The sequence below is a fragment of the Triticum urartu genome, chromosome 4A (assembly GCF_056163025.1).
Source record: "Triticum urartu cultivar PI428250 chromosome 4A, HENAU_Tu73, whole genome shotgun sequence".
Classification (NCBI taxonomy): Eukaryota; Viridiplantae; Streptophyta; class Magnoliopsida; order Poales; family Poaceae; genus Triticum; species Triticum urartu.
Window position 1 is genome coordinate 597,287,720 of NC_141876.1, and position 71,577 is coordinate 597,359,296.

General features: G+C 46.2%; 3 protein-coding genes and 1 non-coding gene across 8 annotated transcripts; 2 read left to right on the forward strand and 2 right to left on the reverse strand.

Annotated features, from left to right (window-relative positions):
* The first annotated feature begins 10,194 nt into the window (after window positions 1–10,194).
* On the forward strand, window positions 10,195–12,175 carry LOC125539268 (patatin-like protein 2). 2 transcript variants are annotated; one of them, XM_048702696.2, is made up of 6 exons: window positions 10,195–10,404; window positions 10,501–10,679; window positions 10,783–10,978; window positions 11,067–11,228; window positions 11,317–11,604; window positions 11,757–12,175. In XM_048702696.2, the coding sequence occupies exons 1-6, from the start codon at window positions 10,276–10,278 to the stop codon at window positions 11,979–11,981; spliced, it is 1,179 nt and encodes a 392-aa protein (XP_048558653.1). In that variant the 5' UTR covers window positions 10,195–10,275; the 3' UTR covers window positions 11,982–12,175. The 2 variants fall into 2 exon arrangements, with proteins under 2 accessions (XP_048558653.1, XP_048558656.1); XM_048702699.2 differs by having other exon boundaries at window positions 10,196–10,404; window positions 10,789–10,978.
* A 6,706-nt stretch (window positions 12,176–18,881) lies between these two features.
* On the reverse strand, window positions 18,882–23,523 carry LOC125529584 (shaggy-related protein kinase delta). Of its 3 annotated transcripts, XM_048694042.2 has the most exons (13): window positions 23,211–23,523; window positions 22,586–22,881; window positions 22,197–22,289; window positions 22,056–22,110; window positions 21,692–21,969; window positions 20,839–20,913; window positions 20,602–20,658; window positions 20,284–20,424; window positions 20,165–20,215; window positions 19,984–20,079; window positions 19,671–19,754; window positions 19,472–19,574; window positions 18,882–19,229 (listed from the first exon to the last, which is right to left on the reverse strand). In XM_048694042.2, exons 2-13 carry the CDS (start codon window positions 22,742–22,744, stop codon window positions 19,141–19,143), a joined length of 1,281 nt encoding a protein of 426 aa, XP_048549999.2. In that variant the 5' UTR covers window positions 22,745–22,881; window positions 23,211–23,523; the 3' UTR covers window positions 18,882–19,140. The 3 variants fall into 3 exon arrangements, with proteins under 3 accessions (XP_048549999.2, XP_048549951.2, XP_048549959.2); XM_048693994.2 differs by lacking the exon at window positions 23,211–23,523 and having other exon boundaries at window positions 21,692–21,964; window positions 22,052–22,110; window positions 22,586–22,712; XM_048694002.2 differs by lacking the exons at window positions 22,586–22,881; window positions 23,211–23,523 and having other exon boundaries at window positions 21,692–21,964; window positions 22,052–22,110; window positions 22,191–22,271.
* Window positions 23,524–23,935: 412 nt separating this feature from the next.
* On the reverse strand, window positions 23,936–34,319 carry LOC125529576 (prolycopene isomerase, chloroplastic-like). Of its 2 annotated transcripts, none has more exons than XM_087519153.1 (10): window positions 33,998–34,319; window positions 33,657–33,888; window positions 33,347–33,457; window positions 33,041–33,094; window positions 32,500–32,787; window positions 30,479–30,670; window positions 26,068–26,226; window positions 25,697–25,933; window positions 25,027–25,382; window positions 23,936–24,656 (listed from the first exon to the last, which is right to left on the reverse strand). In XM_087519153.1, exons 1-9 carry the CDS (start codon window positions 34,165–34,167, stop codon window positions 25,068–25,070), a joined length of 1,758 nt encoding a protein of 585 aa, XP_087375279.1. In that variant the 5' UTR covers window positions 34,168–34,319; the 3' UTR covers window positions 23,936–24,656; window positions 25,027–25,067. The 2 variants fall into 2 exon arrangements, with proteins under 2 accessions (XP_087375279.1, XP_087375278.1); XM_087519152.1 differs by having other exon boundaries at window positions 23,936–24,660.
* TRNAH-GUG (transfer RNA histidin (anticodon GUG)) lies at window positions 30,964–31,035 on the forward strand. The gene has a single exon. It is a non-coding gene; the product is annotated as a tRNA-His (tRNA).
* Window positions 34,320–71,577: the final 37,258 nt, after the last annotated feature.

The window sequence follows — 71,577 nt, forward strand, 5'->3', positions numbered from 1 at the left end:
CACATGTATTATGTTTCCGGTTAATACAATTCTAGCATGAATAATAAACATTTATCATGATACATGTGTGAATACATAGACAAACAGAGTGTCACTAGTATGCCTCTACTTGACTAATTTATCATGATATATGGAAATAAATAATAACTTTATTATTGCCTTTAGGGCATATTTCCTTCAGTCTCCCACTTGCACTAGAGTCAATAATCTAGTTCACATCGCCATGTGATTTAACAGCAATAGTTCAGATCACCATGTGATTAACACCCATAGTTCACATCGTCATGTGACCAACACTCAAAGGGTTTACTAGAGTCCGTAATCTAGTTCACATATCTATGTGATTAACACCCAAAGAGTACTAAGGTGTGATTATGTTTTGCTTGTGAGATAATTTTAGTCAACGGGTCTGTCACATTCAGATCCGTAAGTATTTTGCAAGTTCTATGTCTACAATGCTCTACACGGAGCTACTCTAGCTAATTGCTCCCACTTTCAATATGTATCCAGATTGAGACTTAGAATCATCTGGATCAGTGTCATCGACGTAACCCTTTACGACGAACCTTTTGTCACGTCCATAATCGAGAAACATATCCTTATTTCACTAAGGATAATTCTGACCGCTGTCCAGTGATCTACTCCTAGATCACTATTGTACTCCCTTGCCAAATCAGTGCAGGGAATACAATAGATCTGGTATACAGCATGACATACTTTATAGAACCTATGGCCAAGGCATAGGGAATGACTTTCATTCTCTTTCTATCTTCTGCCGTGGTCAGGCTTTGAGTCTTACTCAACTTCACGCCTTGTAATACAGGCAAGAACTCTTTCTTTGACTGCTCCATTTTGAACTACTTTAAAATCTTGTCAAGGTATGTACTCATTGAAAAAACACTTATCAAGCGTCTTGATCTATCTCTATAGATCTTGGAGCTCAATATGTAAGCAGCTTCACCGAAGTCTTTCTTTGAAAAACTCCTTTTAAACACTCCTTTATGCTTTACAGAATAATTCTACATTATTTCTGATCAACAATATGTCATTCACATATACTTATCAGAAATGTTGTAGTGCTCCCACTCACTTTCTTGTAAATACAGACTTCACCGCAAGTCTGTATAAAACTATATGCTTTGACCAACTCATCAAAGCGTATATTCCAACTCCGAGATGCTTGCACCAGTCCACAGATGGATCGCTGGAGCTTGCACATTTTGTTAGCACCTTTCGGATTGACAAAACCTTCTGGTTGCATCATATACAACTCTTCTTTAATAACTCCATTAAGGAATGCAGTTTTGTTTATTCATTTGCCAGATTTCATAAATTGCGGCAATTACTAACATGATTCGGACAGACTCTAGCATAGATACGAGTGAGAAACTCTCATCGTAGTCAACACCTTGAACTTGTCGAAAACCTTTTGCGACAATTCTAGCTTTGTAGATAGTAACACTACTATCAGCGTCCGCCTTCCTCTTGAAGATCCATTTATTCTCAACTGCTTGCTGATCATCGGGCAAGTCAACCAAAGTCCAAACTTTGTTCTCATACATGGATCATATCTCAGATTTCATGGCCTCAAACCATTTCACGGAATCTGGGCTCATCATCGCTTCCTCATAGTTCGCAAGTTCGTCATGGTCTAGTAACATGACTTCCAGAACAGGATTACCGTACCACTCTGGTGCGGATCTCACTCAGGTTTACCTACGAGATTCGGTAGTAACTTGATCTGAAGTTACATGATCATCATCATTAGCTTCCTCACTAATTGGTGTAGTAGTCACAAGAACAGGTTTTTGTGATGAACTACTTTCCAATAAGGGAGAAGGTACAATTACCTTATCAAGTTTTCTACTTTCCTCCCACTCACTTCTTTCGAGAGAAACTTCTTCTCTAGAAAGGACCCATTCTTAGCAACAAATATCTTGCCTTCGGATATGTGATAGAAGGTGTACCCAACAGTCTTCTTTGGGTATCCTATGAAGACACATTTCTCCGATTTGGGTTCGAGCTTATCAGGTTGAAACTTTTTCACATAAGCATCGCAGCCCCAGACTTTAAGAAACGACAACTTTGGTTTCTTGCCAAACCACAGTTCATAAGGCGTCGTCTCAACGGATTTTGATGGTGCCCTATTTAACGTGAATGCAGCTGTCTCTAATGCATAACCCCAAAACGATAGTGGTAGATCGGTAAGATACATCATAAATCGCACTATATCTAATAAAGTACGGTTATGACGTTCGGACACACCATTACACTATGGTGTTCCAGGTGGCGTGAGTAGTGAAACTATTTCACATTGTTTTAATTGAAGGCCAAACTCGTAACTCAAATATTTTACCTCTGCGATCATATCGTAGAAACTTTTATTTTCTTGTCACGATGATTTTCCACTTCACTCTGAAATTCTTTGAACTGTTCAAATGTTTCAGACTTATGTTTCATCAAGTAGATATCCCCATATCTGCTCAAATCATCTGTGAAGGTCAGAAAATAATGATACCTGCTGCAAGCCTTAATATTCATCGGACCACATACATCAGTATGTATGATTTCCAACAAATCTGTTGCTTGCTTCATTGTTCCGGAGAACGGCGTTTTAGTCATCTTGCCCATAAGGCATGGTTCGCAAGCATCAAGTGATTCCAAAAGCCCATCAGCATGGAGTTTCTTCATGCGCTTTACACCAATATGACTTAAACGGCAGTGCCACAAATAAGTTGCACTATCATTATTAACTTTGCATCTTTTGGTTTCAATATTATGAATATGTGTATCACTACGATCGAGATCCAATGAACTTGTTTCATTGGGTGTATGACCATCGAAGGTTTTATTCATGTAAACAGAACAACTATTATTCTCTGACTTTAATGAATAACCATATTGCAATAAACATGATCAAATCATATTCATGCTCAACGCAAACACCAAATAACACTTATTTAGGTTCAACACTAATCCCGAAATTATAGGGAGTGTGCGATGATGATCATATCAATCTTGGAACCACTTCCAACACACATCGTCACTTCACCCTTAACTAGTCTCTGTTTATTCTGCAACTCCCGTTTTGAGTTACTAATCTTAGCAACTGAACTAGTATCAAATACTGAGGGGTTTCTATAAACACTAGTAAAGTACACATCAATAACATGTATATCAAATATACTTATGTTCACTTTGCCATCCTTCTTATCTGCCAATCACTTGGGGTAGTTCCGCTTCCAGTGACCAGTTCCTTTGCAGTAGAAGCACTTAGTCTCAGGCTTAGGATCAGACTTGGGCTTCTTCACTTGAGCAGCAACTTGCTTGCTGTTCTTTTTGAAGTTCCCCTTCTTCCCTCTGCCCTTTTCTTGAAACTAGTGGTCTTGTCTACCATCAACACTTGATGTTTTTATTGATTTCTACCTTCATCGATTTCATCATCATGAAAAGCTCGGGAGTCGTTTTCGTCATCCCTTGCATACTATAGTTCATCACAAAGTTCTACTAACTTGGTCATGATGACTAGAGAATTATGTCAATCACTATCTTATCTGGAAGATAAACTCCCACTTGATTCAAGCGATTGTAGTACCCAGACAATCTGAGCACAAGCTCACTAGTTGAGAGATTCTCCTCCATCTTTTAGCTATAGAACTTGTTGGAGACTTCATATCTCTCAACTCGGGTATTTGCTTGAAATATTAACTTCAACTCCTGGATCATCTCATATGGTCCATGACGTTCAAAACGTCTTTGAAGTCCCGATTCTAAGCCATTAAGCATGGTGCACTAAACTATCAAGTAGTCATCATATTGAGCTATCCAAACGTTCATAACGTCTGCATCTGCTCCTGCAATAGGTCCGTCACCTAGCGGTGCATCAAGGACATAATTCTTCTATGCAGCAATGAGGATAAACCTCAGATCACGGATCCAATCCGCATCATTGCTACTAACATCTTTCAACACAATTTTCTCTAGGAACATATCAAAATAAACACAGGGAAGCAACAATGCGAGCTATTGATCTACAACATAATTTGCAAAATACTACCAGGACTAAGTTCATGATAAATTTAAGTTCAATTAATCATATTACTTAAGAACTCCCACTTAGATAGACATCCCTCTAATCCTCTAAGTGATCACGTGATCCAAATCAACTAAACCATAACCGATCATCACGTGAGATAGAGTAGTTTTCAATGGTGAACATCGTTATGTTGATCATATCTACTATATGATTCACGCTCGACCTTTCGGTCTCCGTGTTCCGAGGCCATATCTGCATATGCTAGGCTTGTCAAGTTTAACCTGAGTATTCTGCGTGTGCAAAACTGGCTTGCACCCGTTGTAGATGGACGTAGAGCTTATCACACCCGATCATCACGTGGTGTCTGGGCACGACGAACTTTGGCAACAGTGCATACTCAGGGAGAACACTTCTTGATAATTTAGTGAGAGATCATCTTATAATGCTACCGTCAATCAAAGCAAGATAAGATGCATAAAAAGATAAACATCACGTGCAATCAATATAAGTGATATGATATGGCCATCATCATCTTGTGCTTGTGATCTCCATCTCCGAAGCACCGTCATGATCACCATCGTCACCGGCGCGACACCTTGATCTCCATCTTAGCATTGTTGTCGTCTCGCCAATCTTATGCTTCAACGACTATCGCTACCGCTTAGTGATAAAGTAAAGCATTACATCGCGATTGCATTGCATACAATAAAGCAACAACCATATGGCTCCTGCCAGTTGCCGATAACTCGGTTACAAAACATGATCATCTCATACAATAAAGTTCTGCATCATGCCTTGACCATATCACATCACAACATGCCCTGCAAAAACAAGTTAGACGTCCTCTACTTTGTTGTTGCATGTTTTACGTGACTGCTACGGGCTTAAGCAAGAACCAATCTCACCTACGCATCAAAACCACAACGATAGTTTGTCAAATAGACTCCGTTTTAACTTTCACAAGGACCGGGAGTAGCCACCCTCGGTTCAACTAAAATTGGAGAGACAGTCGCCCGCAAGCCACCTATGTGCAAAGCACGTCGGGGGAACCGGTCTCACGTAAGCGTACGCGTAATGTTGGTCCGGATCATCTCGTCCAACAATACCGCCGAACCAAAGTATGACATGCTGGTAGGCAGTATGACTTATATCGCCCACAACTCACTTGTGTTCTATTCGTGCATATAACATCAAACCATAAAACCTAGGCTCTGATACCACTGTTGGGAAACGTAGTAATTTCAAAAAAATTCCTACGTACACGCAAGATCATGGTGATGCACAGCAACGAGAGGGGAGAGTGTTGTCTACGTACCAACGCAGACCGACTGCGGAAGCGATCACACAACGTAGAGGAAGTAGTCGTACGTTTTCCCGATCCGACCGATCCAAGCACCGTTACTCCGACACCTCCGAGTTCTTAGCACACGTACAACTCGATGACGCTCCCCGGGCTCCGATCCAGCAAAGCTTCGGGGATGAGTTTCGTTAGCACAATGGCGTGGTGATGATGATGATGTTCTACCGACGCAGGGCTTCGCCTAAGCACTACAACGATATGATCGAGGTGGAATATGGTGGCAGGGGGCACCGCACACGGCTAAGGAACGATCTCAAGGATCAACTTGTGTGTCTAGAGGTGCCCCCTGCCTCCGTATATAAAGGAGCCAAGGGGGAGGGGGCCGCCGGCCAGGAGGAGGGCGCAGGAGGAGTCCTACTCCTACCGGGAGTAGGACTCCCCCCCCCCAATCCTAGTTGGACTAGGATTCCCCAAGGGGGAAAGAGGGAGAGGGGGGCCGGCCACCTCCCCTAGTCCTAATAGGACTAGGGGAGGGGGGAGGCGCGCGGCCACGTTGGGCTGCCCCTTTCTCCTTTCCACTAAAGCCCATTAAGGCACATATGGCTCCCGGGGGGTTCCGGTAACCTCCCGGTACTCCGGTAAAATCCCGATTTCACCCGGAACACTTCCGATATCCAAATATAGGCTTCCAATATATCAATCTTTATGTCTCGACCATTTCGAGACTCCTCGTCATGTCTGTGATCACATCCGGGACTCCGAGCTAACTTCGGTACATCAAAATGCATAAACTCATAATAATTGTCATCGTAACGTTAAGCGTGCGGACCCTACGGTTCGAGAACAATGTAGACATGACTGAGACACATCTCCGGTCAATAACCAATAGCGGGACCTGGATGCCCATATTGGCTCCTACATATTCTACGAAGATCTTTATCGGTCAGACCGCATAACAACATACGTTGTTCCCTTTGTCATCGGTATGTTACTTGCCCGAGATTCGATCGTCGGTATCCAATACCTAGTTCAATCTCGTTACCGGCAAGTCTCTTTACTCGTTCCGTAATACATCATTCCACAACTAACTCATTAGTTGCAATGCTTGCAAGGCTTATGTGATGTGCATTACCGAGAGGGCCCAGAGATACCTCTCCGACAATCGGAGTGACAAATCCCAATCTCGAAATACGCCAACCCAACATCTACCTTTGGAGACACCTGTAGAGCTCCTTTATAATCACCCAGTTACGTTGTGACGTTTGGTAGCACACAAAGTGTTCCTTCGGTAAATGGGAGTTGCATAATCTCATAGTCATAGGAACATGTATAAGTCATGAAGAAAGCAATAGCAACATACTAAACGATCGGGTGCTAAGCTAATGGAATGGGTCATGTCAATCAGATCATTCAACTAATGATGTGACCTCGTTAATCAAATAACAACTCTTTGTTCATGGTCAGGAAACATAACCATCTTTGATTAACGAGCTAGTCAAGTAGAGGCATACTAGTGACACTCTGTTTGTCTATGTATTCACACATGTATTATGTTTCCGGTTAATACAATTCTAGCATGAATAATAAACATTTATCATGATATAAGGAAATAAATAATAACTTTATTATTGCCTCTAGGGCATATTTCCTTCATCAAGAAGGGAACAGCGCCGTGAGCGCCGTCGCCGCCCAACAAAGTTAGGGCTTTCGCTCGGGAGACCTAGGGGAAGTGGAAGTGAGGGGACCAGTCCATACCGACGCCTCCAAGGAGGGGAAGGGCGCCCTCAAGCGTCGCCGTCGACGCGGCCGGCCATGGCCGACCAGAGATTTTGCCCGAACTAGATCCCCGCCACCACCAGTGCCTCCTATACAGAACCGGCGACCCAAGTAAGCATGGCCCGATGAGGCTGGCCGGCAAGCCGAATAGGGGAGGAGGGGAGGCGCGAGATCGTGTGCACCGGCCACCGCAGAAACCGCCGCCAACCGCCAACGACCACCAGATCCCGCCACCCGCGCGGTCGGGACGTCAGATCCACCGCCCGCACGGCTGCTACCTGGCCGTGCCTTGCCAATGGAGTCATCGCTCCAGATCCGGGGTTCCTCACGCAGAGGCAGGGCTACCGAGCCCCCGCCGCCACCATCCTTGGCGCCCCGGGCTTGCCCGGCGGTTGCCTCAGGCGGCGGCGAGGAAGGAAGAGGAGGAGGGGTGGCTAGGAAGGAGGAGGGGGGCGGCTAGGGTTGGAAGGGAGGAGGAGGAGTGGCGGCTAGCATTTGGGCAGGCAAAAAAAAGAGTCACATAGTAATTATTTTCTTTGTATGTACTTGTGCGCGCACGAGCCTCGTTTAGAACAGGAGGAGATTATGTTGATGGTTGCTCAATGGATTTTGTCAAACTATTTACTTTCTGTGAGAAAGATTTTTTTTCTAACTATTAATACTGGTACATGCACAAGTATTTCAATTTGTTGTATGAAAAATGCTAAAATATATAATTTGATTGCATTTGCATGCCATTTTGAGAAACATGGGCGCTTCACAGTTCGTAGTCCAAGGCTCCATGCAACTGCAAGCACCCCTTTCAAATTCATGGCACGAGGCCATAATTGGCTGGATAAGATGCCTCAACAAATGAAGGTGTTTTTTCGGAAGTTGGCAGGTGGTTCCTTTCAACTGCTGGTAGCTTGATAATAAATCAACAATTTGTCTAATTCATATCTAGATGTTTTTAAAAAATGTCATATCTAAGCTCCAATATATATATATATATATATATATATATATATATATATATATATATATATATAATGCAACAACGAAAAACAAAAAAATAAAACAAAGAAAATAGACCACAAACAGAATGGACATCAGTTTAGATATGACATAACTATGTCATATCTAGATGTGTTTTAGAAAGACCCATAAACCAACGCCGAGTCAAGCCCCGAATACATGTGTATGTATCTTAGTATCAGAGGGATGTGCAGACGACGTTAAGAATAGAATACGAGCCTTCCGCTATTAAGAGTTTTCAACCTGATTAGTACTCAGGCTCGTGTGTGCATGTTGCATGATAGAAATTCTGAATGTTTAAAAAAGGCGTAGCAATGTTTAATCTCACCTTGTTGAGCCAAGGAGGTGGCTAGCAACTTAACAACAACTCTAGCAGAGTGGCTATATCTTTTTTTTAGGGAAACAACAGTACTCTGCTGCGTATTTTTATTCATTTTCAAATAAATAGCACAGCAAAATGTTCATAAAAGAGCAAAAGGAAACTATACAGAAGAAAAGAAAACTAGCAAAGCTAGCACTAGCAGAAGAATTGAAAAACAACAAAAACAAGTGGACATTTCATACATGGTAGGAGCAACAGCTGTTGGGTTCAAATAAAAGCTTTCACCCAGTCTTCTAGTCCATGGTATATTTTCCTCCTTGCTCTGAAAGTGAGCCACTTGATTTCTTCCTTGAATCTCTTTCTGCATGCAAATTCTTTACCCATATGACATTTTTACTAGAACATTCAGTCTAGCAAATTCGTTACCCGACACCCCATCGCTCTAATATTTTAAGCACGCTGCGAAAACTTCCTTGTAGCCTCCATATAGTGCTCCCTTCATCCACCATTTTTTTACGGCACAGACCTTTCAGGATGCCCACACCCTTCCGCCGCCACCCAAATCACCTCATAGCTATGGTTTGTTGTAATCTCTAGTCCCTGAACTGCCGCCATTTTGCACCACTCGCCGCCACTGACCCATTCAAGGCCCTATCACACCTTGTCACAGCCACGTGCCTGCTTCCCGTCGTTCGGCTGACCATTGCCATGGCTGCACCATGAGAGTTTGGATGCGGGCAAGTCTATGCCGATGTTCCTCCCTTCCCTGGCTTGCTGAGAAAGTCGGCGTCATGAGCTGACCGTTCACAACTCCATCTTCCACATCGGCTGTGCCACATTTCGCCTGCCAGATCTCAACGTGTTCGATGACTTGCCCCAATGTATGGTTGCCCCTAATCTGTCCATGTTTACCCGGCAAAACATGAAAAACCACCGGGCCATGCATGCATACCAGTTACTCGATGCACCGGTGGATACACTTCAAATCCAGAAATCACGCATGTTGGTTACTAGCCAATCTGACGATCGGCTTGTTATCTGATCGGATGGCCATGGACTGGTCTGATAGGAGGCGATGCATCAGTAGTCTGATGCTTAGTGTTTTCCTTTTTTTTAATTCTTGGTATTGTACCTATCCAGTTGATACAAACACAAAGGAGTACTATTATAAAAAAAATCTGTCAAGGACGTAGATTTCTCATAAAATTAGAAAATCATCTACATTGGTGATCACAACTACTACCTCTATCTAGATTTATTAGTAGTCTTCATCATAGTTTAGGTCAAAGTTTGACCGTATATTTGACTAGCAAAGTGTTAATGCACGTCGCTGAACATTATATTGTTGAGTTCGTATTTAATTTTAAGTTTAAATGATATTATTTTTGCTACATCTAATTATATTTTATTAGTTAAAATCATGATTAAAATATGACACAAAATACGAGGGAACTAGCAAATCATGAGGAAGTAAATATAAGATAAGAATGCCGACACATCTTCAATTACATTATATTAAAAATGATAGGAGAGAGAGAAAGGATCTGAATTTGTAATATTCTTTCGTGCACAAGGAACTAGTGGGGTCATACTATACTATTAGGAATTTGGGATTAGCTGGTTTTGTCCTTTTTGACCTCTGACTTTGTGATTAAGACCTGCAGTTGAGGGAGCCAACTAATGGTGTTGCTTCTTGATAATTAGTTTATGTGAACGTTGTCTATATATATAACAAGTTTGTCCTTTGTAATAAATCCTTGATCTCCCACCTTCTGTTCAAAACGTTTGTCATTTGAGCCTGGCCTCGTGTTAGCAAACTCCAAATTGATGGCAGGAGGTAGTTCTGCTGCAGCAGGTGACGAAGCGAAGGTGGTAACCATCTTGAGCATCGACGGCGGCGGCGTGAGAGGGATCATCCCGGCCATCGTCCTCGCCTTCCTTGAAAAAGAGCTCCAGGTAAGTTATTCCACTTTGATATGTTCATCGATGATGCTTTGTGTGTAGTATATCATGCTTGTTAACGGAGTATATCACTGCATGTGTTGTGTGTAGAAACTGGACGGGCCGGATGCTAGGATCGCGGACTACTTCGATGTCGTCGCCGGCACGAGCACGGGTGGCCTCTTGACGGTGATGCTTGCGGCACCGGACAAGGATGGGCGGCCGCTGTTCGACGCCAAGGATCTAGCGCAGTTCTACATCGACGAGTCGCCCAAGATCTTCCCACAGAAGTAAGTCACCAACTGAGATGCATGCATACTTTGTATATGTCGTCCATTTCTGTACTACACGCAAGTTCAACGTCGATCGTCATCTGGATTATTGCGTGGGAAGCTGCAGGGGCTCCATCTTCTCCAAGATCGGCTCGGCTCTGGCTCTGGCGACAGGGCCCAAGTACGACGGCAAGTACCTCCATTCGCTGCTCCATCGGCACCTCGGTGACACCAAGCTGGACGGGGCTCTGACCCATGTGGTCATCCCGGCATTCGATATCGCGTACCTGCAACCCACCATCTTCTCCAGCTTCCAGGTATCCATGCATGTGGTGCATGCACATGGTGAACTACCTAGTAGTAGTTGTTAAGTAATTGACTAAGCTTGTGTGCATGATTGATCAGTTGGAGAACCAGCCCGCCAAGAACGCGCTCCTGTCGGACATCGCCATCGGCACCTCCGCCGCACCTACCTTCTTCCCGGCGCACTACTTCGAGACCAACGATGGCAAGGGCGGCACGAGGGCCTTCAACCTCATCGACGGCGCCGTGGCCGCCAACAACCCTGTATGTTACCAACTAATTGACCTCGCCGCCGCATTCACAATACGTATAAACAATAATCTCACTCATGGACTGCATACGTATGCTGCAGACTCTATTAGCGATGAACCAGGTGGCGGAGCACATGGTCCTCGCCGGGCAGCAGCCGGCGGGAAAGTCATACATAGTCATCTCCATCGGCTGTGGGACATCATCGCTCCCAAAACTCAAGTACAGCGCCAAGGATGCCGCCAAGTGGGGCATCTTGAGCTGGCTCATCAAGGACGGCTCCGTACCCATCCTCGACATGTTCAACGCCGGCAGCGCCGACATGGTCGACTTCCACCTCTCCGTCCTCTCCGCCGTCCTCGGCACCTCCCACCAATACCTGCGCATCCAGGTTCGTACCCGCCTACCTATTACAATTAGTAATTTATACTCCAAAAACATAAAAAAGAGGATAGTCTTTATTTTTGGCATCGATTGATACATGTAGCCATCCATCATCTGTTGTAGTAATGACTCAATGATCCGTTGTAAACGCAAGTGCAGTATGATAAACTGAGCGGGAGTGCGGGTTCGATCGACGACTCCTCCAAAGCCAACTTGGATAGGTTGGTGAAGATTGGTGAAGAGCTGCTCAGCGAGAAGGTGTCCGGGGTGGACCTGGAGACCGGCCGGAATGTGGAGGTGCCCGGCGGGGGCACCAACGCGGAGGAGCTAGCTAAGTATGCAAAGCAGCTCTCCGACGAGCGGCGCAGACGCCGCAACAATTAATATGTGCCTGCTCGAACCAAACTAGCAATTGCATGCTAGTTAATGTGTGTGTTTAAGTTCACTTTTACGTTTAGTTTGGGAGTTCAATCTGTTTGATTTATGTCGTTCGTAAATTCTATGGTGCTGTTGTAATAGTCCTGTGCAAAAATCATTGGCACAAATAATATTATGATATTAATATGTGGTTTATGTGACGTGGAAATGATATCACTAGATTTGTTTTCAAAAGTCACCTAATGATAATTGTGATTTTGCGTTACATATATAAACCATGTTAACTGAAGTTTCATGGCCATTGTTAGAGTTAACAAAATCTGATGAGTCATATATCATGAACCAGAAATGCTATTTCTACCTAATATTTTTACGAAATTTCTACGCACAAATAAGGTGGAGCTCTGGGCTGCAACCACCTCAGCACAGAGTGAGTCTGGTGCTGCTCTAATACACTGCATGGTTTTTCCTATCTTGGACACGGTGTGAGGTGTCAACCCTCAACACCGATGCGCCCTGTGCACATAATTCACGCTCTATATAGATTCTAAACCTCTTAATATAGTTGCCTTTTATGCACTAGTTTGCTCAAGAATCCTTGATCATTCACTTTTGAGTCGTATGTATCAGTGTATGTAACCTCTCCGTTCTGGTTTGTATGGTTGCGACTTGCAAGTATCCATAAGTTGTCAATTTAATCAACGTGTTACAAGTTATACTCCCCCTGTTCCGTTATATAAGGTGTATTTGTTTTTTCAAAAGACAAACGAGTGCATGTTTGACCAAGTTTTTTACAAAAATACATCAATACCCACAATACAAAATTTATATAATTTGATTCATCATGAAAACTAGTTTCATATTTTATCTATTAGATATTGCAGATGTTGTTAGTTTATTCTATAATCTTGGTCAAACATTCAAATGGTTGACTTGTACGGAAATCAATACACCTTTTATTCTGGAACGAAGGGAGTATGTTATAACAACATACCATTAGAAACTTTTCTGTATATGAATTCAATGGTGTGATTTTTAGGACATATATTTCATATTGGGTTAGCAAAACAATCCCTTCGGATGTATTATAAAAAGGTAGAGAAAGAGCAACTTGTAAGCCGAGGAGGCTTCCCAATGACATAAGCAAGGATAATGTTTGACTTGCATGCAGAGGGACACCTGCTATCCTTATCCACATCGATCTTCATACTATTCCAACTATACATGTCCTGGAGAGAAATCAATACGTGCATCCATATGCAGTAGTGTCAGTCAGTAGTAGTTGACCCGTTACTTTTCCATACACTATATATTTGGACACACACACGCACACGCACACGCACATGCACAGGCACACACGCACACACACGCACGCACGCACGCACGCACACACAGACACACACGCACGTCAATACTCAACAGGTGAAATATTACCGTCTTACTCAACGAGCATATTTACTATCAACACGTGAAATATTATTGTCTTACTCAACATGACCATAGAACAGGTATCCCTAGATTTGTTTCCAAAAGTCACTTATTAAATGATAATTGTGATTCTACATTGCATATAAAAATCATGTTAATCAAAGTAATTTATGGTCAAAGTGTGTACCCATTTGACCTCCTCACGCGACGGCCCAGACTATTAGAGTTTCTTCGCCTGCCATTTGTGCCGCTGGCGATCCGCCTCATCTCTGGTGGCCTTAGGGCCATGGAGGCGTGGTGGACCTTGGACCTTACCAGTAGGAGGGTTCCTGTTCCTTTTTTTGGTGTTTTTTTGAGATCGATAAGGATTTGTGTTGCGGCTGCTTGAAGATGGTATAAGATCCTCCCCACCTAGCCCGCATTACCGACGGTGCGTCTAGCATCGTCGTAGGGCATGCAAAGGTATGCCTCTTAAGGATGACATGGAATTGAGTCGGTGTTGTAGTCAGTGAATCTCCGTGCATCCAGACTTCGTTCGTGTGTCTATAGGTTGGATCCTTCTGATCTACACTTCTCTTCATCAATGGCGATTGGTGTTCTGGTGCGCTGGTCCTGTGGGGCCTTACTATGACAACTTCTCGACTATCTACTACAATATTGCCTGGCTTCAGTGAGAAAGGGGCGATGACGGCAGCGTGCCTTTAGCTCGCTCCAATGGTTGTATACGTCCGTAGGGGTCTATGGACCTAGATGTAATTTTGTTGTTTCTGTTGTTCGTTATACTGCCATGAAAGATGATGGATAAATTGAAAGCTTTCCAGCAAAACAAGTGTTGTCAAGTTAACAAAATCTGGTACACCCAGAGAATATGAACAATTAAATTATTATTTCTTTGGCTAAGCACAAACATAAATTTCTGGTCTTTGGGGAGATATTGTGAATTGTTTATTAGCAAGTGAGACCCCATCTGATTTTAAGAAAGGTACTGCTGCAAGATTCTTACTACCCTAGAAACGGTATGAGGTGTCAATCCTTGACATCACTATCAGTACCACTGCCACACATAGTTGATGCTCTAAGCCGGATATAAATCTCTTATCACTTTTGACGCATTAGCTCCGCTCAAGAATCCTTGAAGACCCGATTTGAGCTGTATGTATTGTTGTATACTCCCTCCCTTACAGCAACTCCCATATCTCCACATCATCAATTTGACTAACGTAATGAAGAATATATAATAGAAGTCATATATTAGAAACTTCTTTGAATACAAATTCAACGATATACTTTTGAAGCATATAGCACATATTTTGTTTATGATTTCCTAAAGTAGAAATGCGTGCATACCTTATTATAAACCAAAAGAGAAAGAGTAACTTGCAGGTCGAGGAGACGTCCTAATCACATAAGCAGGGATAATGTTTGACCTGTTGTATTTGTTCGGCATGCGTGTAGAGGACACCTGCTATGTTAAATCCACATCGATGCTCCTTCCAGCTATATGCCATGCTGTGGAAATAAAGACGTGCACGTAAGTTAGTTGGCCAGTTACTTTTGCATGCGCTGTATATCTGGACAAAGAACAGATACATTAGTGTCTTGCTCAACCTGACAATCATAGTTAACCTTTCTTGCTACAAATAGCGTCATTGATATTGACTGCTCTAGCACGTAGAAAGCTACTTAGGAATTCTATATCGGTTGCTTTGAACTGGTATACACCAGGAGATAAGATGGTGTGGCTCAGATATTTTAGTAGAGAAGTCACAGATGTTCTAAGAGGAGTAAATTGCAGACACATCGCATGCACATATGGACTTATACACATTTGAATATTTCCATAGACAATCATGTACTCAAATCCGTAAATATGTACAACTGCATCAAGGACCGGCAAATCTCGTGACCCAAATCCATAAGGGCATCTCCAGCCGTTGGCACCCCCAGGAGGCATTTTTTTCGCCGCTTGGGGGGCTGCCGGCGAGATTTTAAGCCTGGGGCTGAAATTTCTTTCAGTCGTTTGGCCCCCCAGGCAGCAACGAGCCGTCGGAGCAGCGCCAAGCGCAGGAACTACGCGAGATGCGATCACCGGCCGGCCGTTTCCGGCCACGGCTGGTCGCGGGGGTTTGTTCGCTGGAACGCCCGCAGTGCGGCGCGTCTAGCAGTGGTCGTTGCAGCCGCCGACGTGGGGTGTAGCGACGGCAGCGACGGGCAGAGCGGCGGCCGTGTTGCGGGTAGCTAGCGACCCAACGGAGCAACGAGGCAGCGTTAGTAGAGCACCCGGAGCACGACGGGCAGCTGTGCATGGCGGGATGAGCTCGGCATCAAGTAGAGCATCGGCCATGGCGGACGGCAGCGCTCGGTGCTCGCGGGGACGACGGTTACGACACGAAATCAAGCGAGAGGGGTGGTCAGCGAGCTCGGGAAGGCGGCCATGAGGAAGAGCACCAACGCCCAGTGCCCCCGCCGCGGCCAGCGACGCTAGGAGGAGCGGCCGACTCACTGGAACGTGCGCCCAAGCCGGACCGGGCGAGCAGGCAGGGAGCAAGGCGGGCGCGGAGGAAGCCGCGGGAGGCGGAGCCGGCACGAGCCGACCAGCCGGCGTGTGGGAGGCTGGCCGGGCGAGGCGGCGAGTGGACGGGGCCGGACTCGGCGCCGCTGCTGGAGCCGGACAGGGCGATGGTGAGGTACAGCGTCGGCGCGCGCACCACGGTGTCCCGCGAGGTCTCGGACGAGCGGAGACGTGGCGTCCTCCCCGCGAGCTCCGTCGCGCGCCCCGTCCTTCCTCCTCCGCCATGGCCGTGGGGGGCACGAAGACGTCGACGCCACCCTCCTCCTCGTCCGGCTCTTCCTCGTCGGCGGGTGCTTCTTGGGCGGGGGCAGGAACTCCCATGGCCGCGCGCGCCCGTGGCCGCCCCGGCCTTGCCTGCTCCGGCCTCGCCCGTCCCGGCCTTGCCTGCTCCAGCCACGGCCCCGCCTCGCCAGCTCCGGCTAGCGCCTGCCCCGGCCGCGCACGGCGAGCTCCTGCCTCGCCCGCCCGTAGTACATGGAGAGTAGAACCGGGGAGAGAGGGAGTGTGGGCGTGGAGAGGAGAGAGGGAGTGTGCTGCACGTGGGTGGGCCTGGAGAAGAGAAAGGGGAAGAGAGAGAGGCTGGCAAGTGGGGCAGCGCCTGCAAAAAGCTAATGCCGGCGTCCCCAGCTGCCCCCCGGTGGGCTGGGTGCGGGGTAAGCGTGTCGGCGCTAACTTTTGCTAAATCCGGCGCAAAACGACGTCTTGGGGCCCTGACTGGGGCGTTTTTTACTCGTCGGCGTCCAAAAAAGCGCTTGGGCGGGCTTCTTGGGGGCCTTAGTGGAGATGGCCTAAGGAGCATAACGCCGCCTCCTGGCCCATCATTTCCGACGGAGGGCCCGCCGCCGCTATGAGTGGAACCACTGTTCCGGGGCCCTTGCGTCGTACTCCCCCCGTTTCTTTATATAAGGTGTATTTGTTTTTTTTAAGTCAAATGAGTGCATGTTTGACTGAGTTTCTAGAAAAATATATCGATATTCATAATACGAAATTTATATAATTTGAACTATCATCAAAAGTAGTTTCGCTTTTATTCTATAATCTTGGTCAAACTTTCAAATGGTTGACTTGCACGGAAATCAATACACCTTATATTCTGGAATGGAGGGAGTAGATCACACCACATCCATGCCTGGCATCCCCATGTTGTCACCGCAGCGCCGCCAGGTACAGCCCCTCCAGGAAGCCATGTCATGCCCATAGGACGCGAGATTCCCGCCACCCCTTTCACCGGCGGCACATGGGCTTACCTGACGGTCACCTCTAGGGACATCAAGCAAAGAGGAGATAATGGAGGAGGGGGGCTAGGGGTAGTGCCCACGGTCGTCCTAGAGGCAACGCTTATGTTGCATTATATCTATGCATCTGTTATGTATGCTTATTTTTCTCAACTTGATAAAACAGTAAATGGATGCCCCATGTGAGACCAGTGGTTCAGTGAGATGCCAAGGGGATAAGAAGTTCTTCATAGATCTGTTGAATGACTTCCTCACTAGGACAGTATATTTAAGTTGAACATGTTCTGATTAAGTTTCATATGCGATTTATACGGTTGTGCCCAAAATTGTCTAACTAGCTCGTTTTTTTATTTCAATTTGCTCAGGTCATCCCTTGCGAGCTGGAAGCTGAGGAGAGAGCCACGTTCTACCTCGACTACGATCATGACAAGATAATGGTCTACTATAGGCCTGCTGGCAGCGACGATGGTTCACTTACTCCGTACTATGACCTTGACTTTGTTTGCCGAAAAGTCTAGTTAGCTAGTTGTCATGCATGAAAGATCTCATGTAATTATTACCTCTATTTATTTAAACTTGTACATTCATGTGTTACTTTGCCTGCTTTGTTGAACTATATCAATAAGTGCATTGTTGAACTTAAATGTTGTTATTCGGTCTATTTAAAGTTGATTTATTTACTGTTCTTAAACAGGATTATACTGTCATTTTGGTTGCGATCGCCGTTGTACAGCCTTTATTTCAAATCTGAAAATATCAAATTACTGGCATCACAACAACATGAAATGTCACTACTGATGAATATTACTGTTGGCGTTGGCCACGTGGCATGCCATTACCGTCCAATATAGTGTTGATGTAAGCTCCAACGCCACCACTATTTTTTAATAATGGCACTATATTATTGGCGTCGGGTGCCCACACCAGCAAGGCTGTTTTTGGCACCCCATAGATAGTCTTTTTTGCACTTCCATCAAGATGTGTCATCTCCCACTGTCGTCCTTTAGTAATTTTTTTTAATAAAATAGAGTACTTGAACATTTTTTTAATAATCTATTTGAACAAGAATATATAATAGAGTTGTTGAAAAAAATCACATTTTCCAAAACAAAAGTGTTCATGTATCGCATAAACAATAATGTATTTTTTCCACCAAAAAAGAAATAAATTTGAATTGATAAAGTAGTAATAAAAATAAGATGAAAAGAAATAAAAAACGAGATTTAAAATAAAAAATTCCCATCTGAAGCAAAAGAAATAGTGAGTAAAGTGAAATAAGAAATAAGAAATAAAAAATAAACCCATAATTATAATAAAAAGGAAGGTAAAATAATGTTTAAAAAGAAAAGGAAACAACAAAAAGAGCAAAGAAAGTGGACAGAGTTACCTGAGGCTTGCCATGTGGGTATTCTTACCCAAATCTCTAGATGGCCCAACTCGTCAAGAGGCTACTGCACTTCGACCTCTTATTTTACTTCTCCCCCCTAAAAAAAACTGAAGTGCACCTTTTACCACCAGAGCTTCAGTTCTGGCCATCTCAAAAGAAAAGGTAAAAAAAAAGGGTCTCAGTTCTTATGCATGATGTGCTCAACTACCAACACACATTTCCTTCCGTGAAGAGTCAACTAATATAGCCTTAAGGCATTGGTAGTAAGTCGTAACTATGGAAAATAAAGAGGGCAAATATTTCTGAACGATTTTGATTGCACAATCAACTCATCCAAGCACTGTAACTGCACACGAGCTCCAAAGCAAGAAACTTTCAGAAGCCTCAAATCATCTATACACACCAACCATGAAAGCCTCCAAACCTCACATGCACCCTGGGGCAACTCTACTACTCCAGCGCTTGCACCCACACAAAGCTACAGCTTCCCTCCAGAGACCAGACCCCAAACAACGCAAAAAACACGGGGAGGGCACGCGAAAACTAGGTGCGGAACGCCATGAACAGGTTCTGCCTTCTCGCGTGCTCCGGAACCAGGCGCTTGACGACTTCTGGAGGTATACCGTTTAGCTCTGCAAATGGCACATAAAATGGGCTGATTCAGCTGGCAGCAGTTTACTAGATGCAGATAGGTGCATTTCTGAACTAGGAAGACTGAAGGTAAATGTAACTACCGACACACCAAAGGTGCTGGAGAAAGCATGACAAATGCAGCAATGAGGCAAAGCCTATAGCAACCAAGATTCGCAGGAAGCGAATCACTGAGTGTGAAGGTTTGACTGCTGCTACTGCTATTTAGATACAGTTACACTACCTTGAGATCTGAAGTTGAAGAGGGGAGGTAGAGGGCGGCCGTTAGGTAGACGGGTGTTTGGATCTCTCAACTCATCAAAGAACGGGTGCATGCAGGCTTCCATCTGAAGAACGGTTCCATGGTTAGAACATAAATGAGCTCATAGTCTATCAATCTGCAATTTGGAAGGCAACATAAGAAAATGATCGTGTGGCCTTACAGCAGTGCAGCGAAGATCTGGCGAGTATTGGAGAAACCTGCTGACAAGGTCCATTGCTTCAGGTGGAAGCTTTTTCTGAAAAACCTGAATAAAAAGAAAATTTTGAGGTAACAGAGGAACCATGAGAAAATATGTTGATTTAATTTTGCGCCTGAGCATATAGATGACATGAAAATGACTTCTATGTTAATTATTATTTCTCACTATTTAACAGCACGACAGTCATTGTTTCCAAAAGTATGCACCAAATCGAACAGCTGCTGCACAACAAACAGCCACTAATCAAGCATGGCAGACATAATATGCAAATTACCTTGTGCCATGGGTGAGCCTTAATTTGTGGGAACTTGAACTCCGTGTAGTTTGGATTCATGCACTTGATCTCTTCCCTTGTTGGAGTACCCAAGACCTGCAAGGCACTATGACTGAACATGTCATTGTAAAGAATACAGGTCTCAGGACAGACCAGTTTAAGATGTCATATAAGTTTTCACCTTGATAATCTCAACCAGCTGATCAACTCCACTTTCCCCAGGAAAAAGAGGCTGCATGGATGAATATTATGAGAAGCAGCTACAGAGTAAAATGAAATGACTATATGCGTGAACAAAACCTGTCCAAGAAGCAGCTCTGCCATGACACAGCCTGTGGACCACAAATCAATGGCCGTAGTATATTCAGTTGCACCAAATATGAGTTCTGGTGCTCGGTAGTATCTTGAGCATATGTAGGAGATATTTGGCTCTCTCTTGACCTGCATATATTCAAAACATTACATAAAAAAAAATAGAAATCACCATGTCTTGGTAGGTTACTGGCATAACTGCACACCTTTTTTATTCTTATTATCAAGAAAGTTTAGCATGCTCTTTTCAAAATCAGCAGGACTCGTGCATTTAAATTTCAAAACCTAATATAGAAGATAACTTACCAAGACCTTTGCGCTGCCAAAATCACATATTTTAAGCTGGTGTGTATGTGGGTTAACCTACAGTGGAAAGTTCACTGGGTTAGTAAAAATGTATTAGTGGTTCTTCAAATTTGTTTAGTAATTGTTCTTCCTGATGTAAAGAAAGCTCAACTGGCCAAACAATTCAGAGGGTGAGGAAAGATATGTATAGCACAACATATTAAGCAATAAGCATAGAAAGGGAGGTTAAAATCTCACGAGAGTGTTCTGTGGTTTGATATCACGGTGGCAGATGCCAACACAGTTGTGTATATAAGCAAGTGCTCGACATATCTGCAAAGTTATGAGATTACAGGAACAATAATTAGACGACTTGTAAAGCTAATACTCAATATCAAAAGACAACTGAAGGAACAATTCTGTTGCATGGCCGGGACATTATATTCTGACTTGAGCAACTACAAAGAGCAAACAGATTACAGATTACAGATATATGACAGAACTCATTAACTAAACTTTTATCTATAGTAAGAAGAAGCAAGTAAATAACAAGGATGCACTAATGTGTGATTCATCGGTTATACAGTAGATGGTCTATTGGAGTCCCTAGTAGAGATAACGTTCACACTACTACAAAAATGTGCACATAATTATCTCAGAAAAAAACGTATGGCATCTACTCGCCTGTGTGATATACTGATATATACAAAGAAAATAGCGCCTTCTGATTAAGTAAACATACAAGAAGAAAGTTGTAGAACATAAATTCAAAGACTGTAGAACTGACAGGCTGGTTCGGTTGTACGTTTGGATGTCTCAGAATTTATTTTGGGTTGTTAGTCAAGCCATCAATGTGAATAACTAATCTGAAACTTGTAGATAGGTCCCAATACAGTACTCAAGTATTGGAACATAAGTTTCAAGCAGGCATGAGGACAAAAATGTGCTGCAACTAATTAGGGAACATATCATATACCACGAGTTCCACATCACAGCATAACTAGTGCAACGATTAACTTTAAAATATTTTTTGTAAAAACAAATAAAGATGGAGGACAATTGTGCAAAGCATAACATCGTTCAGAAAATTAACTGCCAGGTCAGGTCAGACCTGATAAGTGTATAGTTTGACATAAATGAGGGGCACTCTTTGATTCATTCTGTTGTACTGTCTTGCCATCCGGTTTACTGTCTCTGGAACGAACTCAAGGACAAGATTAAGATAAAGCTCATTCCTTTCAGTGGTTGAGAAGAAGTAATGCTTAAGACCAACAATGTTCGGATGGTCAAGCATATGCATAATTTGCAATTCCCTGTTTTTGTAACGCTTATCTTGAAGAACCTTTTTGATGGCAACGACTTCTCCTGTTTCTCGACATTTCGCCTGAACAGTTGACAATAAGAGGTTATATGCCATTGACAATCAGTTGAGCATAGACCAGTTTAGACAACGCAAAGGCCAGAAGTTTACCTGAAATACAACCCAAAAGAACCAGTTCCATCCACATGTTCAGCAATGTAACTGACGGACTGTTTCATTAACCACCATATCAGCAAATTGTGCTTTGACAGCCAAACATTATAGATTGTCAAGATGAATGTAGCATCACCTTTACCTGTTTAGGCAGACCATTTCGACCACGGATTGTTGTTGCAATTATTTGACCAGCTTCAGAACCAGAATCTGCAACTACATCTGGCTCATTGTCCTGAAAATGTAGAATTGAGTCACTTTATCCAGTAAAACAAGTTGCAGAGTTGATCAACAATTATCCTTAGGCTTGCTGTGGATATACATGAGGCATAACAGAGCAAAGCCAGAGCATAAAACTGCATTCCCAGGTTCTAGAACACACCGCAAATCTGCGGCAGAGCAGAATCACGCAGTGCCATTTCATCGTAGACTAAATACAGTGATTACTGATAAATTGCTCATTCTACCTCAAACAGTACAATTAGTTGAGTAACGAGTCAATCAAACAGGAATAGTGACCAATCAACCTACCCTTTCATCATCAGCATCATCTGGCTTTGCATCTCTGAGCTGCATCCCCACCATCCCCCTTCCCAGGAACTCGACTGAGCTGGCCTGCCCCTTCAAGCCATTCCCCTGCCGCGACGAGCTCCCGGCGGCACCGGCATGCCTCTGCCCAGAATACGCCATCTCCCAGCTGATTGGTGAGGAATTAATGGAGATCACCAAGGTCAGCGTCTGCAAACAGCAGAGGGCTCATCTCCTTGCCAGCAGAAGGATCAGCCTACTGCCAATGCAGCTCCCTCCACCACCTGCTTCAACAACAGCTGCCCACAACAAATTTCGGTCAAGATTAACTCGGAATGGATAAATCCCCCAGAAAATAATCGTCAGGAAATAATAAATTGTTCTTCAGTCAGAGCACACATCTCCTGAAAAAAAAACATCAGCCGAATTTGTACCCACCCAGAGACCTAGAAGATCCACTGAATAAAAAAACCAGCGACTCTCTCCAAATCGTGAGGGACAAATCCCTCAGGAAATTGGACCAAGATCCTCCGAGACAATTGGGTCGAACCAGCCGCAAACCGGGCCGGCGCGGGCAATAAAGATGAACTTTTTCTCCGGCGGGATCAGAGAATCCAAGAACCATTACCTGAAACCAAACCTGCCGGGGAGATCGAAGGCCGAAAATTCTGGAGCAGATCAAGCCGCAGCCCCTCAGCGGTTCCACGGTTCCCGCGATTCTTCTCCCTGCACGAACCGCTGGTTTCGGGGCGGCGGAGGGGGGCGACGGTCACCGGGCCGGCCGGCCAGTAGGTAATGGTGACTGACGAGTGAGGGAGGGAGAGTGGGAGTGAGTGGAGGGCAGGGGGCGGCTGCTCCTCCCCTTCTACCCTCCAAACTTTTCTTTTTCTGGCACTCAACATTATTGGCATGGAGTAGAAAAATAGTTGAGGAGGAGGAGGTGATGGCGAGCATGTGAACCGAAAGAAAGGAGGAAAGATACAAACTGAGGCTGAGACTCTGAAGAACTGTGAAGGTGACGCCTTTTTTTTGCAGTCAATTTGGCAGCGAAATTTGTGTGGATTGACTGATGGATGGATGGATGGATAATACTAGATGAGATTTTTATTTACCTGGGAGTGACCTCTGATGTGAAAGGATTATCTTATACTGTATTTAAACATTGGCAGTTGAAAAAAAACTGTTAGTGAAATGCTTAATATTTTGGATATTACGTCCTCAGTGATGCAACTGCCGTTAATTTTGCAGTTATGACACAGGAAGATACAGAAGGTACATGGGCGTGGAAAGGGCATTTTCTGAAAGACAAAAAAGACAAGTATAGCTTTTTGTGCTCTGCAGGAGAGATGATGATGCTTCTGTGAAACAAGCTTTCAAAGTTGCACACGCACAAAGACAGAGCATCCAATTCTTTACTGTAATATTCAACACAAAATCCAACACATTGTGATCCGAAGTGGACACAAGGCTGCATGAGCCATGAGGTGTGGTGCCACACAACTTTCGGCAGAAACAGGAGACCACTCTGTCAGAGGCTGCGTTATTCAGTGCTGGAACTCCATGTCATGTACTCCCTCTGTTCCTAAATATTTGTCTTTCTAGAGATTTCAACAAGTGACTACGTACAAAGCAAAATGTGTGAATCTACACTTTAAAATATGTCTACATACATTTGTATGTTGTAGTCTATTTAAAATGTATAGAAAGACAAATATTTAGGAACGGAGGGAGTAAGTAGCACTATACTGTACCTGAACAATCAGTGATGTACAGGCAGCATGTAACACTTTATATACATTCTCAACCATGTTTTTTCTTCTTTTTTTTTGCAAACTACCCCCTCTGTATACTGTATCAAAATATAAAACATTTTTTGGCACTGTCATAGTGTCAAAAATCATCTTATATTAAGTTACGGAGGGAGCACATAAGAAAACTCTGCCTGTCTCTTCTGCATGTGCTGATTAATAAATCTTCTCATGTGCTGATTAATATGCTGCTTTCTTTTTCTCTGTATCTTTATACTCCACTGAACAAAATGTTGCATGGTTCTTCTCCACAGCTGCCTGCCTGCCTGCCTGCAATGCAGGGAGAGAAACTTTGATGTAATAAACTGGTGATACTTGAAACTTGATGCAAGCAAGCAAAGTCCTGGCAATGCATCTGCAGCCACACACACAACTTTGCCCAACAAGAATGGCAACAAGAAACAAGTGGCAGCAGCAACAGAGAGGAGCACTCCAAAAGGTTCATCCTCATCATGCTCATCGTGCTCGCTGACCGGTCAATCCATGCCATGCCAGCCCAGCTATACTACTAGTAATACTACTACAGTTCTTACATGCCACTGTAAAGTGCAAAGTGTGCGTGTGCTGTGAGAAGCTGATTCATCACAGCTGGACTCCAAGCAAAGGTGCTGGTAATCAAGCATGTGCTCAACTTACCACTTTACCAGAACGTGTCCTGCACTGGGCACAGTTACCGGTCAGATGCCGACGGCGTCGAGGAGCTCCGAGTGCTGCGCCACGGAGACGAGCGTGTTGGCGACAATGGCCCCGCTGGCGGCCACCGCGGGCACGCCGATCCCGGGGAAGGTGGAGTCGCCGCAGCAGAAGAGCTGCGGGACCGGCGTCGCCTGCCCCGGGAACGTCGCCTCCCCGGCCTTGATGGCCGGGCCGTAGGTGCCCCTGTTCCGCCGGAGGAACCGCTTGTGCGTCAGCGGCGTGCCGACCAGCTTCACCTCGCACTTTTCCCGGCTGAACTTCGGGCCCAGGGCCAGCTCCACCGCCTTCCACATCACCTGCAAGAAAAAAGTTTGCATTTGCATTACTACAAAGTTGGTTAAGACAGACAGCAGGTAACAGCAGCTCATGGCCAGTAAAAAGGAAGGATTGTCTAAACTAACTTTTGCTTCACTTTTGTGAAAGGAGTTTTTTGCTAAACTTTGGACGAAAGGAGCTCCAAAGGATGTTGAAAGTGGTAAAGTGCATCGATTTTCTATCTAGGTGCTGATTCCAAGAGACCATGGGAACAAAGCTATTACGTGGATTACTGGAAGAGTAGCAATTCTACATTTCTACTAGCTAGTATGTTGCATATTACTATGTGGAGTACCTCGGAACGCTCCTCTTTTAGGCTCCGGTATGCCGCACTCTTCCGGTCGAGCCCGTCCCACAGGCCGAAAGGCTCCGTCCCCGGTGTGTACGCGTGAAGGATGTGCTTCCCCGGCGGCGCCAGGCCCTCGCTGAGAATGCTGGGGACCGATATCAGCACCACGTTCTGCTCGCCGTCGACCCCTTTGTCCCAGTCATTAACCACGATATGGTGGATCCCAAGGTCCTCCTTGACACACTGTCCAGTTACATACATAGATGGTTACAGCGAGAAAATGTACCGATTAAGCAAACATGGAAGTAGACATGACTATCAGGGATAATTTGTTAGGATGAAGCATATAGTACTATATGACAACCAAATTAACCAACCTCCGTGTCGAAACCCAGGTGGAGGTGCATGAACGAATCGCACTGGGGGGTCGCCTTCACTTGATCTTGGTATGATCTCGGGACGGCATCTGGTGGCAGAAGACCCAAGGTATCCCACATGGACGCGTTGCTAACGACCGCTTTCTTCGCACGTACAATCTGCAAAGAGGAAAACATTCATTCATGACAGGATTTCAGCAGCCGATTCAATGTTTCAAGCATGATGGAAGTCGATACGAAGGAAAAGGTAATCATGCATGGCACTCGAAAACAGATGCATGAGGCAACGAGGAGGTCGCTCGTCTTGGCCTACAAGATTTCCATGGTCTGCCACTAGCTAGTGCAAAGGTGGCAAAGGCCTGAATCTTTAATGGGATGGATATCCAGTAGACAGTAGTACAGAAGATAGCACTTTGTTTACTTGGGAAGGATGATACTATATAGAATTGGCTATTGCGGATTTGTACTAAGGTTGTACTAAATCAGCAACACTTATTTTGGGACAGAGGGAGTGCTTCATAACTAAAGATATGCCACATGAATCTGAATTGGAGCCTTACTATCTGGCGAACGTTCGCCACAAGAGATGGCATTTACGAACGTTCGTCTGACAGTTTCAGTATATTTCGGAAACTGGGTTGCTTTTTTTTTGCAAAACTCTCATGGCATTTCTTTTATTTTGAGTATAGAAAAGTTATCCAGTCTGCACCGTAGGATCAAGATCGTGTGGCAGTTTAGTCATTCGCTGGCAGTTGCTCCCTGGTGAACGTTCGCGAGTTACTATTTCCGTTATTGGATACTAAAATATTACTCCAGTACTCTTAGTATTGATTTTACTGTGTCCCCTCTGATTTCCAACCATGTATTGACACCTCACCCGGTAACTGTAATCGCGTAAGAATTCGTCTCTCACCTCTGTTCTATTCGACTGCTTAATTAGGTTGAGCCGCCTCCGTCGTCTTTGGGCCCTTCAGCGCCGCCACCCCCGGCTCACCGTCCTTGGATTCTCCCGTCCGATTCAGGTTCTCGGTTACTGTGCCACTACCTTCTCTCTCCCCTCGCCCGCTCCTGTGAATTTCCAGTGCTGTACAAGCCTACAAGGTAGCCTGCTTTCTGAATCTCCAACGCCAACGCACACACATGCTTTTTGATCTTGTTATTACTTGAAACCTAGCTCGATCATCTCGCCTTCTTTAGGTCCCATGTTGCCACTGAGTTCCAACTACGTACTACATTAGATTTCATCTTACCAGGATCAACAGATGACTCAGTACCACGCTACCCAGTAACAGTAGCCAGATATCGCGGATAATCCAAGGCCTTGCGCATTGTTTGCTATTGGGTCAAGTTACGATTCCTTCTTTCTTATGTAATTTCAGTTCTAAGCAGGCTATTTTTATACAGTTTGCATTCACACACGCTGCTCTCGTTCCAGGAGGCATAAAGAGATCTTTTTATTTGATGTTGATGTACATATATACTCCTGGTAATGATGCGGGTCCTAGTTATCCTACAAACCTGCCAATTACGCACATTCTTGCTGAATTCCGTGACATCCCCTTCTACACAAATAAATGCAAGTATCCCTGGGAGGAAGATGAGGAGGAGATTAAGGCGAATGAATACGATGAAATAGATTATAATAAAGTGTCGGGCAAACCGTGGTCACCCGTGCCACATACTAGATCGAGAAAGGGAAAGGGGCGAAGAGGAAGCAATGTTGCTGATTGCTAACAAGGGGAATGGCGTGACAACATGGGATCCGCTTTGGACGTGAGTCTCGGGGAGAAGGTGGATTCACCACAGCCGCTCATCACTAGTGATGAAGTTCTTCGTGTTCGTTTGGACATGTACCATCTGAAAGAGTCTCAAAATTCAGAAGAGAGCCTCTTCAATTGCCAGGCAGCCAAGGAGGAGCTATGTGTCGACTTCACTCGCACCATGACATACTACTATCATGCCATACGTGATGGCATCAAAGCAAAGTCCTATCCGCACTTCTTCCACCAATTTACTGGGGAGGTAGGTACACATCTAGATCTTTCCTCCAACTATCACTTAATTTCATATATGCATTGATTATGTAATGTACCGCATTTGGAGTCTTAGCTTTCTATGTTTTTTCTGTTGACAGTATTCCTCTCCATGTTGTAATTATATTGAACCTACCACCCTGGATGGTGATTTGCAATACATCGAGTTTTTTGACAAGCTAATGGAGTCAGCGAGGTGTAGAGAGACCAGAGATGGGGTGCTTGCTAAGGCTATCGTCATGGAAAATAAACTTTTCAATAAAATGCTATTTTTCCAAATTAAGATTGCTGTCAATGAGTGCTTACAACTCATGGAGCATCTGGAGAAGATGGGGCAGAGGCATCAGTTGTATTACTATGTTGTGCATGAACTTCTCATTAAAAGAAAGGACCGTCAAGATATTATCGACCAAATCCGAGAAGGAAAAGTTCAATTGGTCTACGATCTTACTGAGTTTGCTGGTCTAGATTTGGAGGATTGTGAATCTTCTGTACAAGATACGGTACTGGTTCACATGTATTATTACCATCCATTTAATATTTGTTTACACACAATATTGCACATTATGGAGTTAATTGTTCTGCATATACTTTTCAGGTTGATCATCTTATTGATCTTACTGGTGCTAAGGTAGCATTCAAAGCTTATCATTTATTTATTTTCCAAGAAGAGCAAATGACCCTTTTAGTCAATAACGTTCTTCTGATGTTAGAATTTTGTGTTTCCTCCATAGCATACGACACTTTCCTCAAACAACTCTTTTGCCATGGTCTCATGTGTTTACCATGAATTTATCTTGTCAAGCGATTTGGGCTATTTATTCATGAAAATTAAAGCAAAACATGCATATGTTTGATTTGCTTGGTGTAGTGCCAACTTTTGCCTTGGCAAGCCAATAAAAATGGCTTCCACTTGGTTTGGCACTAACATTTGGAAATGCCCCAAAAGTTTGGTAAGGCTTCTCTCATGTTGGTAGCAAACGAAACGGGCCCTATGTTCCTGATGAAGCCTAATTCCTCCATAGAAACCAAACGGCCCTATCTTCTGATTAATATGACTCTTTCAATTCCTCTAATGCATCAGTGCTTAAGCGGTAAATACATGTTTGCTATCCTATCTTATAGGGAGTTTTCAGGAAAGGCATTTTGTACATATATCCTTAGATGAGATGTGAAAATATTTAAGAGTAGCACTTTGTGGCATTTCTATTTTTGAAGTGGCTTTTTGTCAGAGCTATCTTTCTTTGTCATTCAGTTCTTTGCAACTTATTTATCATTTAAACAGAAGCTAAATTTAAATTGGGATCTAGTTGTACACTTTCAAACTTTTGACGCGCGAGGATTGAAAATGTACTTAACATAACAAGATTTTCAGATTATTATTTGGTGGAAATTGAGATATCATATTAATCATTGACAAATTGTCTTTCAACAAATAATCTTAAATCCATGCATACCTACGCAATTCATCTATTTGCTCAAATTTCTCTGTATTTGCATTTTATTGTCTGTTTATGATTTGGAAATATTCTAATTCAATTTTTGTTGCGTATAACAAAACACAGTCACCTCCAAAGAAAAGCATCAAGGATGGTACCTACAAAAGGATTATCTGTAACGAGGTCGATAAGCTGGTAACTAAGTTCTGTTTTGTAAAATCTCTTGACCTTTTTTTTAGTGTTATAAGGGTTCATAAGCAGTGTTGTTAATATTTTCTTCCCTCATTTCCCCCTCACAGTTTCCAGGAGATATTGAGCTTTATACATATTTTCTGAAGAAGAAGATGGAAACTGCCGAAGAACACAACGTGATACCCAAGGCAAGCTTCTAATGTGGACATAAGAAAGACATTCTTGCTCTTGCTCCACATCTTTTTTCTAACAGTAATTTCTCTTTGCCCGTTTTGAAGGGAACTTGTGAACATCTTGGCGGTTTATGTTCCTCTGACTCGAGAGATAAGAAACTAGGGATAACCAGGTGTATCACCTGCTATTGCTCAGTAAAAGGCTTCGCTTATCCGACTGCTGAAGGGGCGCAAAGAAAGATACAGAGGTGATTAGCCGAGTTCTTGGACTTTGACGTTGGAGCAAGCTGATGATTTGGTTGTTTGAGGCAAGGACATTTCAATCTATCAAGAATTGGGCCAGTGGCTTAGAAGATTTGGAGCATGTAGTTTCCTGCCACTAACAGGCTGTATTAATTATTGCATTTTGTACTGTACCATCTGACTCGAGGAATTTTGGCATCTTGAAGATATTATGAAATATATGTCGTCTGAATCAAAGACTTACTAATAATTGTCAAGCTGTTAATTCCCATGAACTAATATTATACTTCATATATTTGGCAATAAAACGGTATCCTCTGGAGCGGCTTACCTGTCCACCTCGTAGCTTGACGCCAACAGCCCGACCGTTCTCGATCAAAATCTTCTCCACATGAGAATTAAGAGCAAGTCTTCCACCGAACTTTTCGATACCCCGTACGAGGGCATCGATTATCGCTCCACTCCCGCCCAGAGGGTACTCCAGCTTGCATCCTGTCTTGTACCATTCTGCAAACATATAAACCTGACATTGTAGTTAGACCAAATGATGAACATAAATCCTCAGAATTATGTACTTCAGAATATATTCATGGAGCAGGGGCGAATTTCAAGGGAGTGTTCATCAGAGCCGCCAATGATTAATTAGAAGTAAAGGTTGATTTGATGTGGAAAAGCTAAGTCTCACAAGTTACAAAATCCCATGGATCTAATGTCAAATATCCGGACACGAATTTATTCATGAATTATATTGGCAATGAAAATGCAACCCACGGCTCATATGTTATATTGGCAACATACAGAATTACGACACAAGATGTGGCTGTAGTTTAGTGGTGAGAATTCCACGTTGTGGCCGTGGAGACCTGGGCTCGAATCCCAGCAGCCACATACATTCTTTTTTACTTTTTCCTTTATATAAGAAACACACAAAAAATAAGTTCTGTTTTTGTTACTTTATAAATTTATTTCGTTTCTACTACTTTCTAGTACAGTTCATTTTCATGCATGTGATGATCGGGACATGGATTTCTTTTGGACAAGCACTGAAGTGAAACAGGATAATTGACGTGGTGGAAATTCAGCTTACCATTTCTGCAGAAAGTGCGCTGTCGGATTTGGCGCCCGCAAGCAGAAAGCACAGGAGGTCGATCTAGTTACGGACAAAGGGGTTTTTCAGCTCCAGCGAGTCGACGATCTCCGAGAACGGGCGTAGCAGTTTCGTGGCGCCTAGGGCCCCCCGAGGCCCCATTTTAATCAAGGACTGCAACAGAGAAGGTGCGTATCTACCGGCTGCTGTGGAAAGGATGCCCAGATCGCCGCGGATGGAGAGCGGAGGCAGAGCCATCGCAGCTGCAGATATAGGAATAACTGCATCCTTTCTATAAGAAACACACAAAAAATAAGTTCTGTTTTTGTTACTTTATAAATTTATTTCGTTTCTACTACTTTCTAGTACAGTTCATTTTCATGCATGTGATGATCGGGACATGGATTTCTTTTGGACAAGCACTGAAGTGAAACAGGATAATTGACGTGGTGGAAATTCAGCTTACCATTTCTGCGGAAAGTGCGCTGTCGGATTTGACGCCCGCAAGCAGAAAGCACAGGAGGTCGATCCAGTTACGGACAAAGGGGTTTTTCAGCTCCAGCGAGTCGACGATCTCCGAGAACGGGCGTAGCAGCCACATACATTCTTTTTTACTTTTTCCTTTATATAAGAAACACACAAAAAATAAGTTCTGTTTTTGTTACTTTATAAATTTATTTCGTTTCTACTACTTTCTAGTACAGTTCATTTTCATGCATGTGATGATCGGGACATGGATTTCTTTTGGACAAGCACTGAAGTGAAACAGGATAATTGACGTGGTGGAAATTCAGCTTGCCATTTCTGCAGAAAGTGCGCCGTCGGATTTGGCGCCCGCAAGCAGAAAGCACAGGAGGTCGATCCAGTTACGGACAAAGGGGTTTTTCAGCTCCAGCGAGTCGACGATCTCCGAGAACGGGCGTAGCAGTTTCGTGGCGCCTAGGGCCCCCCGAGGCCCCATTTTAATCAAGGACTGCAACAGAGAAGGTGCGTATCTACCGGCTGCTGTGGAAAGGATGCCCAGATCGCCGCGGATGGAGAGCGGAGGCAGAGCCATCGCAGCTGCAGATATAGGAATAACTGCATCCTTTCTATAAGAAACACACAAAAAATAAGTTCTGTTTTTGTTACTTTATAAATTTATTTCGTTTCTACTACTTTCTAGTACAGTTCATTTTCATGCATGTGATGATCGGGACATGGATTTCTTTTGGACAAGCACTGAAGTGAAACAGGATAATTGACGTGGTGGAAATTCAGCTTACCATTTCTGCAGAAAGTGCGCTGTCGGATTTGACGCCCGCAAGCAGAAAGCACAGGAGGTCGATCCAGTTACGGACAAAGGGGTTTTTCAGCTCCAGCGAGTCGACGATCTCCGAGAACGGGCGTAGCAGTTTCGTGGCGCCTAGGGCCCCCCGAGGCCCCATTTTAATCAAGGACTGCAACAGAGAAGGTGCGTATCTACCGGCTGCTGTGGAAAGGATGCCCAGATCGCCGCGGATGGAGAGCGGAGGCAGAGCCATCGCAGCTGCAGATATAGGAATAACTGCATCCTGAGATCGTTTTTGATACCGTGTTAGCAGAGGTTTCAAGGGGCATAACAGTACCATATGGTAAACTAACCTTTGGTCTCACATTTGAATCATGAAACTTCTATAAATTTAAATGATACTTGTATATATATGCTATACACAAAAAAGAGACAATTCATTGCCCATTTGGCTTCATGTGTTTTTTCAGCATTTCAGTAGGTACAGCTAAACAGACTTGTACTAAGAAACTGAATATCGAATGCAGGGAACTCACTAGAAGCTTTTGCCACTCCCGGGTCGCATCAAGACCGACATAAATCTCAAGGTCCTGCAAGAATTATATGTAATCACTTATACTGCCAGAGCATTGGGATACAAACAAAGGGTAACATACAACATCAAACAAAGTGCACTACTGAGTTTCATAGGTAGAAAGCAACCAATTGTAAGTCATGCTTATTAGCAAATTTCAGTCTCATCCTGCCGACCAAGCAGCGAACATCACATCTATGAATCCAGAACAATTCACTGCAAATTAACCAAGCAGAGTCTGGCATGTGCTAGGAGAAGTTAACTGAACCTTGAGGAAATCAGTCGGCCCTATCCGCGACTCGAACTGTCCTTCAGGGACATGAACCATCCAGGAGTCATAGGATGCACACGGAACCGATTCACCTAGCGCGTCGAGGACCTGCAAGGCCAGTAGAATTCATCATTGCATCAGACCAGCCTCGAGCTCTCACCACAATTTCTGCATTTAGTACAGACAGTTTTGCTCTGTTGATTAGTTCAGTTAAGACTTCAGACAGTTATTAATTTCTCTGAAATGTTTTCCCAATTTTTGCTCTGTTGGTGTTTGCAGAGGAAGGAAGCAATCAATGGAGAGTGACCTGGGCGAGGGGGTTGGCCTGCGGCCCTCTGGACTGGAAGCCGGAGAAGAGCGAGGGGCCGGAGTCGAAGTGGAACCCCTTGACGTCGAACGAGTGGGCGGCGCCGCCGGGCCGGTCGTGGCTCTCCAGCACCACCACGTCCTGCCCGTACCTCGCCAGGAGCCCCGCGCAGCAGAGGCCCCCGAGCCCGCTCCCGATCACCACCACGTCCGCCTCCGGCCTCTCCGCCACCCTGAACCAAACGTAAAGACGACGACGATTGCCTGATGAGCTCTGAGCCTCTGGCACGGTTCGAACGGCGAAGAGCCGGTGCGAGTAGTGGGGTAATGATTAATACGTACCCGGGTGGCGAGGGGCCGGCGGGGGCGGCCACCGCCCGGCAGCGCGCGGCGGCGCCGAGACGGCGCGGCACTGGAGAGGCGGCGGCGGCGGCTGCCGGGCACGCGCGAGGGTGGCGGTTGCCGCGTGGCGCAGGGCGCGGCGCCGGGGAGGCCAGCGCGGAGGAAGCCATCTAGGCCGGCGGTCTCGTCGCCGGTGGCGCGCACGGCAATGTCACGGGTTTGGGTGGGGAAGAGGGAGCGGGAGTGGAGCTCGTGAGTGAGGCAGCGGCTGGGTACACGTGGCGCCTCAGTGGCCTCTCTCCACTTGCGGCTGAGCTCTCTCGCCTCTGCTGCTGCTAGTTGGCTTCGTAATCTTCCACGAGAATTGAAAAACGATTTTTATTTAAAAATGAAGCTGTTTAACAAGAATAAAGAATGAATTGTATTTTTTACAAGAAGCCAGTTAACAGGGCATCAGAAACAGAAACCAATATGTGGTTGGATGGTTAGAGGGATAGTGGTATCCCAGCGCTCGCATTATTTCTAAATTTCTTTCAGTATTTTCGACGATGCGCTTTCAGTGGGAGGAGACATTCCCTTCAACGACGAGGCGCATAGGGATGAGTATATGCGCATATGTATCAGTGCTTGCGTCTATACTGATGTTAAAAAAAGAAACAGATAATGAAGTCGTGTTCGGCGGACCTTTTTTGAAAAGCGAAATATATTAATATCAAGTAGATACCAAGTACACCCAGTCTCTGTACCAACAAGATGCTTAAAAGCATCCAGGATGCACACGGCTAAAAAACAAAATAAGAAGAGAAAAAGAGAAAAAATGACCCTGACATGATGATCAATCACCTGAAGTACTAGCACTCTAACCACCACCAAAGACAGCACCCGAACTACAAAGAAGGTTCTTCAAAAACAATGCCTCCACAAAGGAAACAATGCACAAGTGTTGTCGTTGCCCAATCAAAGATGGTTTTCACCCTGGAAACAATGCCTTCAACAAGGCCACTGTCAGACACAATCAATAAAGGCCAGACATTGGGTTTTCAACTTGAAAAGCACGACTTGATACTCAAAGGAGCACCACCAACAATGAAATCCTCCAATGCTGCCGCCCCCATTTGCCAAGGCTACATCTACAAGTCACGTACCGCTAGACTCACAGGAACTCGCGTCCGGTCTGGACGGAAACATATCCCGCAAGCAAGGTCTGAACAACTGCCTGTGAAGCGAAGTCTTCATCACCTGCGAGACCCAGACAATGCCGCTTGCAGGCCCTCCAATCATGCCATGGCATTCTATGCATGCATTGATCCTTTGAAAATCTTAATGCAAACATGTCCCAAGGTGTCAACAAAAACAGAGCTTCGTGATACCCCGCTGAAGCTGGTTATGCTGATATTGCGGGTGCACACGACCGGACCCAATCCAAACAAGGTGTCCAAAAAGTGCCATATATGTCAGTCATTGGTTTCCTTCGAAGGAGAAGTCCGGAACTCGCCGATGGCCAGATCAAAGAGGACTGATCAAAGGTACAATGGTGACTTCGCACGAAGACCACTAGGGCTACCCAGATCAGCTCCGTGTCACTGTACGTTCGGCGGACCTATGTTAAGCCTAAAATAAAGGCCACAAACATGACAGAAAATATCGCGGCATAATGATGGTTTGTGTGATGGTGTACCGGCGTCTTGAATGCAACTAGGAGCTTTGTAAGGAAGCCAAGGCATGAGTCTATCGATGATCCTAACATATCGTAATATCATACAATATGAGAAGACACTTCTGGACGAGTTGTCATTTCTTTGGCCCACTTTCTCACCCTCCAACATATCATTTATCCCGATGCCTTTCATTCTCAGAGCTTTTCACCATGTTCTTGACCGGAACCGCTATTTTAGACATTAAATGTATATATAACATTGTTACACTCTTGTAGCTAATCATCTAATTTTGTGTTGTGTAAGAAAACATATTGTATTCATGCTAAGGTTAAGCGTTGAGTGTAGAATATGAAATTCACAACCAAACAAGTGGAGGGTTTATATAGGGAAGTGGATGTTAATATGGGTGGGAAAGTGGGTGAAGAAATAATGTACCCCTTGTATTGTGAGAGCGGAGATGAGTCGGAAACAATTTATTGTGGAGGTCACTGATCTGAAATTGATTTATTTCACACATCACAGTTATAATAATATGTACGCATCATAGTTATAATACTGTTCACTGAGTGCAGATGGGTCCAGGCTAAAAAATTGAATATTCGTTTGCTGAGGATACTTTTTATCTAAATTTCTTGAGAAAATATTTTCTTTCAAGATACTCGCAAGGAGGCCCGCGCAGCAGAGCCCTCCAAACCAACTCCGGTTGACCACCATGTATGCCTCTGGCCTCTCGGCCACCGGGGATGAAACAACGATGACCATGACGGTCCAAGTGATTGTTTGTCGGTTGTCGCGCTCTTTCATGATTTGAGTGGTGAAAAGCTAGTGCAAGTGGTCGATGAAAATTACTCCCTCTGTCTTATAATATAAAAATGTTTTTAACACTAGTGTCAAAAACGTTCTTATATTATGGGACGAAGGGAGTAATATGTATCCGAGTGCCTCATATGGAGATAATTACATCTACAGTCCCTGTACTCTCCGGCGTGTAACATGATGGTCCTCAAATTCATGGAGTACTTCACTGTGGTCCTCAAATACGAGAATATGCTCCAATATGGTCCTAGCTACGTCTCCTACTACAACCTGCTGCCCAGCCCTGTGCCACATCAGCATTCGATACACGCGTGGGTCCTGCATGTCAGCATATCAAAGAGGAACATGAAAAAAATATTATGCATGTCAGCACAACAAAGAGGAACTTGGAAAAAGAATTACCAATCCAGGATTCGATGCAGAGCCCACACGTCAACCTAACAGACGAGCTAACCAACAGACCGGACGATGATTCGTGTCTAACAATGATATAAGCTTCATGAACGAAACACGAAGGCATTGCTTACAAAGTTTCCAACACTAGGTTGATGTTCGACATGAATCATGGGGGGGACAAAATGCTGCTGATGGGCTCAACAACAACTCATCGGAATTCCCATATCACTGGACTTCCACCATCATGTGAACACGGTGATAGCATTGGTCAGACCAGAAGATGTAATGGTGTATGCTCGGGGGATCAACCACGAGTAAGACAACATTACGAACATCGTTGGTTCTGATTTGACTTGACAATAGCCCATACTCAAGTCAAAGTTTTGACAAGACAATAGATCCAACAACTGATCACGAGGACCAATTGGTGAAGATATCATCTTTCTTCAACACACACACAAACACAAAGATATTCCTTCGGAAAGAACCAAATTCGGCAAAGCTTTTTATCTTCCAACTCTCCAAGTTGTTGTTTAGCTTAACCAACTAGCTCAGGGGTATCCAACACAGATTCTTGGAGAAGGGGTGGTTTACAAGAAACCAACTTGATCACGAACTCAACATAGCGGTCAGGTGACAATCGGGTAATACTTCCGAGAAGATATTCGGAAAATCACGAACCACCGATATGTTATTAAGCTCGAGAACAATCTTGCTTTTCAGGCAAGACGATATGATCAAGGAGCGAGGGATTGTCACAATCCTAACTCCTTGGTCGATGAGTGCACCCGGAAATATGGACTAGGTAGCATGATCAATCTTAGAATGGTAGTTCAATAACCAACACGCCAAGAATGAGAAATTTTCCATTTACTACCAAGCAACGAGTTGCTCGGAGTATTGATTTCACACATCACGATTCATTTGTCGGCATTCCAGTCACGACAGCACGGGACCGAGGAATGAATGATGATGGCGAGAAGTATCACTGTATCAAGAGTTCATAGGAGGTTGTGCAATTCCTAAGATATTCCTGACATAAAGAGGGCAATACTTCAGGGTAGATCATAATCAAAAGCTGGATTGGCATTTTGATCTGCGGAATACAACTGCTTTGATCCAATCCTAGATATGGATGAGGTACTGGAGTTTGTTTCTCCTAGTCATTCTGAAATAGAACGGCTCAACGGACCACGAGAAAAATAAGCACCGATAACACGAATGCACAACTAAAGAGGGACAACTCAAAGGAACACATAACTTCCTGAGTTGTGGATGCATAGATTAGTATGTCGAATCAAGTTCAACAGGTTTCTTCCGGATAACCCATGCAGAAAGGTAGAACTGACAGAATCACAATTATGAATGGAGAACTCCTCAAGAGTACTCTGATTGTGATATTTTGGTTCAAAGAACTTCTGCCTTAATGGTTCATGGTATTTGGAAGGAAGAAATACCACGGACCTCGAGGGCCGTCGCAAGGTTACTAATATCCTAAAGGAACTATCAAACACTATCATCATGAGGTAAGTAGGGTGAATCTCGGGTTCAGGAACCCATGGATAGAATACCTACCACTACATGGCATCACGGGATGCTTTCGAGAATAATGGCCAGAATCACACACTGGGGATACAAAACATGGCTAGATCACTAGGTGACTCCCTAAAACACCTAGGGTCATAGTAATAGCTCCAACATATATGTCGAGGCAACAAAGTACCTCAACTCACCGATTAGTGTGATTAATCTGGCCCAAATGGACATCAGGAACAGGAGGAAGGGGTTTGCAAATGTATCGGACTACTTAGAAACCTGGGAGACTCGGACAGCATAACGACTGTAAATGCTCAAAATGATTTGAGACATCCTGCAAAATGGTGGCATAACCACTCAACATCACAATATCAATGTTCTGAGATCAACTAAGAACACATAGAAGTAGTAGAAACTGAACAGAGGCTTGAATACATCAATCCTACAAGTCTATATCATAGTAACTCGTCATCCTGATAGATAGATGGGAAGGCCTAGTTCTTAATCCCCGTAGAAGAGAAGAGGTTGACTCAGATCAGAAGGCCGTGAGGTATAAGAAGTAAAAAGAACCTTACGTTCCCTTCCCCAATCAATTCCCTTACATAACTAAAGCATTTCTAGACTCAACTTCGACCAGTTTGGCTTAGTAATCCTACATGCAGTCAGCTCTGATACCAAAGCTGTCAGGACCCCGACTCCAAGTCACATTGATCTAGCTGGTAACACCTCATATCACTTTGCGGCCTCACGCACGGTATGCCCACGGGTGTCGCCTTACCAGGTCCTGGGACCGTTTGCATCTTTTGGCTCACGTATATGACAGTGTCGCTAGCATCCATATGACAGAGAACCCGGGCCGACATGACTAGTCATGAACCCAAGGTGGCACTAACTTATGGGGACAGGCATACATGAATCAACATCGAGCATGTCGGTCAGCAGCGTGCGAATCCGGGCTGTAGCACTGGGCTAACAGGACTCCGGTAACCCGGGCTGTAGCAGGCTAGGCAGGACTCCGGATGTCACCGTGTGACATTTCCCCGAAGGGACAGACACAGGAACGAAGTGAAACACATGCCGGCCATTCAAGTGTCCTGAGCAGTAGTGCTGGGCTAGCAGGACTCCGGTGAACCGGGCTGTAGCGGACTACTATGGCTCATGGAAGCACAAGACTACATTTCCCCATAAGAGAGGCTACCAAGGATAAACAACTAGGTTGTCAGATCCCACACATACCAAGCATTTCAATCATACACACAATATGCCCGACATGTGTAAATACAACATGGCATCACAACATAACTCTACGACTCAAGTATTTATTCCTTAGGCTCCGAGGAGCGAGATATTACAAACATGGGTCTCATGACCCAACATCCAGAGCATACAAGTCAAAGCACATGCGGAAGTTTAACATGTCTGAGTACAGACATCTACAAATGAAAAAGGCTGAGAAGCCTGACTATCTACAAGACCCTCCCAAGGTACAAGATCGTAGCTGAGATAACGAGCTAAACGTCGAAGTCCAAGCTGACCTACTAGCGGGACTGAAGTCTCTCTGCAAAATATAAAATAAGCAAACGTGAGTACAAATGTACCCAGCAAGACTTACATCAGAACTAACTACATATGCATCGGTATCAACAAAGGGGGTGGTGGAGTTTAACTGCAGCAGGCCAGCTTTGACTCGGTGGCTATCCTGAACTACGACTGCAAGTAACTCTTTGAGGTGGCGCACACGAGTCCACATATTCACCATATCAATACACCACTATGGATCCGCTCCCGTCTCCCTACGAGAAGGCCATCCATAGCACTCACGCTTATCTTGCGAGTTTTAGAGTATCCACTTTCACTTGTCTATGAACTATGCAAGGGGTCCAAGTTTCCATATCCGAGGAATCCGGCTATTCGAATAGATAATGATAACCCTGCAGGGGTGTACTTCTTCACGCACGCTCTCGCCACTTACCGCCCTATACACGTCATGTACCTCGGCAACCTTCAAGCGGAAGCCGGGCGAGGGTGTCGGCCACGACCTGACTAACCAACAAGTCTCTAGTCCAGGTTTATCGCCTATTCGGGTTCCATCCGCAAGGAGATCCGGCCGGGGTGTCGCTCACGGCCCCAAACGATGTGTGTAGGGTTCCCAAGCCCACCATCCGCGTGCCACTTGGTACACCGTGCCACGGTGCCTAGTCTGTCCCAAGCCCACCTGTACCGGGTGCCACTTGGTAGACTACTAACACTACCTACAAACACCAGAAACTAGTTGCAACTCCTGGACAGAGATCGAGTTGATTAATAAGCCGAGAGGGGCCGAGTTACCGGAACCCAATGTGTGGTAGTAACTGTTCATGGATCACAAACACAGGACTCAGTTCCTGAGGACGGCTGCAATGAGACAACCCACCATGTACTCCTACATGGCCTCTCACCGCTACCTTTACCAAATCATGTTCACACACTTAGCTCTCAACGGTAGGTCATGTTCACCACGTTCCAATTCATTCCTGATGAATCAGACCGGATTCAACTCTAAGCAATAGCAGGCATGACAAACAAGCATGAATGAGTAGGCATATCAGGGCTCAAACAACTCCTACTCATGCTAGTGGTTTTCATCTATTTACTGTGGCAATGACAGGTCATGCAGAGGAAAGGGGTTCAACTACCGCATCATGTAACCGTTGAATCGTTGTTGTCCTAATGCAGTAAAAGAGAGCAGGAGTGAGAGAGTGGGATTGTATTGGAATGAACAAGGGGCTTTTGCTTGTCTGGCACTTCTGAAGATAACATTGAGTCTTCATCAGTGTCAACGGTCACAGCATCGGAGCAGCGTCTACCGAGAGGGGACAATTACCGGCAAACAAGGAAGAGCACAATCAATGCAATGCACAATATGATGCATGATCATGACATGTCAATATGATGTGTTTTGAGCTAATGCAACTAGCAACATCTTAAATGGAGTTGGTTTGAACCTTAGGTTCAAATTCAAACTCCATATGTGAGGGTTTAAATGCCATTATATGATTTGGCCTAAACAGCAGCCATAAGTTGTTCTAACATGCATGAAAATGCCTTAAACAGATTCCTTGAATTTTTCTGATAATTTTTCATATATAATTTATTTCATTTGGAGCTACGGTTGATTTTCTATGATTTTTAGAAGTTTTGGGTATTTTCTGAAAATAAATAAATCATTTCTGACTTATTTAAAATCCCAGAAGCATATACTGTGTCAGCATGACGTCGGGGTGACGTCAGCAGGTCAAAGGCGTCGACCAGGTCAAACCTGGCAGCGGGTCCCGCGTGTCAGTGTAATTTGTTTAACTAAAATATTAATTAGCACTAATCCTAATTAGTTAGCAGGGCTGGGCCCTACCTGTCATTGACCCAGGGGTCAAACTGGGCCCACCCGTGGTCAAACGTGGTCAGCGGGGTCAACTCGCCGGCGGTTAGTGCAGGTGCGGGTTGCACCTACAGGGCACCGTTTAACGCGCGGAGCACAGCTACGGGATGCGGACGCTCGTCCGCATCCAACCGTGGTGGTGGCGCGGCCGGGGAGTGGCCGGGGAAGTTGCGGGTTCGGTGTTGCAGCTCGCAAGCGAGCCAACTGACGCGCTGGGGCTGCTCTACGGGGTGCTACGAGCGTGTTGGAGTCGCCAGGGTGACCAAATGGTCACCGGAGCTGCGTTGGCGGCGAGCTCGGCCGGCGGCGTGCTGCGGCAGCAAGGGGCGACGGCTACGGCGAGCAAGAAGCAGCGGGGTTAGGGGGGTTAGATGCAGGTGCTCACAGCGAGTCCAACGAGCGCGAGGGCGAGGTCGGGGACGTCCGGTAGCTCCCGAATCGACGGCGATGAGCTTCGGTGGCCGGCGACGGAAACGGCGATGGTGACGATGAAGCAGCGCGTCCGAGGCCGGGAGAATCGTCGAGGAGGAAGGGGTAGATGAGGCGGAGCTCGTGGCCGCGTTGGAGAGGTGAGGGGGTGGCGGTGAGTGCGGCGAACGGCGTCGGTGGTCTCGGGTGTGCTCGGCGGCGCGAGGAGGAGAGGCCAGAGGAAGGGGGCGAAGCAGAGGAAGGAGGGGAAAGTGAGAGGGGGCCACCCTCATCTCCTGGGCGTGCAGGTGGACTCGGGGAAGGCTAGCCAGCGCGAAGCAGGAGGTGGCGCGCTCGGCCGCGTGCGAAGTCTCTCCCTCTGCCTACTGGCAGAGGTTGAAGATGACTGGCAAGTCGCCAGGTGGGCTGGGCCGGCCACTTGGGCTCCAGGTGGGCTGCACAGGTAAGGTTTCCTCTCTCTCTCTCTCTCTCTCTCTTTTCCATTTCTGTTTTCTATTTATTCTGTTTTGTTTTGATTTAGTAAAATACTAAACCATTTTATAAAATGCTGAAAATATTTATGGGCACCTCGGAAATTAATTCCAACAGCCCAAAAATACTTCCAAGATTATTTGGACATCTAAAAATATTTATATCATTTAAATGTCCAAATGCAAATACTTTAAGATTTAACTCAAAGATCCAAAGTGTCCTAGAAAAGTGAGCACCATTTTTGGCAGAGGTTATGGACCAAGGCACAGATGATGAACATTTTAGAAGGGCATTTCAGGATCATTGAAAAGATTTTTATTTTGATCCTAATTGCATTTCATTTAGTGCTAGGGCTTGTCATCCCCATTTCAAATTTCAAAAAAATATAGACATGATGCATGGATTCTTATGAAACTAGTTGCAATCAAATTCTAGGGCTGTGACACCTACATCAGTCTCAGGAGGAACAGTGGAGGTAGGTGTAGCCTGACAGCTGGTAGTGACGTGAAGGGAAGTCCTCCACGCGAGTAGCCTGGGGTCCGTGGATACTCTGGTGCGGAACGCGAAGCGCAGGTGGCAGGAGAGGACCAAGTGCAGGAGAGTAGCCTCCCACATCTGGCCAGCCTATGCCCTGGGGCATCACGATCCTGTCAGGGTAGATCAAAAAACGCGACAGATCACCAGACCGGACAGAGGGGTGCAACAGCGTCAGGCATGGTACAAGTGCTGGCGAGTGGTGTACAACTTGTGGCGAAGAGCTCGGTTAGCTCTATCTAGCCCATCAACATGCAGAACTAGGTTCTGATGGTAGAAGGGCTCTCGGGTGACAGTGGAGTAGGCAGCAGTGTAGTATCCCTCCGCACCAACATCGGATGCGATAGCAATGTGCCTGAAAGGGGAGGTGTCCAACTCCTGATACTCTCCACGAAGATGTGTCAGAGAAGCATAAGCAGCATCATGGACCGCCATGTCGATAGTCACCCCAACACCGTGAGCAGTGTGCAACATGGTAGTGGAGTCATAGTCCCGAGAGTAGAGGTGGACCATGGCACGGTACTGCTCCTGGTTGAAGTCCTGATACTCCTCATAGACGGTGTACTCAGGGTGCCAGCGATAACCCAGATAGGTCATCATCTCAACCAACACAGCAAGTGATCCTGAGGCACCAATGGCCGTCATGTGGCGCACGACCTATCTCGTGGGTTCCATCTGAAAACAAAGATGTTTTCACAGGAGTCAAATGACAATGTGGATAATGTTCAAATACTACTCTAAAAAATAACTAGGGCTTATCCAACTTTGGGGTGAACGTGGTCACGGGATCCTAATGTTAGAGTTAGTAAAATCGTTTAGCCCGAGTAGAAGAGAGTTCAGAGTCCCAGAGTAAGGATCGAGGAGTAAAAGATCCTAATACCACCCAGATGGCGACGTGGGCCCGTAAGGCACACAACCATGTTAGTAGAAGTTTTTGTAATGTCTAGACTCCACTTCGGCCAAGGAGTGTGGAAGGGGGATTCCTACAGGCAGTCGGCTCTGATACCAACTTGTGATGCCCCCGATTCAATCGTACACTAATCATACACACAAACGTGTACGATCAAGATCAGGGACTCACGGGAAGATATCACAACACAACTCTACAAATAAAATAAGTCGTACAAGCATCATATTACAAGCCAGGGGCCTCGAGAGCTCGAATACAAGAGCTCGATCATAGATGAGTCAGCGGAAGCAACAATATCTGAGTACAGACATAAGTAAACAAGTTTTCCTTAAGAAGGCTAGCACAAACTGGGATACAAATCGAAAGAGGCGCATGCCTCCTGTCTGGGATCCTCCTAAACTATTCCTGGTCGTCGTCAGTGGGCTGCACGTAGTAGTAGGCACCTCCCGAGTAGTAGTAGTCGTCATCGACAGTGGCGTCTGGCTCCTGTGCTCCATCATCTGGTCCCAGCAATCGGGTATAGAAAGGGGGAAAAGAGGGAGCAAAGCAACCGTGAGTACTCATCCAAAGTACTCGCAAGCAATGAGCTACACTACATATGTATGCATTGGTATCAAAAGGAATAAGGGTATCATATGTGGACTGAACTGCAGAATGCTAGAATAAGAGGGGGATAGCTAGTCCTATTGAAGACTTTGCTTCTGGTAACCTCCATCTTGCAGCATGTAGAAGAGAGTAGATGGTAAGTTCACCAAGTAACATCGCATAGCATAATCCTAACCGGCGATCCTCCCTCGTCGCCCTGTGAGAGAGCGATCACCGGTTGTATCTGGCACTTGGAAGGGTGTGTTTTATTAAGTATCCGGTTCTAGTTGTCATAAGGTCAAGGTACAACTCCAAGTCATCCTGTTACCAAAGATCACGGTTATTTGAATAGATTAACTTCCCTGCAGGGGTGCATCGCATTTCCCAACACGCTCGATCCCCTTTGTCCGGACACACTTTTCTGGGTCATGCCCGGCCTCGGAAGATCAACACGTCGCAGCCCTACCTAGGCACAACAGAGAGGTCAGCACGCCGGTCTAAATCCTATGCACGCAGGGGTCTGGGCCCATCGCCCATTGCACACCTGCACGTTGCGTACGCGGCCGGTGAGCAGACCTAGCAACCTCCATTACAAAGGAAGTTGCGTTGCGTGGTCCAACCCGGCGCGCACTGCTCAGTCACTGACGTCACGAAGGCTTTGGCTGATACCACGACGTCGAGTGCCCATAACTGTTCCCGCGTAGATGGTTAGTGCGTATAGGCCAGTAGCCAGACTCAGATCAAATACCAAGATCTCGTTAAGCGTGTTATCTTGAAGTCACCGCGAACGCCGTCCAGGGCCAGGCCCACCTCTCATCTGGGTGGTCTCAACCTGCCCTGTCGCTTCGCCACAAAGATCCACACAGAGGGCCGTCGGGAAAGAATGTCCTGAAGGAAATATGCCCTAGAGGCAATAATAAAGTTATTATTTATTTCCTTATATCATGATAAAGGTTTATTATTCATGCTAGAATTGTATTAACCGGAAACATAATACATGTGTGAATACATAGACAAATAGAATGTCACTAGTATGCCTCTACTTGACTAGCTCGTTAATCAAAGATGGTTATGTTTCCTAACCATGGACAAAGAGTTGTCATTTGATTAACGGGATCACATCATTAGTTGAATGATCTGATTGACATGACCCATTCCATTAGCTTAGCACCCGATCGTTTAGTATGTTGCTATTGCTTTCATCATGACTTATACATGTTCCTATGACTATGAGATTATGTAACTCCTGTGTGCCGGAGGAACACTTTGTGTGCTACCAAATGTCACAACGTAACTGGGTGATTATAAAGGTGCTCTACAGGTGTCTCCAAAGGTACATGTTGGGTTGACGTATTTCGAGATTAGGATTTGTCACTCCGATCGTCGGAGAGGTATCTCTGGGCCCTCTCGGTAATGCACATCACTTAAGCCTTGCAAACAATGCAACTAATGAGTTAGTTGCGAGATGATGTATTACAGAACGAGTAAAGAGACTTGCCGGTAATGATATTGAACTAGGTATTGGATACCGACGATCGAATCTCGGGCAAGTAACATACCGATGACAAAGGGAACAACGTATGTTGTTATGCGGTCTGACCGATAAAGATCTTCATAGAATATGTATGAGCCAATATGGGCATCCAGGTCTCGCTATTGGTTATTGACCGGAGACGTGTCTCGGTCATGTCTACATTGTTTTGGAACCCGTAGGGTCCGCACGCTTAAGGTTTCGATGACAGTTATATTATGAGTTTATACGTTTTGATGTACCGAAGGTTGTTCGGAGTCCCGGATGTGATCACGGACATGACGAGGAGTCTCGAAATGGTCGAGACATAAAGATTGATATATTGGAAGCCTATGTTTGGATATCGGAAGTGTTCCGGGTGAAATCGGGATTTTACCGGAGTACCGGGAGGTTACCGGAACCCCCTGGGAGCTATATGGGCCTTAGTGGGCCTTAGTGGAAAAGAGAAGGGGCAGCCCAAGATGGGCCGCGCGCCCCTCCCCTCCCTTGGTCCGAATAGGACAAGGAGAGGGGGCCAGCCCCCCTCTCTCTTTTCCCCCCTCCGCGAATCCTATTCCAACTAGGATTGGGGGGGGGGGGGAATCCTACTCCCAGAGGGAGTAGGACTCCTCCTGGCGCGCCTCTCCTAGGCCGGCCACACCCCCCCCTTGATCCTTTATATACGGAGGTAGGGGAACCCCAGAGACACACAAGTTGATCCACGTGATCTTATTCTTAGCCGTGTGCGGCGCCCCCTGCCACCATAGTCCTCGATAATATTGTAGCGGTGCTTAGGCGAAGCCCTGCGACAGTAGTACATCAAGATCGTCACCACGCCGTCGTGCTGACGGAACTCTTCCCTGACACTTTGCTGGATCGGAGTCCGGGGATCGTCATCGAGCTGAACGTGTGCTAAAACTCGGAGGTGCCGTAGTTTCGGTGCTTGATTGGTCGGGCCGTGAAGACGTACGACTACATCAACCAAACGCTTCCGTTGTGGATCTACAAGGGTACGTAGATCACACTCTCCCCTCGTTGCTATGCATCACCATGATCTTGCGTGTGCGTAGGAAATTTTTTGAAATTACTACGTTCCCCAACAGTGGCATCCGAGCCTAGGTTTTATGGTTTGATGTTATGTGCACGAGTAGAACACAAGTGAGTTGTGGGCGATATAAGTCATACTGCCTACCAGTATGTCATACTTTGGTTCGGCGGTATTGTTGGATGAAGCGGCCCGGACCGACATTACGCGTACGCTTACGCGAGACCGGTTCTCCCGATGTGCTTTGCACATAGGTGGCTTGCGGGTGACTGTTTCTCCAACTTTAGTTGAACCGAGTGTGGCTACGCCCGGTCCTTGCGAAGGTTAAAACGGCATCAACTTGACAAACTATCGTTGTGGTTTTGATGCGTAGGTAAGATTGGTTCTTGCTTAAGCCCGTAGTAGCCACGTAAAACTTGCAACAAACAAAGTAGAGGACGTCTAACTTGTTTTTGTAGGGCATGCTGTGATGTGATATGGTCAAGACATGATGCTAAATTTTATTGTATGAGATGATCATGTTTTGTAACCGAGTTATCGGCAACTGGCAGGAGCCATATAGTTGTCGCTTTATTGTATGCAATGCAATCGCGCTGTAATGCTTTACTTTATCACTAAGCGGTAGCGATAGTCGTGGAAGCATAAGATTGGCGAGACGACAATGATGCTACGATGGAGATCAAGGTGTCGCGCCGTTGACGATGGTGATCACGACGGTGCTTCGGAGATGGAGATCACAAGCACGAGATGATGATGGCCATATCATATCACTTATATTGATTGCATGTGATGTTTATCTTTTATGCATCTTATCTTGCTTTGATTGACGGTAGCATTATAAGATGATCTCTCACTAAATTATCAAGAAGTGTTCTCTTTGAGTACGCACCGTTGCGAAAGTTCTTCGTGCTGAGACACCACGTGATGATCGGGTGTGATAGGCTCTACCTTCAAATACAACTGGTGCAAAACAGTTGCACACGCGGAATACTCAGGTTATACTTGACGAGCCAAGCATATACAGATATGGCCTCGGAACACGAAGACCGAAAGGTCGAGCGTGAATCATATAGTAGATATGATCAACATAGTGATGTTCACCAATGAAACTACTCCATCTCACGTGATGATCGAACATGGTTTAGTTGATTTGGATCACGTGATCACTTAGAGGATTAGAGGGATGTCTATCTAAGTGGGAGTTCTTTAAGTAGTTTGACTAATTGGACTTAAATTTATCATGAACTTAGTACCTGATAGTATCTTGCTCATGTATGTTTGATTATAGATAGATGGCCCGTGCTGTTGTTCCGTTGAATTGTAATGCGTTCCTTGAGAAAGCAAAGTTGAAAGATGATGGTAGCAATTACACGGACTGGGTCCGTAACTTGAGGATTATCCTCATTGCTGCACAGAAGAATTACATCCTGGAAGCACCGCTGGGTGCCAGGCCTGCTGCAGGAGCAACACCAGATGTTATGAATGTCTGACAGAGCAAAGCTGATGACTACTCGATAGTTCAGTGTGCCGTGCTTTACGCCTTAGAATCGGCACTTCAACGACGTTTTGAACGTCATGGAGCATATGAGATGTTCCAGGAGTTGAGGTTAACATTTCAAGCAAATGCCCGGATTGAGAGATATGAAGTCTCCAATAAGTTCTATAGCTGCAAGATGGAGGAGAACAGTTCTATCAGTGAGCATATACTCAAAATGTCTGGGTATAATAATCACTTGATTCAGATGGGAGTTAATCTTTCAGATGATTGCGTCATTGACAGAATTCTCCAATCACTGCCACCAAGCTACAAGAGCTTCGTGATGAACTATAATATGCAAGGGATGAATAAGACTATTCCCGAGCTCTTCGCAATGCTGAAAGCTGCGGAGGTAGAAATCAAAAAGGAGCATCAAGTGTTGATGGTCAACAAGACCACTAGTTTCAAGAAAAAGGGCAAAGGGAAGAAGAAGGGGAACTTCAAGAAGAACAGCAAGCAAGTTGCTGCTCAAGTGAAGAAACCCAAGTCTGGACCTAAGCCTGAAACTGAGTGCTTCTACTGCAAGCAGACTGGTCACTGGAAGCGGAACTGCCCCAAGTATTTGACGGATAAGAAGGATGGCAAGGTGAACAAAGGTATATGTGATATACATGTTATTGATGTGTACCTTACTAATGCTCGCAGTAGCAACTGGGTATTTGATACTGGTTCTGTTGCTAATATTTGCAACTCGAAACAGGGACTACGGATTAAGCGAAAATTGGTTAAGGACGAGGTGACGATGCGCATGGGAAACGGTTCCAAAGTCGATGTGATCGCGGTCGGCACGCTACCTCTACATCTACCTTCGGGATTAGTATTAGACCTAAATAATTGTTATTTGGTGCCAGCGTTGAGCATGAACATTATATCTGGATCTTGTTTGATGCGAGACGGTTATTCATTTAAATCAGAGAATAATGGTTGTTCTATTTATATGAGTAATATCTTTTATGGTCATGCACCCTTGAAGAGTGGTATATTTTTATTGAATCTCGATAGTAGTGACACACATATTCATAATGTTGAAGCCAAAAGATGCAGAGTTGATAATGATGGTGCAACTTATTTGTGGCACTGCCGTTTAGGTCATATCGGTGTAAAGCGCATGAAGAAACTCCATACTGATGGACTTTTGGAACCACTTGATTATGAATCACTTGGTACTTGCGAACCGTGCCTCATGGGCAAGATGACTAAAACACCGTTCTCCGGTACTATGGAGAGAGCAACAGATTTGTTAGAAATCATACATACAGATGTATGTGGTCCAATGAATATTGAGGCTCGTGGCGGATATCGTTATTTTCTCACCTTCACAGATGACTTAAGCAGATATGGGTATATCTACTTAATGAAACATAAGTCTGAAACATTTGAAAAGTTCAAAGAATTTCAGAGTGAAGTTGAAAATCATCGTAACAAGAAAATAAAGTTTCTACGATCTGATCATGGAGGAGAATATTTGAGTTACGAGTTTGGTGTTCATTTGAAACAATGCGGAATAGTTTCGCAACTCACGCCACCCGGAACACCACAGCGTAATGGTGTGTCCGAACGTCGTAATCGTACTTTACTAGATATGGTGCGATCTATGATGTCTCTTACTGATTTACCGCTATCATTTTGGGGTTATACTTTAGAGACGGCCGCATTCACGTTAAATAGGGCACCATCAAAATCCGTTAAGACGACGCCTTATGAACTATGGTTTGGCAAGAAACCAAAGTTGTCGTTTCTGAAAGTTTGGGGCTGCGATGCTTATGCGAAAAAGCTTCAACCTGATAAGCTCGAACCCAAATCGGAGAAATGTGTCTTCATAGGATATCCAAAGGAAACTATTGGATACACCTTCTATCACAGATCCGAAGGCAAGACTTTTGTTGCTAAATTCAGAAACTTTCTGGAGAAGGAGTTTCTCTCGAAAGATGTGAGTGGGAGGAAAGTAGAACTTGATGAGGTAACTGTACCTACTCCCTTATTGGAAAGTAGTACATCACAGAAAACTGTTTCTGCGACACCTACCCCAATTAGTGAGGAAGCTAATGATACTGATCATGAAACTTCAGGACAAGATACTACTGAACCTCATAGATCAACCAGAGTGAGATCCGCGCCAGAGTGGTACGGTAACCCTGTTCTGGAAATCATGCTGCTAGATCATGATGAACCTACGAACTATGAAGAAGCGATGGTGAGCCCAGATTCCGCAAAATGGCTTGAAGCCATGAAATCTGAGATGGGATCCATGTATGAGAACAAAGTATGGACTTTGGTTGACTTGCCCGATGATCGGCAAGCAATTGAGAATAAATGGATCTTCAAGAAGAAGACTGACGCTGACGGTAATATTACTATATACAAAGCTCGACTTGTCGCAAAAGGTTTTCGACAAGTTCAAGGAGTTGACTACGATGAGACCTTCTCACCCGTAGCGATGCTTAAGTCTGTCCGAATCATGTTAGCAATTGCCGCATTTTATGATTATGAAATTTGGCAGATGGATGTCAAAACTGCATTCCTGAATGGATTTCTGGAAGAAGAGTTGTATATGATGCAACCGGAAGGTTTTGTCGATCCAAAGGGAGCTAATAAAGTGTGCAAGCTCCAGCGATCCATTTATGGACTAGTGCAAGCCTCTCGGAGTTGGAATAAACGCTTTGATAGTGTGATCAAAGCATTTGGTTTTATACAGACTTTCGGAGAAGCCTGTATTTACAAGAAAGTGAGTGGGAGCTCTGTAGCATTTCTGATATTATATGTGGATGACATATTACTGATTGGAAATAATATAGAATTTCTGGACAGCATAAAGGGATACTTGAATAAGAGTTTTTCAATGAAAGACCTCGGTGAAGCTGCTTACATATTAGGCATAAAGATCTATAGAGATAGATCAAGACGCTTAATTGGACTTTCACAAAGCACATACCTTGACAAGATTTTGAAGAAGTTGAGTCAGACTCAATGCCCGACCACTGCAGAAGATAGAGAGAAAATGAAAGATGTTCCCTATGCTTCAGCCATAGGCTCTATCATGTATGCAATGCTGTGTACCAGACCTGATGTGTGCCTTGCTATAAGTTTAGCAGGGAGGTACCAAAGTAATCCAGGAGTGGATCACTGGACAGCGGTCAAGAACATCCTGAAATACCTGAAAAGGACTAAGGATATGTTTCTCGTATATGGAGGTGACAAAGAGCTCATCGTAAACAGTCACGTTGATGCAAGCTTTGACACTGATCCGGACAATTCTAAATCGCAAACCGGATGCGTGTTTACATTAAATGGTGGAGCTATCAGTTGGTGCAGTTCTAAACAAAGCGTCGTGGCGGGATCTACATGTGAAGCGGAGTACATAGCTGCTTCGGAAGCAGCAAACGAAGGAGTCTGGATGAAGGAGTTCATATCCGATCTAGGTGTCATACCTAGTGCATCGGGTCCAATGAAAATCTTTTGTGACAATACTGGTGCAATTGCCTTGGCAAAGGAATCTAGATTTCACAAGAGGACCAAACACATCAAGAGACGCTTCAATTCCATCCGGGATCTAGTCCAGGTGGGAGACATAGAGATTTGCAAGTTACATACGGAGCTGAATTTAGCAGACCCATTGACTAAGCCTCTTCCACGAGCAAAACATGATCAGCACCAAAGCACCATGGGTGTTAGAATCATTACTTTGTAATCTAGATTATTGACTCTAGTGCAAGTGGGAGACTGAAGGAAATATGCCCTAGAGGCAATAATAAAGTTGTTATTTATTTCCTTATATCATGATAAAGGTTTATTATTCATGCTAGAATTGTATTAACCAGAAACATAATACATGTGTGAATACATAGACAAACAGAGTGTCACTAGTATGCCTCTACTTGACTAGCTCGTTAATCAAAGATGGTTATGTTTCCTAACCATGGACAAAGAGTTGTCATTTTATTAACGGGATCACATCATTAGTTGAATGATCTGATTGACATGACCCATTCCATTAGCTTAGCACCCGATCGTTTAGTATGTTGCTATTGCTTTCTTCATGACTTATACATGTTCCTATGACTATGAGATTATGTAACTCCTGTGTGCCGGAGGAACACTTTGTGTGCTACCAAACGTCACAACGTAACTGGGTGATTATAAAGGTGCTCTACAGGTGTCTCCAAAGGTACATGTTGGGTTGACGTATTTCGAGATTAGGATTTGTCACTCCGATCGTCGGAGAGGTATCTCTGGGCCCTCTCGGTAATGCACATCACTTAAGCCTTGGAAGCAATGCAACTAATGAGTTAGTTGCGAGATGATGTATTACAGAACGAGTAAAGAGACTTGCCGGTAATGAGATTGAACTAGGTATTGGATACCGACGATCGAATCTCGGGCAAGTAACATACCGATGACAAAGGGAACAACATATGTTGTTATGCGGTCTGACCGATAAAGATCTTCGTAGAATATGTAGGAGCCAATATGGGCATCCAGGTCCCGCTATTGGTTATTGACCGGAGACGTGTCTCGGTCATGTCTACATTGTTCTCGAACCCGTAGGGTCCGCACGCTTAAGGTTTCGATGACAGTTATATTATGAGTTTATACGTTTTGATGTACCGAAGGTTGTTCGGAGTCCCGGATGTGATCACGGACATGACGAGGAGTCTCGAAATGGTCCAGACATAAAGATTGATATATTGGAAGCCTATGTTTGGATAACGGAAGTGTTCCGGGTGAAATCGGGATTTTACCGGAGTACCGGGAGGTTACCGGAACCCCCTGGGAGCTATATGGGCCTTAGTGGGCCTTAGTGGAAAAGAGAAGGGGCAGCCCAAGATGGGCCGCGCGCCCCTCCCCTCCCTTGGTCCAAATAGGACAAGGAGAGGGGGCTGGCCCCCCTCTCTCTTTTCCCCCCTCCGCGAATCCTATTCCAACTAGGATTGGGGGGGGGGGGGGGAATCCTACTCCCAGAGGGAGTAGGACTCCTCCTGGCACGCCTCTCCTAGGCCGGCCACACACCCCCCTTGATCCTTTATATACGGAGGCAGGGGAACCCTAGAGACACACAAGTTGATCCACGTGATCTTATTCTTAGCCGTGTGCGGCGCCCCCTGCCACCATAGTCCTCGGTAATATTGTAGCGGTGCTTAGGCGAAGCCCTGCGACAGTAGTACATCAAGATCGTCACCACGCCGTCGTACTGACGGAACTCTTCCCCGACACTTTGCTGGATCGGAGTCCGGGGATCGTCATCGAGCTGAACGTGTGCTAAAACTCGGAGGTGCCGTAGTTTCGGTGCTTGATTGGTCGGGCTGTGAAGACGTACGACTACATCAACCAAACGCTTCCGTTGTCGATCTACAAGGGTACGTAGATCACACTCTCCCCTCGTTGCTATGCATCACCATGATCTTGCATGTGCGTAGGAAATTTTTTGAAATTACTACGTTCCCCAACATGTCCTTCCAGCCCCCAATTCATGAATCAACCGCGGGTAGTCAACGAGCCGACCCGACTTTATTCACAACATATATCATGTGTAATATGTATAGTATATACCCGTGATCAACAACCGAGTGATCATGGCCCGATAGTATAGCATGGCAGACGAACAAGAATGTAGGGCCACTGATGATAAACTAGCATCGTATACTAAGCATTTAGGATTGCAGGTAAGGTATCAACAGGTGTAGCAACAATGACAAGCTATGCATCAGAATAGGATTAACGGAAAGCAGTAACATGCTACACTACTCTAATTGTTGGAAATATGCCCTAGAGGCAATAATAAATTAGTTATTATTATATTTCCTTGTTCATGATAATCGTTTATTATCCATGCTAGAATTGTATTGATAGGAAACTCAGATACATGTGTGGATACATAGACAACACCATGTCCCTAGTAAGCCTCTAGTTGACTAGCTCGTTGATCAATAGATGGTTACGGTTTCCTGACCATGGACATTGGATGTCATTGATAACGGGATCACATCATTAGGAGAATGATGTGATGGACAAGACCCAATCCTAAGCCTAGCACAAAGATCATGTAGTTCGTATGCTAAAGCTTTTCTAATGTCAAGTATCATTTCCTTAGACCATGAGATTGTGCAACTCCCGGATACCGTAGGAATACTTTGGGTGTGCCAAACGTCACAACGTAACTGGGTGGCTATAAAGGTATACTACAGGTATCTCCGAAAGTGTCTGTTGGGTTGGCACGAATCGAGACTGGGATTTGTCACTCCGTGTGACGGAGAGGTATCTCTGGGCCCACTCGGTAGTACATCATCATAATGTGCACAATGTGATCAAGGAGTTGATCACGGGATGATGTGTTACGGAACGAGTAAAGAGACTTGCCGGTAACGAGATTGAACAAGGTATCGGGATACCGACGATCGAATCTCGGGCAAGTATCATACCGATAGACAAAGGGAATTGTATACGGGATTGATTAAGTCCTTGACATCATGGTTCATCCGATGAGATCATCGTGGAGCATGTGGGAGCCAACATGGGTATCCAGATCCCGCTGTTGGTTATTGACCGGAGAACGTCTCGGTCATGTCTGCATGGTTCCCGAACCCGTAGGGTCTACACACTTAAGGTTTGATGACGCTAGGGTTATAAAGGAAGTTTGTATGTGGTTACCGAATGTTGTTCGGAGTCCCGGATGAGATCTCGGACGTCACAAGGAGTTCTGGAAGGGTCTGGAGGTAAAGATATATATATGGGAAGTCCTGTTTTGGTCACCGGAAAAGTTTCGGGGTTTATTGGTAACGTACCGGGACCACCGGGAGGGTCCCGAGGGTCCACCAAGTGGGGCCACAAGCTCCGGAGGGCAGCATGGGCCAAGTGTGGAAGGGGACCAGCCCCAGGTGGGCTGGTGCGCCCCCCACAAGGGCCCAAGGCGCCTAAGGGAAGAAGGGGGGGCAAACCCTAAGGGCAGATGGGCCTTAAGGCCCATGCTCCCTGCGCCTCCCTCTCCTCCCCTCTTGGCCGCCCCCCTCAAACCCATCTAGGGCTGCCGCCCCTCTAGGGGTGGGAACCCTAGAGGGGGCGCACCCTCCTCCCCTTCCCCTATATATACTTGAGGCCTAGGGGCTGCCCATCACACGATTTGATCTCTCCCTGTTGGTGCAGCCCTACCTCTCTTTTCCTCATATCTCGTAGTGCTTGGCGAAGCCCTACTGGATCACCACGCTCCTCCACCACCACCACGCCGTTGTGCTGCTGCTGGATGGAGTCTTCCTCAACCTCTCCCTCTCTCCTTGCTGGATCAAGGCATGGGAGACGTCACCGGGCTGTACGTGTGTTGAACGCGGAGGTGCCGTCCGTTCAGCACTAGGATCTCCGGTGATTTGGATCACGACGAGTACGACTCCTTCAACCCCGTTCTCTTGAACGCTTCCGCATAGCGATCTACAAGGGTATGTAGATGCACTCTCCTTCCCCTCGTTGCTGGTTTCTCCATAGATATATCTTGGTGACACGTAGGAAAATTTTGAATTTCTGCTATGTTCCCCAACAGTGGCATCATGAGCTAGGTCTATTGCGTAGATTCTATGCACGAGTAGAACACAAAGTAGTTGTGGGCGTTGATTTTGTTCAATATGCTTACCGTTACTAGTCCAATCTTGATTCGGCGGCATTGTGGGATGAAGCGGCCCGGACCAACCTTACACATACGCTTACGTGAGACCGGTTCCACCGACTGACATGCACTAGTTGCATAAGGTGGCTGGCGGGTGTCTGTCTCTCCCACTTTAGTCGGATCGGATTCGATGAAAAGGGTCCTTATGAAGGGTAAATAGCAATTGGCATATCACGTTGTGGTTTTTGCGTAGGTAAGAAACGTTCTTGCTAGAAACCCATAGCAGCCACGTAAAACATGCAAACAACAATTAGAGGACGTCTAACTTGTTTTTGCAGGGTATGCTATGTGATGTGATATGGCCAAAGGATGTGATGAATGATATATGTGATGTATGAGATGATCATGTTCTTGTAATAGGAATCACGACTTGCATGTCGATGAGTATGACAACCGGCATGAGCCATAGGAGTTGTCTTAATTTATTTATGACCCGCGTGTCAACATAAACGTCATGTAACTACTTTACTTTATTGCTAACCGTTAGCTGTAGTAGTAGAAGTAATAGTTGGCGAGACAACTTCATGAAGACACGATGATGGAGATCATGATGATGGAGATCATGGTGTCATGCCGGTGACGATGATGATCATGGAGCCCCGAAGATGGAGATCAAAAGGAGCAAAGTGATGATGGCCATATCATGTCACTATTTGATTGCATGTGATGTTTATCATGTTTATACATCTTATTTGCTTAGAACGACGGTAGTAAATAAGATGATCCCTCATTAAAATTTCAAGAAAGTGTTCCCCCTAACTGTGCACCATTGCGAAAGTTCGTCGTTTCGAAGCACCACGTGATGATCGGGTGTGATAGATTCTTACGTTCGAATACAACGGGTGTTGATGAGCCTAGCATGTACAGACATGGCCTCGGAACACATGCAAAACACTTAGGTTGACTTGACGAGCCTAGCATGTACAGACATGGCCTCGGAACACAAGAGACCGAAAGGTCGAGCATGAGTCGTATGGTAGATACGATCAACATGAAGATGTTCACCGATGTTGACTAGTCCGTCTCACGTGACGATCGGACACGGCCTAGTTGACTCGGATCATGTAATCACTTAGATGACTAGAGGGATGTCTATCTGAGTGGGAGTTCATAAGATGAACTTAATTATCCTGAACATAGTCAAAAGGTCTTCGCAAATTATGTCGTAGCTCGCGCTTCAGTTCTATTGTTTAGATATGTTCCTAGAGAAAATTTAGTTGAAAGTTGATAGTAGCAATTATGCGGACTAGGTCCGTAAACTGAGGATTGTCCTCATTGCTTCATAGAAGGCTTATGTCCTTAATGCACCGCTCGGTGTGCTGAACCTCGAATGTTGTCTGTGGATGTTGCGAACATCTGACATACACATTTTGATAACTACGTGATAGTTCAGTTAAACGGTTTAGAGTTGAGGCACCGAAGACGTATTGAAACGTCGCGGAACATATGAGATGTTTCGAGGGCTGAAATTGGGATTTCAGGCTCGTGCCCACGTCAAGAGGTATAAGACCTCCGACGATTATCTTAGCCTGCAAACTAAGGGAGAAAAGCTCAATTGTTGAGCTTGTGCTCAGATTGTCTGAGTGCAACAATCATTTGAATCGAGTGGGAGTTGATCTTCCAGATGAGATAGTGATGTTTCTCCGAAGTCATTACCACCAAGCTGCTAGAGCTTCGTGATGAACTATAACATATCAGGGACATATATGATGATCCTTGAGATATTCGCGATGTTTGACACCACGAAAGTAGAAATCAAGAAGGAGCATCAATTGTTGATGGTTGGTAAAACCACTAGTTTCAAGAAGGGCAAGGGCAAGAAGGGATACTTCATGAAACGGCAAATCAGCTGCTGCTCTAGTGAAGAAACCCAAGGTTGAACCCAAACCCGAGACTGAGTGCTTCTGTAATAAGGGGAACAGCCACTGGAGCAGAATTACCCTAGATACTTGGTAGATGAGAAGGCTGTCGATAGAAGTATGTTGGATATACATTATGTTAATGTGTACTTTACTAGTACTCCTAGTAGCACCAGGGTATTAGATACCGGTTCGGTTGCTAAGTGTTAGTAACTCGAAATAAAAGCTACGGAATAAACGGAGACTAGCTAAAGGTGAGCTGACGATATGTGTTGGAAGTGTTTCCAAGGTTGATATGATCAAGCATCGCACGCTCCCTCTACCATCGAGGTTGGTGTTAAACATAAATAATTGTTATTTGGTGTTTGCGTTGAGCATAGACATGATTGGATTATGTCTATCGCAATACGGTTGTTCATTTAAAGAGAATAATAGTTACTCTATTCATTTGAATAATACCTTCAATGGTCTTGCACCTAAAATGAATGGTTTATTGAATCTCGATCGTCGTGATACACATGTTCATGCCAAAAGATATAAGATAGCAATGATAGTACCACCTACTTGTGGCACTGCCACGTAAGTCATATCGGTATAAAACGCATGAAGAAGCTCCATGTTGATGGATCTTTGGGCTCACTCGTTTTTGAAAAGTTTGAGACATGCGAACCATGTCTATTGGTGTATATGCATGAAGAAACTCCATGCAAATGGACCGTTTGGACTCACTTGATTTTGAATCACTTGAGACATGCAAATCATACCACATGGGTAAGATGACTGAATGCCTCGTTTCTAGTAAAATGGAACTAGAAAGCAACTTGTTGGAAGTAATACATTTTGATGTGTGCAGTCCAATGAGTGCTGAGGCGTGTAGTGGATATCGTTATGTTCTTACTTCACGGATGATTTGAGTAAATGTTGAGTATATTTACTTGATGAATCACGAGTCTGAATTATTGAAAGGTTCAAGTAATTTCAGGGTGAAGTTGACAAATCGTCATGACAAGAGGATAAAATGTCTATGATATGATCATGGAGATGAATATCTGAATTACGAGTTTGGCACAGAATTAAGACATTGTGGAAATTGTTTCACAACTAATACATCCTGGAACACCATAGTGTAATGGTGTGTCCAAACATCATAACTGCACCCTATTGGATATGATGCATACCATGATGTCTCTTATCGAATTACCACAATAGTTTATGGGTTAGGCATTAGAGACAAACACATTTACTTTAAATAGGGCACCATGTAATTCCGATGAGATGACACTGTATGAACTATGGTTTAGAGAAACCTAAGCTGTCATTTCTTAAAAGTTTGGGGCTGCGACAATTATGTGAAAAAGTTTCAGGCTGATAAGCTCGAACCCAAAGCGGATAAATGCATCTTCATAGGACACCCAAAACAGTTGGGTATACCTCCTGTCTCAGATCCAAAAGCAATAAAGGATTGTTTCTAGAATCGGGTCCTTTCTCGAGGAAAAGTTTCTCTCGAAAGAATTGAGTGGGAGGATGGTGGAGACTTGATGAGGTTATTGAACCGTCTCTTCAACTAGTGTGTGGTAGGGCACAGGAAGTTGTTCCTGTGGCACCTACACCAATTGAAGTGGAAGCTTATGATATTGATCATGAGACTTCGGATCAAGTTACTCCCAAACCTCGTAGGATGACAAGGATGCGTACTACTTCAGAGTGGTACGTAATCCTGTCTTGGAAGTCATGTTGCTAGACAACAATGAACCTACGAGCTATGGAGAAGCGATGGTGGGCCCGGATTCCGATGAATGGCTCGAGGACATAAAATCCGAGAGAGGATCCATGTATGAAAACAAAGTGTAGACTTTGGCAGAACGGCTCGATGGTCGTAAGGTTATTGAGTACAGATGGATTTTAAAAGGAAGACGGACAATGATGGTAAGTATCACCATTAAGAAAGCTCGACTTGTCGTTAAGATTTTTCCCGACAAGTTCAAGGAGTTGACTATGATGAGACTTCCTCACTCGTAGCGATGCTAAGAGTCTGTTGGAATTATATTAGCGATTACTGCATTATTTATGAAATCTTGCAGATAGGATGTCAAAACATTGTTTCCTCGACGATTTTCTTGAGGAAAGGTTGTATGTGATACAACCGGAAGGTTTTGTCAATCCTAAAAGATGCTAATAAGTATGCAAAGCTCCAGCAATCCTTCTAAGGACTGGAGTAAGCATCCCGGAGTTGGAATGTATGCTTTGATGAGATGATCAAAGATTTTGGGTGTATACAAAGTTTATGAGAAACTTGTATTTCCAAAGAAGTGAGTGGGAGCACTATAGAATTTCCGATGAGTATGTTAACATGTTGTTGATCGGAAATGATGTAGAATTTCTAGAAAGCATGCAGAGTTATTTGAAAAGTGTTTTTCAATGGAAAGCCTGGATTAAGCTACTTGAACGTTGAGCATCAAGATCTATAAGGATAGATCAAAACGCTTAATGGTACTTTCAAATGAGCACATACCTTGACATGATCTTGAAGGTGTTCAAGATGGATCAGTCAAAGAAGGAGTTCTTGCCTGAGTTGTAAGGTATGAAGTTAAGACTTAAAGCTCGACCACGGCAGAAGAAAGAGAAAGGACGAATGTCGTCCCCTATGCTTTTGTCATAGGCTCTATACGGTATGCCATGCTGAGTACCGCACCTGATGTGTGCCTTGCCACATGTTTGGCAAGAGGGTACAAAGGTGATCCAGGAGTGGATCACCAGATAGCGGTCAAAATTGTCCTTGGAGTAATAAGGACATGTTTCTCGATTATGGAGGTGATAAAGAGTTCGGCGTAAAGGGTTACATCGATGCAAGCTTTAACACCTATCCGAATGACTCTGAGTAGCAAACTGGATACGTATAGTGGAGCAACCATTTGGAATATCTCCAAGTGGAGCGTGGAAGCAGCATTTATAATATGACCTAGAGATTTGCGAAGTATATACGGATCTGAATGTTGCAGACCCGTTGACTAAAACCTCTCTCACAAGCAAAACATGATCAAACCCAGAACTCATTGAGTCTTAATCACATGATGATGTGAACTAGTTTAGTGACACTAGTAAACTCTTTGGATGTTGGTCACATGGCTATGTGACCTGTGAGTGTTAATCACATGGCGATGTGAACTAGATTATTGACTCTAGTGCAAGTGGGAGACTGTTGGAAATATGCCCTAGAGGCAATAATAAATTAGTTATTATTATATTTCCTTGTTCATGATAATCGTTTATTATCCATGCTAGAATTGTATTGATAGGAAACTCAGATACATGTGTGGATACATAGACAACACCATGTCCCTAGTAAGCCTCTAGTTGACTAGCTCGTTGATCAATAGATGGTTACGGTTTCCTGACCATGGACATTGGATGTCATTGATAATGGGATCACATCATTAGGAGAATGATGTGATGGACAAGACCCAATCCTAAGCCTAGCACAAAGATCATGTAGTTCGTATGCTAAAGCTTTTCTAATGTCAAGTATCATTTCCTTAGACCATGAGATTGTGCAACTCCCGGATACCGTAGGAATACTTTGGGTGTGCCAAACATCACAACGTAACTGGGTGGCTATAAAGGTATACTACAGGTATCTCCGAAAGTGTCTGTTGGGTTGGCACGAATCGAGACTGGGATTTGTTACTCCGTGTGACGGAGAGGTATCTCTGGGCCCACTCGGTAGTACATCATCATAATGTGCACAATGTGATCAAGGAGTTGATCACGGGATGATGTGTTACGGAACGAGTAAAGAGACTTGCCGGTAACGAGATTGAACAAGGTATCGGGATACCGACGATCGAATCTCGGGCAAGTATCATACCGATAGACAAAGGGAATTGTATACGGGATTGATTAAGTCCTTGACATCATGGTTCATCCGATGAGATCATCGTGGAGCATGTGGGAGCCAACATGGGTATCCAGATCCCGCTGTTGGTTATTGACCGGAGAACGTCTCGGTCATGTCTGCATGGTTCCCGAACCCGTAGGGTCTACACACTTAAGGTTTGATGACGCTAGGGTTATAAAGGAAGTTTGTACGTGGTTACCGAATGTTGTTCGGAGTCCCGGATGAGATCTCGGACGTCACAAGGAGTTCTGGAAGGGTCTGGAGGTAAAGATATATATATGGGAAGTCCTGTTTTGGTCACCGGAAAAGTTTCGGGGTTTATTGGTAACGTACCGGGACCACCGAGAGGGTCCCGAGGGTCCACCAAGTGGGGCCACAAGCTCCGGAGGGCAGCATGGGCCAAGTGTGGAAGGGGACCAGCCCCAGGTGGGCTGGTGCGCCCCCCACAAGGGCCCAAGGCGCCTAAGGGAAGAAGGGGGGGCAAACCCTAAGGGCAGATGGGCCTTAAGGCCCATGCTCCCTGCGCCTCCCTCTCCTCCCCTCTTGGCCGCCCCCCCTCAAACCCATCTAGGGCTGCCGCCCCTCTAGGGGTGGGAACCCTAGAGGGGGCGCACCCTCCTCCCCTTCCCCTATATATACTTGAGGCCTAGGGGCTGCCCATCACACGATTTGATCTCTCCCTGTTGGTGCAGCCCTACCTCTCTTTTCCTCATATCTCGTAGTGCTTGGCGAAGCCCTACTGGATCACCACGCTCCTCCACCACCACCACGCCGTTGTGCTGCTGCTGGATGGAGTCTTCCTCAACCTCTCCCTCTCTCCTTGCTGGATCAAGGCATGGGAGACGTCACCGGGCTGTACGTGTGTTGAACGCGGAGGTGCCGTCCGTTCGGCACTAAGATCTCCGATGATTTGGATCATGACGAGTACGACTCCTTCAACCCTGTTCTCTTGAACGCTTCCGCATAGCGATCTACAATGGTATGTAGATGCACTCGCCTTCCCCTCGTTGCTGGTTTCTCCATAGATAGATCTTGGTGACACGTAGCAAAATTTTGAATTTCTGCTACGTTCCCCAACACTAATTCAAGAAGTATAGAGAAGAGTAGGCGATATCTGGTGATCGGGGGGGGTTGCCTGGTTGCTCTGGCAAGAGAGAGGGGTCGTCAACACCGTAGTCGTACTGGGTAGCAGCAGCGTCAGTCTCGGTGTCTAGCGAGAGAAGAGGGGAAGAAACAATAAATATTAAGCAAATAGATGCATGACATGACTAAGCGTGATGCTAGGTGTGCCCTAACGCGTTATGAGGTGGTATCGGTGAAGGGGGAAAACATCCGGGAAAGTATTCCCGGTGTTTCGCGTTTTCTGACAAATGAACCGGAGGGGTAAAGTTGCATGTTCGCTATACGAGGGATGCGTGGCGGACGAACGTGCTGCGTATCCGGATTCGTCTCGTCGTTCTGAGCAACTTTCATGTACACGGTTTTTTTATCCAAGCTACGGTTTATTTTATATTAATTTTAAAAGATTTAAATCATTTTTAGGATTTATTTAATTATTTAAATCAACATTATCCAGAACAGTGTTTGCTGACGTCAGCATGATGTCAGCATGACATCAGTAGTTGACTTGGTCAACCTGACAGGTGGGTCCCACCTGTCAGTGACACATTTAATTATCCAATTTAATTAACCTAATCAGGATTAATTAGGGGGGTGGGCCCCACTATCATTGACTAATTAATTAATTAACTAACAGTTTAATTAGTTTAGTTAATTGATTAGTTTAATTAATCAAAATTAATTAAGTTAATTAATCCCATAATTAATTCATTAATTAATTAATAATTTTATTTATTTATTATTTTTTATTCTTTTTTTTTCATTTTCGTTCTAGGGCTAGGCCCCACATGTCATTGGGTCAAGGGGGCCATAGCGGGTTCGGGCGCTGCGGCGCCCGACTGGGCGTTCGCCCAGATCGCCGGGGCGAGGAGGGTCGGGGCACCGGCGAACAAGCGCGACGCGACGGTCGGCGGGGCGCCGGGGTTGGGGGCGCTGGGCGGCGCGGCACACCGGCCGGCCACGACAGCTGGGCGGGGCAGGCGCAAGGAGTCGGCGAGGGAGAGCGGGGCGGGACCAGCATGTCGCAACGGCGCGGGAGCGGGGCCGCGCGAGGCCAGGAGGGCGAGGCCGCGGCCGCGGCCGGGGTGGGCACAACCGACGCGGCCAGACGCCGAAGAGCGGGGCAGGCGGCTCGGGGAGCCGGCGGCCCACGAGAAGTAGCAGTAGCACAGGGAGCGCGAGCGGTACCGCAGGGCAGCGGGGCGCCGGCGGGCAGCGAGGCCAGGCGGGTGGGATGGCCGGCGCCGGGACCCGACGCAGGATGCGGGGCGGGGGAAGGAAGGCCAGCACGGCGGCGGGGAGCCGGGCGGCGCGAGCAGGCGGTGAAGGGCCGTGGAGACGGAGGCGGAGCAGCGGAGGACGCGGGCAGGTGCGGCCGCGCGTGTGCGGGGTCGTCCAGGGCGCGGCCAAGGCGTAGTTGGGCACGGGCGAGGCCATAGGCAGAGGCCGCGGCCGATGCGTGGCCATGCCCGGGGACGTCGCGGCGGAGCGCGAGCGGGCGCGGGGAGGGGCCGCGGTGCACGGCAGCGTGCGCGTGCGGAACGACGCGGGCGCGCGCAGGACGAGGCCGCGGGGCGTGAGCAGAGGAGGAGAGGAGAGGCTCACGGCGGGGAGTACGGGAGTGGCAGCGGGGGTCGAGGTGGGGAGACGGGGACGACGTGCGTAGGGGTAGCAGGCCAGTGGGGAGGTCCGGCGAGGTGAAGGGCGGCGACGCAGCTCCGGGCGGCGGGGATCGTCGGCGTCAGGGGTGGAGGGGCGAGGGGATCAGGATCCCGATCCAGATCCAACCGACAAGGGGAGTGGGGGTGCGATTGGGGCGACGAGGGGAAAACGGCTAGGGTTTTGGAGGGGGGGGTATGGAGAGAGTGGGGGGGGGAGGTTATGGAGAGAGAGGGGGGCTGGTGGCCCGGTTGGGCCTGTGGCCAGCTGGGTCGAAGCCCGGGGGGTTTCTCTTTTTCTTTGGTCTTTTGTTTTTCTGTTTTACATTTTCTTTTATTATTTCTCTTTTAGTGTTTTAATTCAACTTAGGGCATTTGAATATTTTATAAATTGTTTTTTATTTACTATAATTACCTATGCCATTTTTGACACGCTCCGAACATTTTTGTTTTAATTTTTGAAAACTTTTATCATTTAACTTTATTTTGAATTTGAACTGGAATCAGTTTCGAACTAACGATAGATTAGCAACAGTAACCGTGGTGACATGGCACCATTTGCGTGGAATTACTGTAGCTTGATTACCCGGGCGTTACATCTGCTCCGCCGTGCACGACTAGGTCCACCCCTGGCCCACCAGGCCCGGGTGGAAGGCGGCCACCGGCTCCTCCGTCACCTCCTCCTTCGGCACCATCTGCAGCTCGGGGATGGCGACGTCGCCGGCCGCAGAGAGGGCCATTGTCTTCTCGAGGCCCGGCCATTGGCGCTCATCGTGCGTGTACATGGAGTCTTCCATGACACGCGCCCTGATCCAGGCCTCCTCCTCCGTTGTCATGCGAGGAGGTGGAGGTGGCGATGGGGAAGGTGACGGCGTGGGCGTCAGGCCACGCACCTCCCGACGTGGCCGCCGCGGCCCCGACACTGTGCCGGCGAAGTACGACGCACGTCGCACGTCGTGCTCGTCCTGGAGCCAAGTGTCCCACAGGACGGAGTCGGGGGCGTACCTCTCGTCGTCGAATAGGTCGTCGGGGAGAAGGCGGCGGCGGCGCTCGATCTCATCGCGCCTGGCACGGCCGCTCGCTGGCACCGGCGGTACGGGGACCCGGTCCACGGAGAGGTGCCAGTTGTTGGGGAGGTGCACGTCACTCCACGGGACCGGCGTCCTCGTCTCCCAGTACTGCCAGCACACATCAACGGCCAGGTAACACCGGTCGCACTCGCCGGCGGCCCTAGGCGCGATATTGAAGGGGGCAGGCGTGGGGGCTCGAATGAAGGAGCGCGGTGGTGATGCGGGCTCCTCCTTCTTGACGGAGCCGCGACGGCGTCCCGAGGAGGAGCCGGCCACGCGGTCGTGCTTCCCCTTGCGGTCGTGCTTCCTAAAGCCCATGGCTGCGGCCGGCCGGCGAGGTCGACGACGGGGAGCGGCTAGGGTTTCGAGGGTGTAGGGATTCGAGGGGGCAGAGAGGGGCCGGAGTGGGAACTGTGGATGACGACTGGTCCACGGCTTCCCATTTAAGAAGGACGGCGACCCTTCGCCGTGCGGATGACAGGTGGGGCCACCCGCCCATGCGCATTTATGTCGGCGGGTGAGAGGTAGGTGGCCGCCTGCCACGCGGCCCCGACACGGACGTTCGAAGCATCCGTTCGCTGTCCGCCGCGAATCAAACCCGGCACAAGTTTGCGGTCGAAATGGGTCGGCTCGGACACAAAACGGACCAGATCGGTGCGGGGCGTTGCGCGCTGGGACGCCTCGTTTGTCCGTTTTACCCTAAACGGACGGGGCCGGACAAAATGGGGTCGCGCGATGGAATTGACCTAATCTACCCCAAAAAGCGGCTAAATGAGAAGGCAAAACAAATAAAAACGAATTATTGTATTTTTACAAGAGTCTACTGAACAAGAAGACACAAGACACATAAGAGGACCGAAGTCGCGGTCGGTGGACCTATGAACTTCTAGAAACCTAGAAAAAGGTCACAAATATGACTGAAAATATCGTCTACAAGACAAGGATCTATTTGTTGATGTACTCCCTCCGTTTTTTACTATGCATATAAGACTTGGTCAAAGTCAAACTTTGTTGAAAAAATATAAACATCTACAACAGTAAAGCTATATGGTATAAAAATTAATTTCATGATACATCTAACAATATTGACTTCATATTGTGAATCTTGATAAATTTTTTCTATAAACTTAGTCAAAGTTGATAAAGTTTGATTTTGATCTAATCTTATATGGAGAGTAAAAAAAAAGGAGGAAGTACAAGCGCCATAAGAGGAACAAGAGCATAGCCGGGAAGCCAAGGCATGAGGCCGTAGATGTTCCTAATCTATTGTTACATTAAAGCATCTCCAGCCGCGCCTTCAGGAAGGCCTTCCCAGGTGATTTTTTGCGCCGGTACCGAAAAAACGGCCTAGTCGCGTCCCAGGAGCCTGATTTTCGCCGGCCTGGACCGAAATCAGCGCCGGCGGACCCAGGCCAAAACCGGGGCGCTGGGGGGCCCGGAGGCGCCGAGGCGAGCGGTTTTGGCGCAAAAAAGCCGCGGGCCAGCCGCGTCAGCGACACTGCGCCTCGTCTTCCCCCAACGCCTCGGTTCCCGCAGAGAATCAATGGCAAGGTTGCCGCCGGTCAGCCTTGCCATTGATTCCTCACGGGCGGCGCGTCACGAGATGACACACCGACGCCTCCCCTCCCTCGCACGCGTACACACGGGTGCGACACGACTATATAAGCCGGTGGCCTCTCTCGCCTGTGGCCACACCAGCCCCGCCCTCGCGGCCGAGCTCTACCTCTCCCGAGCGCCACCGCTGAGCCCTCCCTCTCGCTCTCCCTCTCTCGTAGAGCCGTCGCCCATCCCTCCCTCTCCCTCCCCCTCTCCCGATAGCCGAGCGTTTCCCCGGAGACGAGGCGACGGCCAACGGCTTCGGCCGCCGCACGCTTCGCGAACAGGAGTCCTGGCTCCTGTTCCAGGCGAACATCCCAACGCCAGCGGACATGCACGCCGGGACGACGGGCTGAGGCTCAGCAACGGGAGAGTGCCCATTCCCCCTGTTGCCCGACGCCGTGGCCAAACCCTCCTACTTTGCCGACGAGGTCGATGTTGTGCACGCCTCCCTCATCGACGTCCAGCTCTCCCTTCCCCAGTACGCCGCTGACAAGCACGCGGCTCGGGCGGCGTACTTCGAGCGCCGTCAGCAGCAGCGGATGGCGTCCACCAACGACGCGGCGGTGGTCGGCGGCCTCAAGAACAGCGAGGGGCGCCACCTGTGGTGGGGGTGTCCCCGGCCGCACACTCGAGGGCGTGCTGACGCACCTCAAGGGCGGCAATGACCCGCCGTTGGCGTACCCCCCGGCGAGGGCGGCCGCCCCGGCGCACCACTGATGCGACGGGCCATGGGCGCCAAGGAGGTTCGGCTCCTCCTCTTCTTCCTCCTCCTCGCGCTCTTCCTCGCACTCCCCCGGCACTCCGGCACTGCTCGGCGTCAAGGCCGAGCCCACGGTGGAGACGCCGCTCGGCCGGCGCACTCGCAGCATCAGCATCGTCATCAACGAGGGCGGCCGGCGCGCCTCCTCGTCGGCTCCTCCTCCGCGCTTCGTCAAGCCAAAGACGGCATCGGGGCTCGCGTCGTTGAAGGCGGAGCCGGGTCTCCCCGCCGTGAAGACGGAGCACGGCGAGGAGTGCTCGACGACGACGCGGCCCTTGAATGGGCGTGCCAGGACTCCCTGAAGATGGCGAGGGAGCGCCAGTGTGCCGCCCTGTGGCGCTTCACGGAGCGCCACCCGGGCCGCGACGAAGGAGGAGTCGTCGTCATCGACGACAAGGACGCGCCGCCGCCGCCACCAGTCCGCCATGGCGACGCCGGGTCCAGCAGGGGCGCCCACGTCAAGGAGGAGAAGGCCGGCGATGACGACGGCGGTGAGGATGGCGGCGACGACGGCGACTACTCAGCGTTCAGTCAGTTTCTTTTTTAGATTAGTTTATATATTTGCTATGTAATGAAAATCCGCGAACTTTGTCGAAATATATGCCCAAATTGGCCGAAATTTGTCGTGTTTAGCCGAACTTCGCCGAACTTTATCAAAATTTGCTATATACTTTTATTTTTTGAACGCGACTGGGGGCGGCCCTGGGACCGGCGGCTGGGGACCAACTCCCAGGCCTATTTTTTGCGCCGGCTCATCCTTAGACGGTGATTTTAGACGCCCCCTCGGGGGGCAAACAGTTGAAGATGCTTTTATACAGGGCAGACACATATTGCTGGCCGAGTCATCATTTCTTCGACCTACTCTTTCATCCTCACATGTATCATTTATCCTGATGCCTTTCACTCTCAAACTTTTTCGCGACCAGGAACCACTATTAAGCATTAGATTACTATAAAGGAAAGCACTGGCAGGCTCTTGTAACTATCGTTTTCCTTTATGTACAAGCAAACTTGTTATATTCATGCTTAGATATGAGGCTGGGGTGTAGACCATGAAATTCACGAGCTAACAAGCGAACGATTTATAGAGGAGTGGGTGTTGCTATGGATGGGAAAGTAGTCGAAGAAGTAACGTACACCATGTACAGTATCGTAAGCAGCACAAATGAGTTGGGTAAGAGCAACTCCAGTGCGCCTGCGCATTCTGTCCATGTGTAAGTTTGGGTTGAGACGGACACAAATTATGGCCCAACACGCCGATGCAAACGGACAACTCAATTCAGGCTCAAATTTGGCCGGGTTTGCGTGGGTGTAGACACGGCACGGACGCACACGGCTCCCTTGTCCTCCTCCTGTCCCGCCACACAGTGGCACATCCACTCAACCCCCCCCCCCCCCCCCTCCCAAACCCTCCAGCTCGCTCGCCCACCCCGCCAGTCACCATGGCCGAGACGCCAAGCCCCGCCGCCCCTGCCACCACCGTTGACAAGGCCCGCGCCGTCCGCAAAAAGGCGACCAAGCCCAAGAAAGAGTAGGCAAAAAGGCGACCAAGCCCAAGAAAGAGTAGACGCCGGCGCAGCGGACCGTGCAGTCGACCACGAGGGTTGGCCGGAAGAAGCAGGTGCAGGTCAATAGGGAGGACACCGCCAATGCGGCCGCCCTCACTGCCACCACCCAATAGGAGGCCGCCATGGCGGGTAATCAGGACCTTGTCACCAAGGCCACACAACAGGCCCTTTTATTGCTAGGGTTCAGCAACAACCACAACCAGCCGCCCACTATGGGCGCTGTTGCCATGGCCACGGCCAATACGGGCTTGTCGGCAGTGTGTCCGCCACAACAGATTCGCCGCACACATAAACCACGCCACAGACGCCCGGTCACCATCTCCAGCAGCGGGTGCTACTTCTTGAACTTGCGTTGGTTTTTTCTTTAAAGAGAAAAGGGTGATACAACAAAGTAGAGATAAGTATATCCCTCAGTTGAGAACCAAGGTATCAATCTAGTAGACGAAACACACAAGTCACCAATGGTTGCTCCTACACGGTAACATGCAAGGATGAGATCTGATAGATATAAGGTATAGAAGATAAATAAAAGTACAAAATAAATAAAAGGTAAATAAATTACAGTAAGGTATTTTTGAGTTTTTTGTTTTGTAGATTTGAAAATAATATGATAAAAGATAGACCCGGAGGCTATAGTTTTCACTAGAGGCTTCTTTCTTGAAAGAACGCATACGGTTGGTAAACAAATTACTGTTGAGCAATTGATAGAAAAGCGCAAAGTTATGACGATATCTAAGGCAATGACCATGAATATAGGCATCACATCCGTGACAAGTAGACCGACTCCTGTCTGCATCTACTACTATTACTCCACACATCGACCGCTATCCAGCATGCATCTAGTGTATTATGTTAACAAGAACGGAGTAACGTCTTAAGCAAGATGACAAGATGTAGAGGGATATGTCCAATCAATATGAATAAACCCCACCTTTTTATCCTTAATGGCAGCAATACAAATACGTATCATGTCCCCTTCTGTCACTGGGAATGAGCACTGTAAGATTGAACCCATTACAAAGCACATCTTCCATGGCAAGAAAAATCAATCAGTTGACCAAACAAAATCAATAGATCGGGAAGAAATACAAAGCTATCTTAATCGTGCATAGAAGAGTTTAGAGAAGACTCAATAACATTCATAGATAAGATGATTATATATCCATAATTAATTGATCTCGATAAACACACCACAAAAAAAGATTACATCAAATAGATATTCCTAGCCTATCTTAATCAAAAGAAGTCACGGCCAACGGACTTATAAAGTTCTCGAAGCCTAGAAAAAGGCCACAAGTACGAGCAGAAATATCCACCGCACGACGATTGTTTGTGTGGTGGTGTACAAGCGTCATGAAGGCAACTAGGAGCACTATCGGGAAGCCAAGGCATGAGTCCGTCGATGTTCCTAACATATCATTATGGGTCTGCCTAGGACACATCTAGATGTCCACTCTGTTTGTGGTCTTTTTTTCGTTCTAATTTTTTTTTGTTTCTTGTTGCTGCATTATATACTTGTGGGAGCTTAGATGTGACATCCTTAAAAAACATCTAGATGTGAA

Bases quoted from the DNA above. Each gene is read 5' to 3' on its own strand.
- LOC125539268 (XM_048702696.2), top strand. From the start codon at position 10,276: ATGGCAGGAGGTAGTTCTGCTGCAGCAGGTGACGAAGCGAAGGTGGTA. The intron at 11,229-11,316 runs GTATGTTACCAA...CGTATGCTGCAG, and splicing joins CCGTGGCCGCCAACAACCCT to ACTCTATTAGCGATGAACCA. The intron at 11,605-11,756 runs GTTCGTACCCGC...ACGCAAGTGCAG, and splicing joins ACCAATACCTGCGCATCCAG to TATGATAAACTGAGCGGGAG.
- LOC125529584 (XM_048694042.2), bottom strand. From the start codon at position 22,744: ATGGCGTATTCTGGGCAGAGGCATGCCGGTGCCGCCGGGAGCTCGTCG. The intron at 20,425-20,601 runs GTAAGTTATCTT...GAATATATGCAG, and splicing joins TTGGCAGCGCAAAGGTCTTG to GTCAAGAGAGAGCCAAATAT. The intron at 20,216-20,283 runs GTTTTGTTCACG...TCATCCATGCAG, and splicing joins CAGAGCTGCTTCTTGGACAG to CCTCTTTTTCCTGGGGAAAG.
- LOC125529576 (XM_087519153.1), bottom strand. From the start codon at position 34,167: ATGGCTTCCTCCGCGCTGGCCTCCCCGGCGCCGCGCCCTGCGCCACGC. The intron at 33,889-33,997 runs GTACGTATTAAT...CGTTTGGTTCAG, and splicing joins GCCGGCCCCTCGCCACCCGG to GGTGGCGGAGAGGCCGGAGG. The intron at 32,788-33,040 runs GTGAGTTCCCTG...AAACGATCTCAG, and splicing joins GGGAGTGGCAAAAGCTTCTA to GATGCAGTTATTCCTATATC.